This window comes from Martes martes, assembly GCF_963455335.1.
Source record: "Martes martes genome assembly, chromosome: 13".
In the NCBI taxonomy this organism is placed as follows: domain Eukaryota; kingdom Metazoa; phylum Chordata; class Mammalia; order Carnivora; family Mustelidae; genus Martes; species Martes martes.
The window spans coordinates 82,040,647-82,104,569 of NC_137901.1; the positions used below are offsets into that span (position 1 = coordinate 82,040,647).

General features: G+C 51.5%; 1 protein-coding gene across 1 annotated transcript; it reads left to right on the forward strand.

The window, feature by feature from the left end:
- The first annotated feature begins 12,729 nt into the window (after positions 1–12,729).
- TBX5 (T-box transcription factor 5) lies at positions 12,730–56,475 on the forward strand. Its single transcript, XM_080821986.1, has 8 exons — positions 12,730–12,908; positions 14,561–14,655; positions 16,846–16,965; positions 17,750–17,897; positions 21,324–21,476; positions 29,593–29,684; positions 45,647–45,873; positions 54,783–56,475. Exons 1-8 carry the CDS (start codon positions 12,762–12,764, stop codon positions 55,355–55,357), a joined length of 1,557 nt encoding a protein of 518 aa, XP_080678112.1. The 5' UTR covers positions 12,730–12,761; the 3' UTR covers positions 55,358–56,475.
- The last annotated feature ends 7,448 nt before the right edge of the window (positions 56,476–63,923 follow it).

A 63,923-nucleotide genomic window follows, 5' to 3' on the forward strand; every position in this document is an offset into this window, starting at 1 on the left:
GAGACTGAGGACAGGTGTGTGTGCATGTGTGTGCATGTGTGCGTGTGTACCCAGCGGCGGTGGGCTGGGCACGGCGATGTGTGCTCTAAGTGACTCCCAAATGGCCTGGTCCGGGGCATCTTGCTGCTTGACCTCTTGTAGACAGTGTCCTGCCAGCGGCATCCGCAAGGGGCGGGCTCAGGATAGTCGGCTTCCTCCCAGCACCAGGGGACACAAGTGGCTGAGGCCCAAGACCACGTTCAGGGGCTTGAGGGGCTGGGAGAGGGCCTGGCTGGGCAGCCCAGGGAAGCGCCGTGCCCCTCCGGGGCTCCAGGAGGATTTCTGCAATCTTCCCTGGTGTCTGCCTGCGGGGAGACAGGAAGTAGCAGATCTACCAGGGAGGGAGTCCACCAGGCAGCCCCCCCATCCCCGACATGGGGGACAAGGTCAAATGCTGCCTGGAGTGAGGCACTTGAGGGAAGCCCTGCTGTAGCACCGGATCCCTTGGGAACTGACTTCCAATAAGTAAACACGGTTAAAATTTAGAGCCAACTCTGTCCCTCTGGGGTTGGGGAGGGCCCTGAGGGTGTGCCCGGGTCGGGGTGGCATGATGGGGTGGGGAAAGGAGTGGGGTGGGCTTGTGTGTTAGCTCCCCACGCGCTTAGCTCTGCCTGCGGAGGAAGCAACTGGGCTCCAGCGACCGTCCAGGTGTATATCGGGGTCCACTTGCACCTGACGTTTCCAACCTGCTGAGGGCGTGGGGCTTCCCCTGAGCCCCGTGGGGGCCGGCAGGGGGCTTCCTTAACGGCACGGCCCCCTCTGCTCCCAGGCACCTCTCACCCAGTTCCCAGGAAGTGAGTGTGGAATTTGTTTCCAAATATAGACTCTGGTGGCCCAGCGGCCTTCGGACAGCCCCTCTGGCCTCCCGGGTGAATGGCAAGGCTTCAGCTGCCTTCCAGGGGGCCCAGGCCTGCAGGCCTCCACTTGGAGCTGTGGGTAAAAATAATAATCATAAAAGTGGTCAATAAAAATGGAGGGGAGCTGAACGCTGGGTTATGAGCCCGGGACACCACTTGACCTGTGGTGATGTTTGGCTGGTGGCCGCCCCGCCGGGAAGACTTACACACTTACACGACCTCTCCTGCCACGCGGAGCCTTAAACGCCCACACCCACAACCACACATCCGGGCGAGTGCACCGCCAACTCACGTGTTTTCACGTAAGGAGGTAACACAGAAAAAAATACATATATAAAAGAAGGACATGATGACCCATACACACACACTCAGAAACTAACACAATGGCAGAGAGACCCACAGGTTCTCCACAAATGACACGCAGTCATGCAGAGATACTCCAAGGATAAGGTCATACTCAGTCACACAGGAGACACGAGGCCCATGGATCCAGGCAGAGAGGGGTCCCTCCAGCTTGCAGCTGGATCCAGCCTTGCCTGTGCTCTGATTCAGGTGTTCTCGGGTCAGGCACTCACTCCTGGGTCCTGCGGTGGGCTTGTGTGTTAGTTCGTTAGTCCTGGGGACTCCCCAAGATGCACTAGGAGCAGGCACGTGGGGCCCTCGGGGAAGCTGTTGATGGTGAGGAGCTGGTATTGGAGAGGTCTGGGAGGAACCCCAGAATGACACAGCTTGGTGTCCTCTGCCAGCAACCTGAGGGAGAGGGGTCTGGGAGATTGTGGGGGGGGGCATCTGGAGAGGTGGCAGCCTCCCAGAGAGTGCACTTTGCATGGTGGCGGGAAGAATCATTCCCTGGAAGGCCGAGGGGCTGGCAGGTCCCTGGTGGAGGGAATTGAAAAGTGGCTGCTGGAGAGTGGGCACCCCTTGGGCCTCCCTTTGGGGTGCTCTTCTCAGGCTTTGGATCTGAGTCCTCACCTTCTGAAGAAGTCCTTCCCTTTCTAACTAGTAGCAGCCAGCGTTGCACCAGGGCTGGCCTGGGAGGAGTACGGGCAAACAGGGAGCAAGAGAAAGGGTCTAGAAGTGGGAAAGCAAAAGGCCACACGTGGGGAGGCCTCAGGACCGACATCAGGCCTCTGGGCCCAGGCTCTGGAGCTCCTAACAGGCTCGGGAGCTTCCTGAGACCCGCCAATGGGACCTTGAGGCCATAGGATCCATGCACATCCTGAAGTTGTGTGGGTCTGGGGTGGCACAAAGACAGAAGGGCCACCCTGAGAGCTGAGAGCTGAGCGTCTGGGAGGGGAACACCACCGGTGACCGCAGATTTGCAGATTTCGGCCTCTGTGTCTCCAAGGGGGTGCACCCTCAGCAGGCTGAGCCCACAGCCAGCTGTGGGAAGTGGCTGGGGTTCCCTTTCAGGCTCTCCCTAAATGTGCAAAGCTAAGGAATGGCAAGAAGCTGGGTGCATTTCTGTAGATGCTGTGAAAACCAGGCAAGTCTTCACCCTCTCTGAACCTCATTATTTGTTTTTAAAAAACAGAACCAGGGGCATCTCCTCCCCACCTCCCCTGTATCCTACCCACCCCCATTTCCCTCCAGTCAGGGGACAGCATGTGCTGGGATTGAGGCTGTGATGAATATGGGCCAAGGTTTGGGAACAGAACAGAACTAACAGCAGAACACTGAGGCTGACAGTGGGAATGTCCACACCTCTGTGTCCTCTCCCCCATCCTGCTAAGTGGGTCTGCATGCCCACTAAGGCCCTCTTCTGCTTCCTCAGTGGGAAGGAGGAGAGGGCATGGAGACCCGACAGAGAGATCTGAGCCCTTACTCCAAATGCTAAGTCTCCAGCCACTGCCCTCATTTGACTGAGGGTGCTTTTTATTTTTCACTTTTTTAAAGATTTTATTTATTTATTTGACACATAGAGAGAGAGCTAGCGAGAGAGGGAACACAAGCAGGGGGAGGGGGAGCAGCAGGCAGAAGAGGAGCCGAGCAGGGATGTGGGGCTCCATCCCAGGACCCCGGGATCATGACCTGAGCTGAAAGCAGACACTCAACGACTGAGACACCCAGGGGCCCCTAAATGTGCTTTTAGATGCTTAAAATGTGCCCATTGTGCTCACTACGGGTGACTGTGGCCAGGGCCCCAGGAGCTACCTCCTCATGGAACTACTGAGAACTAAATGAGTGGGAGAAACCGTGTTCCGACAGCTCCTAGCCTGCCGTAAATGTCAGCCATTATCACACCTCAAATGTTAGCAGACTTTTGAGCCTGGAATACCCACGTTTCTCTCTTTGTGGCCATAGAGACTCAAGCAGAACTCTTCCAAAAACATTAATGGGAAATGATAGGAAGGAAAGACCATGGGGGCTGGGGCTCAGACTGGAAAGGAGTGGATGGGGACAGTGCAGGCCAGCTGGGAGTTTTGGGGACATTAGATGCCCCCGTGGAAGCTGAGGGAGTTTTGTCTTTCTGGACCAACCTGGAGAGGGATGGTGTCTCCTTCAGAGAGTGAAACAAGCGGGGCGGGGGTGGGGGGCGGGGAGCCAAACCACAGACCTGCAGCCGTGGGTCTCCACCCGCGCACAGGTCTGCACCCTTCTCTCTGAGGCTCTCACTCTCTGGCTCCCTCCATAGCCTCTGAGCTAGTCAGTGCCCTGGCTGTTTCTGGGAGCCTGCTGCCTCCAGAAAGGAAACAGAAAAGTCAGCCTGTATTGTGGGCGGCCCACCCGCAGACAATAAGAGGGGGCATCTCGCCCTGCAGGTTCAAGAAGATAGCAGTGGAACCCCAACATACTATTTGAATGTTGTTTCTCCTACACCCACAATGGAAAATGTTTTCTCTAAAAGGTGGATAATATATTCTTTCTCTCTGCAAGGCCTTGCAGACGTGGAAAGCCACGACTTCGAGTTCCTGACTTTTCTTGTTCCTTTAGACGCTAATCCAGGCAAGCAAAAGCGTTGCTGGGATCCAGGCAGGGAGCCTTGAGAGCGGACTGGGTAAAGAGCTGGGTGGAGAGACCCAGCATTCCCCGAGTCCCAGGTCCCTGGCTGGGATTTCGAGTTGTGGCTTGGGTGGGATGCTCTCATCACCCTGAGCGCATGCCTCTGAGGTCACGGCCGGCCTTCAGTTCCAAGTGGGGGCTTTTGCTCCAAACCTGAACCCACCCTGCAGGCGGGGCACTAAATCTGGATTTTTCTCCTCTGTTTCAAAAAGGGGGGAATTTGTCAGTCCCTGCCGCGTTGAACACATGCAGGAGGTTCGGAAAGCCCAGACCCACCGGCGGAAATAGAGCCTTGCAGGCCTAGGAACTCAGGGCAAAAGCACCACGGTCCTGAGAGCGCCGCATTGTTGCCAGCGTTCGTTCGATGGGATTCCTGGGTTGCCATGGTGACCAAGAAACCAAGGGCCCCTGCGGAAACGGTCGCCAGGGACCTTTTCTTTGCTACCAACCTGTCAGGGGCACCCCAGGACAAGCCTCGGTCAGTTTCACCCCAGGGTTTCCCGCGTGTGATTGTGCGTGGCAGCTGGGCATCTGGGGTCCCCGCTACTGGAGCCTTCCATCGGGGCCGCCCCCAAAGGCCAGAAACCCAGCAGTGGGAGGCCAGGGGGTCTGGGGTGAGGTGGAGGTGGGAGGGAGGGGACCCGCTGCGGGCGCTTGAGGTCCCGGGCTGAAAGGGAAGAAAAATTAGAGGTCTTGACCAAGCAATCGTTTTGGTGACGGATCTTTCCAGTTTGGGGTCTGACTGCCTTCCTCACCCGCACCCCCACACGCGTCCCTTCACCTCCTCAAGGTCATTACTACAGTTTTCACTCGCAGCTCCGGGTGGGGAGGCCGCTGCTTCCTCCACCGCCACTTCCCCGGCACCCGCGCAGGGCTCCTCCCATGGCTGGGGCCTGGAGCCATCCTAGCAAGTTTCTCTGGGAAGGAGAGAAGCGAGGGATGCGGGAGGAGCCCTGCAGATTCAATTGGCTGTTGCAGCCTCCGAAGCGGGACTTTTTAGGTTCTCTTGACCCAGGCAGTTCCAAGTCCCAGAGGTTGGTCAGACCTTAGGAATTTCCAGAATCACTGGCCTGGCTCATTTTGGTTATAAAGTTAATGCTACCTGATTCCCTGATTCATTGGCTTGACTAAGAGGTATCAAGCTGAACTTTCTTGAAGTTTGGGTGGGGGGGACGGTCACCACTCCCATCCCCTTTGTTTGCTTTGCTGCGAACAGTCTGCCTTCGGACTCCCTGCAGCACAGACAGGAACCATGTCCCTTGCCCCTTAAAGAAATCTCTTTAGGAAACATCAGATCGGGCTCTCTCCAGTGTGGACGTCTTGCTCTGTGAGGCCCAGGCTGGTTGGAAGGAGGCCCACGGGCAGCCAGAACTGGAGTCGCGGTTTCGTCTCTGGTTTTGAATCCGGCCCTTTGAGCAAGCTTAACACGTGTGGATTTAATTTCCCTTTCTTTCTCGCTTTCTTTCCCCCCACCCCCGGCTCCTCCGCCCTTGCGAGGAAACAAGAAAAATAGTCTGCCGTGTCGACAGCGCGACACCGTTCCCTTTGCCAAAGAAAATTTGTCTTTCCAGAGCCCCGGAGAGCAGTGGGTTCCCAAATTTCCACTGCACCCTCCAGTTGAAGGAGGGGGTACTCAGACAGGAGGTATCAGCCCGGGTCTCTATCGTACTGGGTCAGAGCCCTGGGATTCAGCATATTTTCCCCCACATTTTGGGGGGCTGCGGGGACAGGCCGACAACACGGGAGGCCTTTCTGAAGGTCCTGGGCTGCAGACACGGTTGGAGCGCTCAGGCTCAGTGCAACCCATGGGGTAGGAGGCAGCTCAGTTTCTCAGTTCAAGACCCTTCTCCTCCACGGAGGACTCCCTAAATTGGAGGGGGCAAGAACAGAGATGCTCCTTTGCATCCCAACCCTGCTCTTTACCACCTTCTCTGCTCTTCCGGGCGATTGCGAATCTCTAGTCTTGAAATCTCAGCCGGGCCTCCAGAATGACGCTCCCGCTTCCTTTTCTCATTTTATTACCCTGATCGGGGCGGCGGGTACCTCACCCGCCAAACTTGGGGGAACGGGGAGGAATTTTTCCAAAGCACAGGGAAGAACACCAACATGAACAAAAGTAGTAGCAATAATAAATCCTGGTGAAAATACTGGAGGAGAATATGGGATATTAAAATAATAGCAATAGCCAGTATTCTTCCCAGATGCTTCCGGTCTGAAGGGAAGAAGCTAGGAACAGAATCAAACATTGGGAAGGGAGATACCACGGTCCTGGAAAAAAAAAAAAATAACAGAGCCAGATTTAACTAGGCAGGAGGGGAAGTGACCCCCTGAGAAACGAGGGAATTTCTCTCCCTTCGTCTGACTCCCTCTTTTGCAAAAGGAGTTGGTCCAAGTTTCCTTGGGTCATATCTGTTGTTACAATTCTTACTCATTTTCTGAGGTCCTTCTGCTCTTCTCCTTACTTGATGCCTCCAGGAGAGACCCCAGTCAGGCAGGACGCAATGGAAAAGAAACGGAAAAGAGGGTGTCTTTTTAAGCCACTTCTTTTGGGGGATGAAAGAAAGAAGGTGGTTTGGGACTCGATTCTGTTAAAAACAGAGGCAGGAGGGAAGATCCAACTGGTTTCCTCTTGCTTTCGCCTGGTTTTGTTTTGGACTTTTTAAGTGGGAACCTCTAGTCTTCTACCCACGGTGATATTAAAATCCGGGCCGGAATTTTGCAAAATGAGGAAAATGCATTTTGGGGGGCAAACCCAGCTGGGAGCAGGTCGCGGAAAGCGGCGATCCTCCCGAAGAAGGAGCGAAGGCTGCACGTTGCCGCCTCGCTTTGGAACTTACTGCCCAGTGACTGGGGGAAAGAATGGAGAGGCTCGGCACAGGCTGAGGGCTCTAATTTACCCTATTCCGCCCGTGGTCCGGCCTCCGGAGCGTCTGGAACAGAGGGCCCGGGAAGCTGAGGCTTCGGAATCCTCTGCGAGCTGGTGCGGGGGGTGGCGGGGTCCGCGCCAGGGATGCGAGACAAGGGAGCCGAACGGAAAGGAACTGGCCCCGCTCGGAGTCTCGCCTTCCCCTTCCAGCGCCGGCGGGGCCCAGGCCTCCGTTTCCGGCCCACCTCGGCCCCGAGGTCAAGCGGGAACCCATCCCCGGCGAAGGATTTCGGCTTGCACTTTCGGCGTCTGGGAGCAAACGCTGCACCCAACGGACCTCAGATGGAGGAAAAGATAATTGTTAATAACTTGGGAAACGGAAGAGAATTTGGGGTCAGTCGGTGCGGCATGGCCGGGGGGAGGGACGCGGGTCCTGCTTGCTGGAAGCCGCAGAGTCTGCGGCCCGGCTGGCCCGGGCGCCCGTGTCCTGCGCTGGAAACCACTGTCCGTTCTCCCCGCGGGCCTGACCTTGGCTCCTGGGGCTGCTCGGTCGGCTGCGTTCCTGACTTTTCGCTGCCGCTCCGGCCCCAGACGGCCCGGGCCTGGAGCCAGGCCCTGCTTCGGAAAGCCCTGGGGGTTAGGCGCGAGCGAAACCCGGGATGGAACCCCGAAGCTGGGGTGCGAGGCCAGATTCCGACGTCTGCTTCCCTCTGGGCCCCTTGGCGGGGAGCTTACCCTTGCGGAAGGCCCGGCGCTCGCCTGCTCACTCCGGGGCAGGCCTCTAGCTCTTCTGGGGACGTCTACGCAGTACGTTTCGCAACCGCACCCAGCGCGTTTCCAGCCGCGCGCAAAAGCTGGAGCGCATCCGTCACGGGGCGCTTAGACGTTATGCCCATCGGTGAGCCCCCCAAAACTGCGAATCCTTATTACAAAACAAAATAGAGCGTCTCACCCAGTGCAGGCCCGGTCGCTGTAATTTTTCTCTGCAGAAATCACTCCCTCTATCTCCTCCCCACCACCCACTCGCATCCCGCCCCCGCCGGGCCAAGCTGGGACGAGTTGCATCCCCGGACCTAGCTAGGGGAGCTCGCGCAGAATGGGCTTTTTCTCAGCAAAAACGTTGCGGACGACTCTTTCTTCCCCGCCACGCCTCGATCTCATTTCCCTTGCGCGATAACCCGGTAATTACTTCTATGCAGGTCTGCAAGCCGGCGCTGAGTTATCGCGTCCTCAACTGAACCAGCTCGAGCGGCGCCTCGATATTCGTTTGCCGAGAGCTCCTCCTCGGAAAAAAATAATTTTTGAAGAATAAAAGGACTCTCGTGCCTCCTCCAAGGGACCCCGTTCCACCCTAAACAATCTGATTTCTTCCCAATCGGGGGCGACGGGGGCGACGGGGGCTCCCACCTCCCTTTGCCAAGAGCCCCCTCCCCCTCCCTAAGGAAATCGATCTTGGCTCTATTTGTGCCTGATGTTCGCCGCCCCCATTTCCCCCAGAGAGCGCTGGGTTTGTTTATTTCCTTATTTATTCCCGTGGCCGAGGTGTCTGGGACTTGTGGCTGCGCAGACCCGGGACTGATAGGCGAAGACGGACAGAAATTAACCTCCCGCCGCTGCCCCCCAGTCGAGCGTGACAGCGCGCGGGCCGGTTGCGTGACTCGTGACGTCTCCAAGTCCTATAGGTGCAGCGGCTGGTGAGATAGTCGGTATCGCCTGGTTGCCTCTTTATTTTATTGGGGTATGCCTGGTAATAAATAGTAATATTTAATTTGTCGAAGACCACAAACCAGCTTCGCGAGCTGGGAGGTACATACTACTCTTGACAGAGGCTGGAAGAAGTCTTGGCCTAAAAGGGGTCTCTTTTGGGGGCCCTTTGCAAACTTCACTTGAACCCCCACTCTCCAGCAAGGCGCCACTGTTGGCTTCTGCCGTGGAAAGAAGAGGTGGGATTTTTGGAGGTGAGTGTCCCCCTGGACAGTTATTTGGGGGGAGAGGTATCCCTCAGCACTTTGCCTGGCCAAGGCCCCCTGGCTTTGCGTCCCAGCTGGGTCCTGCTGAATACCCCCTCCCAGAGATGCTGTTTTTCACCATGGAAATAAGAATGCACACTCTTGTGTTTCGCCTTGGACTGTCACCTGGCAGAAATAGATTCCCGCTGGAGGTTTCAAAATCCCGGTTTCGCTTGGTGGCCAGCACAGCCTGTGTTCCACAGACCAAGTGAATCTGGCCAGGCAGTTACTTGGTGGAGTTCAGGTTTGCCCTCCCGGGAGGGGGCTGCAAATTATTTATGGGAATTTATTTTATCCGCAAATCTCCGAGAGTTTAAGGGGATTGGAGAAGTCTTTCTGGATTTCCCCTTCCTTTTGCTAGAGATGCAGAGATCCGAGCTCATCCTGAAGCCATGTTTGTTTCCAGCCTTGGGCCGGCGGGGTCTCCTCCTTAGCAAGCCCAGAGTCCTCTGAGCTGACATTCTGGAAGGGTGAGGGTGTCTTCACATTAATAAATAAACTGCTGTGGTGAAAGGTTGTTCGCAAACAAACCTGGAAGGTGGAGTGAGAACTGCCGCAGACGCTGGGCTTGCTTATTACCCCTGGTCGCCCCACTTTTAGGGATGAACAATCCGCTTTGCAATTTTGCAAACGGGTGTGTTACACCCATCTGGCCGCTGGTTTCCAGCGCGTCTCTCCTCTCTCCATCCCTTTCCCCAGACCTTGGCCTGCAGGCCCAAGTGTCTAATCAGAGCCCCAGAAAAGAATACGGTGAGGGGGTACAGGAGGCAAGGGTGGGAAACCTAAGGGAGCCCTGACAGTTATTCCAAGCCCCGATACTTGGTGCTCCAAACTGGGTCTGCTCAGGCTAAGACCTACTCACTGTGTTTACGCTTCTTTTGACCTCTTCAACCCGCAAAATAATACATTTCAGAGAGCTGGGAGGGCAGGGAGAGGGGCCCAGTAGAGATGAAAACCCCAGCCAGTCTCCCATGACTGTTTGATTATTTTAATAAAACCGGGTACCGCCTGGCGTACACCTCCACCCGGGGAGGTCTGGTGGCCCCCGGGGTTGGAAGCCCCCCCCCCACCCTGGGGCAGTTTCTTGGCACCTTTGATCTGGGTCCCCATCCCAGTGCACCTTCACCCTGCCTTCACCCTGGAGTCGCTGGGAGTTGGGGTGGTGAGTGGGGAGGGGGAGAGATGTCAGGACGGCCGGCGGCGGCCAGCCGGGCCAGGCGGGGTCACGCAGCTCTGTCTTGAGGTCAGCGCTGGAGGGAGAACGTGGGCCAGGCTGCAGAGGGGGCGCGAGGCGTGTGTGTGTGCAGCGCACTGTGCTCAGACTCCGTTCTCTGCACAGCCCTGTCCCCGGCATTACTTCCCAGGCAGAAGCCGAGCGGGTTTGCGATGATTTGTGCAGGATTTTTTTTTTGCAGCCACCGAGCCGAGCTCAGAGCAGCAGAGATGGATGGAGGTTGGGAAGGGGGTGGAGAGGAGGGGTGATCTCGAGGTCTGGGTTTGAGAGTAGTGCTGTGATTTGAGTGTTCGGGAAATCTAATGGAAAAGGTGGTTGGGGGAGGGAGTGAGAAGAGGGAGAGAGGGAGGGAGAGAGGGAACGAGGGAGAGAGGGAGGGAGGGGGGCGGGAAAGAGGCAGAGGCAGGCTGTGTGCAGTGGGAGCTAGTTGGATAGGCAATTTCAGTATTTTGTAAGCATCAAGGCAGCCCAACGTCACTGAGCTCAGCTGAGTCGGCTTGTATTTCTGAGACAGAGAGAGAGAGAGAGAGAGAGAGAGAGACTCTTTCCTTGGATTCCAGAACTTTAACCCTGAAAGCGGCGCCCAGAAAGGACCTTGCCCATTTCCACAGCTCCCTCCTGTCTCCCCAGCTTCCCCTCTGGAGGGGTGCAAGTGAGGAGGTGGACGCTGAGGTTTTAACGTTGAGGGTGCTCCCGGAGGCTGCTGCTTGCGTTCCTTGGAGCCCTTCTGGCGCCTGACAACTTGGAAGTCTTTAGGGAGAGCGAGTGAGCTAACGCAAAGCGGAGGAGGTGTGTGTTGGAGGTGGGCAGTCGCTGCCGAGGCTCCAGCGGTGGGTGATCCTTTGTACGCAGCGGTAGCCGCTAGTCTGGGCGAGCAGTCCCCGGCATAAACCCCCCGGAGCCACCATGCCCGCGCCCCCGCCTCGCCGCTGGCTTCCCTGCTAGGAGCAAGAAGGGATTTGGTGAATGCACCGGCTTCGCCCAGCGAGGTAACCGTACCCGCAGATGGCCGGGGAGGCCGGGGAGGGAGCCCCTCCGGCCCAATCGGCTCCGGAAGGCGCGATCGGTGGGACTCGAGCCCTGCCCGGGATGCGGCAGAGCCCGGTTTGCAGAGAGCTCCTGGCGCATGGAGCCAGCCGGGGAGGCGCGCGGCCCAGGAGCAGCGTGGAGGTTTGCAGGACGCGCGGCCTGGTTCTGTCAAACCGCATCTAGCTCGCCCCCGCCAGCCCCGGAGCTGCCGCCGACCCCGACCGGGGCGAGCTGGTTGCGATTGTCCCCGCGGACGGCGGCGGAGGCGAGCGCACGTGGGGGACGGCTGCTCCGGGTTCTTTTGTTGCAAGCCGGCTGCCGGGGGTTCCCATCACCGCCTCTCCCGAACCCCGAGGGTGTGGTGAGGGAAGCTGCCTGGGGAGTGGGGCCTCGGAAGCCGTCCTCCTCGGTCCTGCTCTGGGTGTCCGGCCCCCGCAGCCCTGGGTGGGATCCAGCCCCTTGCTGGAACGGCCGCTAAGCTTTGGGGGGGCCATCCTCGGCGCTCCCTTCCCAATCTAACCGGGTTTTGAGGGAGGAAATCCTTACTTGGAAACGTGGAGGAGATTGGAAAGCGATCAGAGCGAGAGGCAGGCTCCTCCGGGCTTGAACAGTTCTGCAGCTGTTACTTTTCGTGTTCCAACCTCATAAGCCTGCAACCCGGGTCATTCCACCCCTTGCGCCCGACCTAGGAGGCCGATCCAACGCGGGGAGCCCAGAATTTATCTGGGACCCATTAGACCCTCGCCGGTCCCCCGAGCTTGGGCCTGCAGTTCCAGCGAGCCAGGCCCGGCTGAAGCTCAGAGAAACTCCCCTCGGCCTGGCCGCTCGTTAAAAATGCCCGTCCCGGGCCGGAGAGCCGAGAAACCCGGGAGAAGGCGCCGCGGGAGCAGGCGGTGGGGTGCGGGCCGCCGGCGCCCAGGAGCGCGCCTCCCTCCGCGCGGCCCCGCAGCTGCTGCTTTCCTGCCCTATCCGTTGGGCTACTTTTCTTTTTTCTTTTCTTTCTTTCTTTCTTCTTCTTCTTCTTCTTTTTTTTTTTTTACCATTGCTAAAAGTTGGGGAAAAGGGGAGGACTCTTACTGTTGAAGGACTTTTAATTTTAAAGCCTGTAACTGATAAAGGATGAACGTGAATTCTCCCGAGGACCTGGTCTCTCGATCTGCAGATCTTTTCCATCCTCTGTTTTTGGTTTTGCAACAGGCGGGTTGTTGCAGACATTTTGCCTGCTGCCCAAGAATATGCCTCTTGCGAGTTTTCATAAACAGAGCTGTGATGTCCTTCTGTAAATGTGACGAAGAAAAACAATTCTGAAAGGACACTAGGTTTTTGTTTTGTTTTTGGTTCGTACCCAATGGCTTCCAAAAATACCCAGGCCTTATCTTTATTGGCTCTTCCAGAAGTCCAGACAAATTTGACGGGCAGCTGGCTTATCGTGGGGAGCCTGCGCAGGGGAGATGCGGGCCTCGCCTCCTCCCGTTCTGACCCCGCTCTTTCGCAAGAGGTTGAGTGCGCTCAGAAAGGGGTAATAATGATAATAATAAGGGGACCTCCTGCAGCCTCCTTCAGCGGGGAACGGAGGTGCTGGGAGCTGGAAACTGGGGGCCCGGCTGCCCCCTCCTGTCACTAGAATAGAGTTTCCAACTGTCTCTTCTGTCTCTCTGCCTCTGTCTCTCTGCTTCCTGTCCTCAGAGCAGGACCCTGCGCGGGCACAGGGCGCCGGACACACCATGGCTGACGCGGACGAGGGCTTTGGCCTGGCGCACACACCCTTGGAACCTGACTCAAAAGAGCTACCCTGTGACTCCAAACCCGAGAGCGCGCTGGGGGCCCCCAGCAAGTCGCCAGCGTCCCCGCAGGCTGCCTTCACCCAGCAGGTAAGGAGACCTCTAGCCTCCCGGCACTTTGCAGAACCGGAGGCCCTCCTGTGGGGGAGGGGTGGGGGTGGGTTACTCTTTGCCCCCAATTGTCCCCTTTCCTTTCCATCCGCACTCTTTCCACCTTTCCACGCCCTGCGTCCCCAAATACCCGTATACTCCCATCCACTTTATTGTGACAATAATCTTTAGGGCCAGAGGGTTTTGGAAATACATTTAGGTTGTTAAAGAAGGCTTAATTATCTGGCTATTTGGGGCTGGCTAACAATAGCCCAGATCATGCCTTCGCTGCTGAACTAGGTGTAGACTCAGCCCCGAGCACCTCATTAAGGGCTGGGTCAGCGGCCGCTTCAGGCCGGCGTGAGCGATGGCTTGACCCCTCTTCAGATCTCCTCTAGCCTTCGCCTCCACGGGCCTCCTCCACGCCGCCGCCCAGACCCGGAGTTGCACTGTTTGTGTTGGGTCGGGCTCTGGAGGGCTGGCTTGCCCTGGCCGGGGGCCGGGAGCGCAGGGGTGTGCTGGGAGGCTGTTGGGAGTCACAGGCTCCCCTGGCTGGAAGCTGGGCCCTAGTAGAGGGTGAGGCTTCCGCGCACTCTCTGTGCCCTCCTCCGTGGGCGCAGTGGACGTCAAGGCGGCCCTGCAGCTCTTGATCATTTACATAAGGCGTCAGATGGTGCAAAGGAGGGCGACTTGACCAGCACAGAAACTTGGATGTAGTCAAAACCTTTCTTTGGGATTTCGATCGATCGATGTCTTTCCTGCCTACTTTATCACCTGTCTCTCGGCCCTTCCCATCTCAGGAAAACGCGTGTACGGTTATAGAGAACCCGAGGGCAGTGGGCACAGAGTTTGGGAAACTCAGATTGTTTTTGTTTTCGGAAAAGCAAATCCGCTCACGAGACAGTTACGGATTATGGCAGAACGGAGGTTTTCGTGTCTGTATATTTTTTGTAAAATAGCTTTTAGTTTAAAGTGGAAATGTTGAGCAGTTTCGGCTGTGCCCGGAATCAAAACAGCTCAAAGTGAACAAAGTTGGATGTGAGGAGAACCTGGAAGGTTTGTTAATATAGACATTTGCAGACTAATTTTTTGGACTGTGGGAACCTATCATCCTATAGAAACATTTTTTAAATTGAGATTTTGACGTGTGTCTATGTTTGCCCCGCCATGGTGAGACCAAACGTACGTAGGTACGGGGTTTGCACGCCCGTGTGTTTGTGCGTGCCCGTGCGGGTGTCTGCAGAAGGATGTTCTGTGTGGGCTTTTTGAGATCGAGCATTTTTGTTTTTGCTTTTTTTTTTTTTTTTAGCCGCATCTTGGCTGAAAGGAATTGAGATTGGTTCCCCCCCCCCATTTTTTTTGGTCTCAGTCTGTCCTCCCATGGGCATGCTAGAGCACCTAATGTTTGGGGACTTTTCTCCGGCCTTGTGTTGGTGGCATTAGGAGACAGCAGTGCACCATGGAGGGGGCTGGTGCACGGGGCCTGCACCGGGATTCCTACCCCACGCCCCAGAGTCCACGCAGCCCTGCCGTGGTCTGGGGGCAGCCCAGAGGCTCTGGAGGGAAGGAGAAGTCTGTGTTTAGGTGGCGTTTGGGGAGGGAAGGTCCCTGCTCCTGGGGCTTGTCTGTGTGACTTTTTCTCTTTCTTATAGGGCATGGAAGGGATCAAGGTGTTTCTCCACGAAAGAGAACTGTGGCTGAAATTTCACGAAGTAGGCACAGAAATGATCATAACCAAAGCTGGGAGGTGAGCTGTGGAGGGCCTGGGAAAATCGAGGGGGAGACAGAGAAGGAAAGGTGTCTCGGAGACCCGAGAGACGGAGACCTGGAGAAGGCAGAGGGGCAGAGAAAAAGGCGAGAGAACAGAAGAGAGCAGAGAGAGAGAATGACTGTGTTTTTGTGTGACCCGATTTGGGTTAACGTTGCTTGGAGAACTTCTCCAGTGACTTCCACCCCTGGTGGGGGAAAACGCCTTCAAGATTCACCTCCAAAGCAGGACACGTCTCCCGACTGATACAGAAGAATCGAGAGCTTGGGGGGTGGGGGGCTACGCTCACGGAGGACGGATTGGTAATGGGAGACAGTAGGACCAGGGGGGAGAGAGAACGGGAAACCAGAGAGTTGCGGAGTCGGCTCAGGGACGAGACCCACTTACAGCCGCCGACTCCCTCCCGGCCCCCACCCTCCTTCCCGCCCTCCCTGACCTTGGAGCGGGTCCAGAGTCCCACCCGATTGCCAAACTCCGAATCGCTGAATGTATTCGCTACCTCTTTCATTGTTTATAGAAAGCAGGCAAAGCCTTTGAAACTGAACTGGGGCTCGGCCGGGCTCTATATACAGACACCGATAAACACGGCCGTTTCAGCAGTTTCGCCAAGACACTCACCCCAGAGTTCCTCTTAAAAGCTCGCAGTTTTTTTGCTAGAAGTGCTAGAAGGCTGGGGAGGCTGGGGGAGGGTCCTGCAGCTCTGTATTTCCGGGTGCCAGTTTGCCCAGGCCTGGGGACAGCCTCACCACAGGCCTCCCCGTGCTGGACCGACCCTCCGCATCCCGAAGGGCAGAAAGCCCGGAGTCAGCCCCGACCCGGCGTGTGAAGCCGGCGCGTGAAGCCGGAGTGGCCAGTAGGCCCGAGCCACCGAGCGTGTGAAGGGGGAGGGAGGAGCCGCTTCGCCAGACGCCCCCCGTTCTCCAGCCGAAGCCTCCCGCAATAAACTGACAACAGTGACATTTATTATTATTTGAAATTAAACAACGTCTGCTCCCCCGCTCGGCCCGAGTGAACCAGGAGGCGCGTTCTGTTTATACTGAAAAACTAAGCTCTTCTTCCCATTCTGCCCAGGAAGGACACACACGGCCAGGCCGCCTCTGCCCGCAGCCTGAGCTGAGGGGATTTAACTATAAAAGGCCTGGGAAGCCTCCCGTGCGCCCACGGGCAGGCGCAAGCGCTCCGCCAGATAAACACCCCCCCCCCGCCGTAAACACCCCCCGGCCGGGGCTCCAAGGACTCCCTTCACTCACCCCTTCCCGCCGTCCCTGGGTGAGCCAGGATCCAGCAGCTTGTCCTTGCTGGCTTTCCCGGGCACGCACACCCCCCTACCCCCTCCACAGGAGGACTGGGAATTTGGAGCGCACGCCCCAGCACCCAGAAGGAGGGGGTACGCAGCACCCACCTGCCCGTGACCCCATCCCGGTTCCAGCTCTGGTCTTTCTGAAACTAGACCTGGATGGTTTGGAGTTTCTTTGCGGAGGGCCAAAGTGTTTAGACTGTCCAAGGAAGAGTGCCAGGCACGTCGGAGAAGTTGGGGGGCATTTAGAAATAAATTTCGGCTAGAGCCTCGCGGCAGAGGTCACCCGCTGAGCTCTACTCTGGGAACGACTGAGGACCATAGCGAGGGCGGGAGTTGTATGGGCACCCACGGGTGTGCAGTCCCGAGGGCGCACACAGCCCGGTGTCCTCATGAGGTGGGAGCAGTGGGCTCAGCGGCTGGACCACCTGCCTGGGCGCAGGATGCCAGCGTTTCCCCTAATAGGGCTCTTTCTACTCCTAAATTAGAAAGTAGGTCTCTGGCTCTGAAAAGAGCGTTTACAAAGAGCAGAAATGGAGGTTCCAAGCAGGGCCTTCTACGCAACTGTTTCCTTCTAGAAGCCTTGGCCTCCAGCTTTCTATTTTCCTCCTGGTTACAAATAGCCACCAGCCTCCTGCTCACCTCCGGGCCTATCTCCTCCCCAAAACTTCAAGGGAAACCTGGAATGGATCTTGCCAAGAGCGGAGCGGGGGCCCCTCTTCTCCCCACGCGCTTCTGGAAGAGCTGCTGCTTTCATGAAAATGTGTAGATGTGCTCTTTACTGGATTGGCAGTAAAATTCTCTCTCTCTCAATCTCTCTCTCTCTCTCTCTCCGCTCTCCCTTTCTCTGTCTTCCTTCCCTTCTCTCCCAGGCGGATGTTTCCCAGTTACAAAGTGAAGGTGACGGGCCTTAATCCCAAAACGAAATATATTCTCCTCATGGACATCGTTCCAGCGGACGACCACAGATACAAGTTCGCAGATAACAAATGGTAGGCAACGACCGGCATGGGCAGGTGGGAAGAGGGGGAGTGGAAAGCCAGACTCCCTACTCCCCGCGTTGAACCAAGAAACAGTTTTTGAATGCCCTACTGTGTGCCAGAGGCTTTTGGTGCTATCCCGGACCACCCTGAGAGGAAGAAACAGCAGCCTTTAGTCCCCATTTTATAGACAAGAAAACTGAGGCTCAGAGTAAGTCAAGGGCCTATATCTGTGGCTGCAACCCCCGGTTGTGGATTTTTAGAAAAGGGTATTGTTTCCAAGCGCTGGAGGTATTTCTGGGGGCATAAAACCATTTACAGTTATTTTTTATGAGTTACCTGCTTTGAACATGCCTTTTTATGAAATTGCAAAGTTCGGCCATGGTATTTGAGTTAAACAGGCAAGAGAGGAGAGGTCCATTCCTTGGGTGGATTGTTCTCGTAGCTGCCAAGCATGCAGAGAGGCTCGAACTGGCAAGGCCCGTTTGAAAGCCCTCAAGGACCTTGCTTAGACTTTTTTGGTCCAGACTTCCAGAACCTCCTGGTAGTCCATGGTCAGCAAGAGGCTGTGAGGCCCGGCAGTGGCACCCCTGGTGCAGGGTGTGAGATCGAAGAAGAATGAGCCGGATGGGGGGCCTGCCTGGACGCTGGCTTGCAGAGGCCCAGGGGAGGCCCAAGGGTTAGGCCATTTCCAGACCCCTCTCCTATTCAGCAGCTCTTGCCTGGCCCGGCCCAGGACCCCCGCCAGCATGCCAGGATGCTAAGTCTGGGCGGGTTTCGCCCCTCCTTGCTCCAGGTCTGTGACCGGCAAAGCGGAGCCTGCCATGCCCGGCCGTCTTTACGTGCACCCGGACTCGCCGGCCACAGGAGCGCACTGGATGCGGCAGCTGGTCTCCTTCCAGAAACTCAAGCTTACCAACAACCACCTAGACCCATTCGGGCATGTAAGTACCCAGTGCAGCTCTCAGTCTGTCCTTCCAGTCAGTCGGTCTTGCCCTCTCTCTTTTACCTCTCTGGCTCCCTCAGTTTTCTCTTTCTTCTTGCCTCCTTACACTCACCTTTCTCCTTTCCTTGCCCCACTCCGCCCATCTGGGTCTTTCCCTCTCTCGGGCTCCCTGATCGTGTCTTCCCTACTGGTTCCAGTGCTCTCCTGTGCAGTCCTCTCTGTGGCCCACCATCCCACGCTCTGGGGCTGCCTTTCCCAGGGAGCTGGAGACCAGGGCCCTGGGGGAGTCTGAAGCACACATCCCTGTTCCAGACCTCAGGCTCACCAGTGATGAGGTGTGGTGGGCTGTGTGTTTCAGACCTCAGAAAACCCAGTCCTTCTAGCCCAGTGGGGACTTGGCACAGGCTGCCCAGAGACAGGGCCATGGTGGGAGCCATGGACGCCTTCCCTGCTCACTTTCAAATCCTGTCTTATTATTGAGATGTTCCAACTGACAGGGAGATCCCGGGCCACCTGCTCTCTCTTTTACAGATGGGGAAACCATCCTGCCAGAGGCCAACCCTGGTACCCCTTTTTAGCTGATATCTTGGATTTATCCGTTTTCTTTCCCAACAACTTTCAGCTTCTCCCCCTGCCCCGACCATGTCCGGAGCAGGCCAACCTGGACCAGAGTCCTAAACCTGGAGTCCGCAGGGGCCCCCCCTCCCTCAGAGCAGCCTGGTGAACCCCCGAATCTGCATGGGGAGCATTGAGTGTGCTGCCCCCACCTTCCAAGAGAATGTGTAGCTTTTAGCAGATTCTCTCGCTTAACGTAGATTCTCTTCCTCAACAAAAAACAAATGAAGAACAAAACACTGATTTGGAGGAAAATGTCTCTAGATCTTTTCATTGGTAATGATTGATCGCCAGGACAGGACACCATCTCTGACTGAATTCAGTGTGTCCAGAACCCTTGGCTTGATGATTGCACCATCAAGTGGGTCTTTGGGCATTTGGCCTTCATAGCAACTTAGAAATGAGGACACAAATATGCAGCCTTTATAAATGGGAGTCCAGGGGAAGGGAGGGGACCCGCCCAAGGTCACACAGCTTGTAATTTGGAGCAGGGATTTGAGGCTTGATCTTTCTAATTCCAAGAGTGGAAATTAGAGGGAAGAATCAACAAACACACGGTCCTCAGCTGAGGGAACTGGGGTTGAATGGGTTTGATTTGGAAGAGGGACAGTTTGTGAAGGTCCGAGGGGAGAATTCTGCTCCTGTGGGGCCTTAGGGCTGAAACACTGAACCGCCGAGGTCAGTGGTGGGGTTGGGACCGTGATGCAGGCGGCGGCTGTCTCTGCACGTGGTCGGTGCCACCTTGAACTGCTGGCCGCTGGGGAAGGGCGAAGGGAAGGCCCATTGCCTTCCTGCGCGCTAGGGAAGGAGCAGAGAGTGCCAAGGGCCGTTTCAGTGAGAAACGACGGGCCTCCTTCCCGTTTCAACCACGCAGTCCGACCGCCGCTTCCCGCGGGCGGGACCATCCCTGCGCCGAAATGCCCTGGAGCTTCTGGGGCGTTGGTTGGCGGGGGGTGACGCGTACCTGCGGGCCCAGAACCGGGACTATCTGGGTGAAGCTCCGGGAAGAATCGGGACGGTTTTCCCGCCTGGCTGGTGACCTTGGGGAGGCTCGATAGGACGCTTTTTTTTGGGGGGGGGGTCCGTGCAACCTTGGTGCCGGGCAGTGGGACTCGGGCGCCCGGCTTTCCCTCTGCGGGCCCGGCGGTGCCCTTTGGGGTGGGCGCCTGGGGAAGGCGCGCGGCCAGGCAACCAGGCCCCGGCACCCTTGCGAGTTTCCAGTCCTCCCGAGCCCGCGGGAGAGCGAGGGTGCTCGGGGTGGCCCCCTGGACTCCCTCGTTGCCACGCAGCCCTGCCCCCCAGCTCCCGACTCGGAGTCCAGAGCCGCCCTAATGAAATTAGGAGCCATTAGATCGCCCTCGCGCTGATGTCTCCACACTGTCCCCGGCCGTCAAAGCAATTTGGTTAAGCCGGGACGATGACCGCGCCGGCCGGGGGCTGCGGCGGCCCTGCTGCGTCTCTCTGTCGCCACGCCGCCCCGGCCGGCGTCGCTATCGGCCAGGGAGGCGGCCCGGCCGCGGCGGCCAGAGATTAGAGCCGCGCGGCCAGGGTCGTCGGGAGCCGCGGGGCCCCGGGTCCTCGCCCCTCCCCGCCTCCCCTCCCCCCACCTCCGGGCGGGTCTCAAGGGTTGGCCCAAGGACCCTGCCCCAGGGTCATCAACGCAAATAATCAAAGACACCGGGACAGCCCCCAGGCGGTCCTGGGGAAAAAGCAGGCCAGTTTTTCAGCCGGTTAAGCGCGGCGATTGGCCCATTTGGTGGGTCTGTATCCGAGCGATTTGATAAATTCGCGTTCTCAGCCTCCTGAAATCATCAAAAGCCAGGCGTCCTCAAAACCCCAAAGCTAGTTTTATTAGCAAAGATGCTCATCTCCTAGGACTAGTCCTGCTCCAGCAGAGAGGGAGTCTGGAGCCCCCCTCCCCCTTAATACTGATCATAGTAGTCCTGTTAGAGGGGCAGCTGGAGCAGTAAGACCCCGCTTGTCCCTGGGAGCACCCCCAAACCTGGAGAGGGTGGAAAGGAAGGAGAAAGAGCGCATTCCCAAGAAAGCAGATGTAAGGCTTCTGTCTGAGTCCAAGTCTGGAGATAATTCCGACTGTGGATCCTGAAATGTTGATAAAGTCGTAGAAAGGGAACCAGGAGAGAAGCAGGCCCTCCTTTGGTGGCAGTAGGATGGGGGGGGGCTTCTTCCCCCCAATCTCATCATCCTTGGAGGCCCAGTCCCCATCCCACTATCTTCTTTTTTTCATTGACTCTACTTTGCACCTTCTAACGAAGGACCAAGCCTGTGATTTTTATTCCAGTTCTGCAAACACTGGTCTTTTCCTTTGCCATCTATGTGAGGGAATTTTTTTTTGGGGGGGGAGGATGTTTGTTTATTTGTTTGTGTCTTCTCCCCTGTCATTCCAAAATTGACGCTTAAACTTGCCCCTGGGTCATGAGTTCCTCGCTCCAGACTTGTTTCTCCTGTGGTGGTGGTGGTGGTGGGCTGGGTGGGGGTGTGTGTGTGTGCCCTATGCAGGAGTTAATTTATTAAGCAAACTTTATTAAGAATTCTGATTTACTGCCGTGTGTGCTTTGGGTAGATTCCTGGAATATTACCCTGGCTTTTTGGGTTGGAAATTGTCATTTTTGAAATGTTTCTTTTTAATGAAATCACTGGCCCCTTTTCAAAACAGGAGGAAAAAAAACCAGACCGTTTTTTTGAGAGTCTGTAAGGAGGTGAATTTTAGGGGTGGAGAGAGGGTATTTATCGGGAAACAAAGGAGTTTTGAGTTTTCTTACAATCTCATTTTCCTTATTATTTTTAGATTATTCTAAATTCCATGCACAAATACCAGCCCAGATTACACATCGTGAAGGCGGATGAAAATAATGGATTTGGCTCAAAAAATACTGCGTTCTGCACCCACGTCTTTCCTGAGACGGCCTTTATCGCAGTGACTTCCTACCAGAACCACAAGGTAAGCCCGAGGCCCGGGAACCATGTGCTGGGGCTGCTGCCCCTGCCTTTGCAGGAGAATGCAGGGGTCTCTTGTGGAAACTTTTAAGCTTTAAGGGCTTCTTTATTCCCTCACAGCAGGCACCAGCTGCGACCCCCTGGGGGGGCTGGGGTAGGCACCAAGCTATGGCCTGAAAGTTGCAGCTGTTTGTACTGTACTCACAGGTTTTGCGGGACACTCTCTCACTGTCTCTCAACACACCAGTCAGACTATAGGTGACAAATACAGGAACGCATCTCTCTGCACTGAGTGATGGCCAGGAAGAAAGGCTACTTTACTGCAGGGGTCCATGCTCTTGGGTGGAGGTCTGGGGCCAGCTTTGTGGAACGTCTTTTTGTGGGTGAGGGTCTCTCCCCCACTCTGCTTTTTGGATGCATTTCAACTTGACCTGGGGCAGGTGACAGTTGCCAAGAACCTCTGGGTTTGGGTTTGCAAGGTGCTTCTCTCCTTGTCTCCATGGTTACTGATCCTGGACCAGAGTGAGGCAGAGTTGGCGTCGTTGAAAATAAGAACAAAAACCCTAGCGACCTGTGCCCTGCCCCCTCCCCCGCCCCCCAGCAGCTCCCAGGAGTTAGATGAGACCACGGTAAAACTACAGCTTGCGGAGGGAGGCAAGGGAAGCCTTGTCTTCCAGAAGGAGGCTGGAGGCTGGTACAGACACAGGAGGGTACAGCTTGATCCTGTCAACAGCAGACCCCACGCTGTTCAAAATCCACACCCCAATTTGGGCATTTCCAAGCTGGACAATGGTGCTGGAACAGGGTACCCCATCACTGCAGGTTGGGGGTGGGGGATCTTTTCTTCTTTCCCAGGAGAAAGGGGTCTGCTTGACTTGTCGTGGTTTGCTTCTGTTCTTTGGAAACGTGAGTGCCCCTGGATTCATTTTCTTGGTGGGAGGGCAAGTATTGAGTGAGTTCTGAAAAGACATAGAATCTGGCAAGGCAAGATACGGGGTGGGGGGGAGCCCCATGGGGGTGCAGGCTGTTGGCATTAAGTACTGTGGTCTGGGTTGGAGCACTGTTCAAGGGAAATGTTGGGGTTTCCATATGGGATCAGTGAGGGCAGGTCACTGGGGCACGATAAGGAGATGGACATAGGGATGGTGATGCCCTTCCTCCTTCACAGCTCCTGTCCCCATCAGCAAGATCAGGGTAGGGCGGCATGGAGCTACAGGGGCCTTGAAGCCAGGTGGGAGAGGCCGGGGCAGGGGTGAGGGGTGGGTTTAGCACCCTAAAGCCTCCCACCTAAACACTGAGTGTCAGATAACACCCTTCCTTACCTCCCAGCAAGGCCGGGGCAGTTCCAAGATGGTAATCTCCAAATTCGGGCTGTCAGTCAGCAGGCCAAGAGGTGATGGATGGTCCCTTCAAGGCCGCAAGTCCTGTCTGGGGACCCAAGTCTTGAGAGAGCTTCCCTCCAGAAGGAAACTCACTCTCTCCGAAATGCAATTACTTTTTAAAGGGGAAGAAGGATTTTTCTGAATTCCACCCCTGACTTGTCAAACCAACAAGAGCAAAAACATTAAGGTCAAATACTCTGAAAATTGCAAAACTATTTCAGGCTAATTTGGGTCTGGCTGCGAGAGACCTGTTTCCTCTATGGCTATTGTAAGTCTATGTTTAACTTTGTGGTGACAGTCACAGGGGAAAAATTTGGAAGAAAATAGCAACAAGGACACTCAGTCTCACCACGCCTCTCTCCTTCCCTCCCTCTCATATGTGTGAATATACATACACACACATGTATCTCTGTGTATTAATATATATATACACACAGACGTGCACACATACGCTTAGACCTGACAGAGGATCCAAAGATATATCAGATTTTCTTTTCTTTTCTTTACTTTTCTCCTCTTTTCTTTTCTTCTTTTCAATTAAGAAAGTCCAGACACATACAGAAAGGACAGGAAGTAGTAGATTCCTGAAAGTGACCTGCTAAAGAAAGATATGAGTGCTCAGGTCCTTTGGTGGGGAATCCCTAAGCTCTGTGTAGTTATGATCTTAGGGTCCATCAAGCAAGGCTAGATCTGGGAGAGTGTGTTCTTTCTTCCTTCCTTCCTTCCTTCTTTCTTATTTTATTTGGGAGAGAGAGAGAGAGAGAGAGAGTGCATAAGCAGGGGGACTCGATCCCAGGACCCTGGGATCATGACCTGAGCTGAAGGCAGCTGCCCAACCAACTGAGCCACCCAGGCGCCCCTCTGTCTTTGCTTTTTGATGCATAACTATCATACAGTAAATTGCAACATTTGAAATATACCATTTGGTGAGTTTGGCCTGTAGGTAGCCACTAAGCTATCATTGTAACCACTTGTGAATATACCCTACGCCCCCCCCCACATTTCTCCTTTTTTTTTTTTTTATAAATACCCTCCACAGTGAACATATTTAGTGATCCATGCGCTTGAAGGAGTGTCTGCCCAGTAGGGTGTGTACGTGTGAGATTTGAGCACAATCTAGGGGATTGTGTGTCTGAATGCTCACGGGTCTAAAAATGTGTGTCTCCAAATATCCATCTGGATCGATGTGTGTGTGATGACCACACAAAGGGTTCACAGATGGGAATTGGGGTATTGGTTTGGTTTGTTTTTAATTGGTTGGGTCCATAAAGGTTTTTTTAGCCTGACATCCGGAAGAGGGATTTTTTTTTTTTTTTAAGATTTTATTTACTTGACAGACAAGAGATCACAAGCAGGCAGAGAGGCAGGCAGAGAGAGAGAGAGGAGGAAGCACCCTGCTGAGCAGAGAGCCCGATGCGGGGCTCGATCCCAGGACCCCAGGGTTACCACGACCTGAGCTGAAGGCAGAGGCTTCAACCCACTGAGCCACCTAGGTGCCCCTCAGAAGAGGGATTTCATAGGAGACAACTTTCCATCATTCTTCTTTTCCCGACTCCCAACTTTTTAGTTGTGGACTACCAAAGGCATCTCTGTTCCTTGTCAGGAGATAGTCTAAAGTCATACGTTTTTCCAGCCCAGTCCAGGGCCTGTGCAGGCGTTCCCCATGTGGATGTAGGACATGTGTCTTGAACACTCAGGCCAAGCTGAGTGTGGTTTGTGGACTCCGTCTTGTTCCTTCCTTGTCCCACCTGGGCAAGGTGTGGAGACTCTTGACTTCGTGGGCAGAAGCCACCTGCTATCTTACCCACCCTTGCCTAGGGACCAGGGGGGACTCTGGAGGCAAGCTGCCTGGGTTTAAATACTTTTGACTTGGGCAAGTTACTCAGTTTTCCTCATCTGTGAAATGGGGATGAGACGAGAATCGCTCGTGTTTATCATCACGAGGACTAAACGAGGTAGTCCTTGGAAAATGTGTAGTACGGGGCATTCATTACACACATTCTCACCCAGAGCGTGAGCGATGATCCCATGGATTGACTGCTCAACCAATCCCTTCATACCAAGACAATTCCATCCAAAATGCAGGCCCTGGGAAACTCTTTGCCTTCCCTGATTATTCTAGAATCAGAAGAACTGAACTTTTATTTTTTATTTTATTTTTAAAAAATTTTTAAATACAATTATCTTTTTTTTTAAAGATTTTATTTACTTATTTGACACACAGAGAGATAGATCACAAGTAGGCAGAGAGGCAAGTAGAGAGAGAGGGGGAAGCAGGCTCCCTGCTGAGCAGAGAGCCCAATGCGGGGCTCGATCCCAGGACCCCGAGATCATGACCTGAGCCGAAGGCAGAGGCTTCAACCACTAAGCTACCCAGTCACCCCAGAACTGAACCTTTAAATAAGTTTCTTCTTACCGTGTTTGGAAAACAACAAGTGTCCATCTTTGTGGTTGAAGGCGTTCACTCGCTGAACATGCCATCAATTTGGGGACTCTTTGCAAAGATGCTTTGAATACACCAGCGAGGACAGAACAGCAATCCATGGGGTTAAATTGCCAGGACAATCTGGGACCATAGGAGGCATCAGTTTTAGTGTGAGTGGACCGATGCCTCCCGAATGTTCTTTCTCTGCCGGGATGCCGCTGTTCCAGGCGGAGGCAGGTACGTGGCGACCTTCATGTGTGAGACTGGGGTCCGCGGGGGCTCCTAATGACACGACATGTTTCCTCAGCCCAGCTGTGATCCCAAGCTGGATTTGGGAATTATTTCCCCAGATGGCTGACAGCTTGAAAAAGATATTTAAAAAACTCGACTCTTCCGCAGCAACGACGTTTGCTCTGTGAAACACGTTTTTGTAAGGTTTTCACTGAGGCTGTCAGCAGCACCCAGAACGAGCCCTAGAAATATTTAGGTGTTAAAAAAAGGTCACGTGGCCATTTCATTTCTCTGCCCTTGCAACAATAGCTGTGTATGCAAGCATGTCTGTCCCCCGATATTAACTTACTTTGCCATTAAAAGGCATTTTTCCTCCTGCTTAAATCATTGTGTAAGGAATCTGTATTTATGAGGTATGAGCTTTCTGGTTGGGACCAGGAAATGAACCCCTAATAGAGAGACATAATTAAGATTTTTGGCTCTCGTGAGGGTTTTTTTTTTTTTCCAAAAGCAAGAATTCACAACAATTATTCTCATTAATTTTTACAACCTCTGTCTCACTGGTTGGAGCTGGCATTTATATTTGTTTTAGCCCCCCCCTTCCCCCTCGCCTCCACCCGGATATCCGGTTCTGTGCTGATCTTGGAGAGGCAGTGCATTTGGTGACTAGCGCAAGTCGGTTTCAGGGGAGCCTTTTAGTAGAACTCAGACATCCGACTGTGTCATGTGCCCGTGAACGAGCCAGCCAACAGGCAGTGTGTTTGGAAGGGAATTTCAGAGATGGGGGTGTACAGAATCAGGCTGACGTTTTCACCTGCTGCGGAGCTTGTATATTAACGGTTCTCCAGGGTAATAATTCTTAGGTCCTAGGGACCTGCACACTCGGTCTACAAACAAGATATACATAGGATCCACATACCTAAGTGTCTGTGTAGCAAACTGGGTCCGTCCTGTGCAATCATATTTTTGGAAGCTCAAACTTTAGGTAGGAGTAGGTCGTGTCTGAGGTGCAAGGAATGGTTTCGAGTGAAAGATTTTTGCTGATAAAAATACCAAAACCCGCCTTCCCTCCTTTTCTTTCTCCCCCCCCCACCCCGCAGTAATTGTTTGTCCTGAGCTATTGATGGAACAGTGACGTCATGGATCAGGCATTAATTCAGCCCCAATACCACACCCATGTTGCCTACGAACTCGCGGGGGGTGCAGCGAGGATTCCCTCCACCCCTTATGGAATGACCTGATTTTTACTTCACATTTTGAGAATCCCTCTCCCCACCACCTTTAGAAAAAAAAAAGCATGATTTATGGCCAATGGGGTTGCATTTTTTTTATGACAAAGCCTGAGTGGGAGAGAAAGCTCCATTTAAGTGACTCGGAACAGAAGTAGATTCAGGAGTGCCCATTTTAAAGGCTATTTTCCTAAGAGACTTTTTTTTAAAAGATTTTGTTTATTTATTTGACAGACAGAGATCACAAGTAGGCAGAGAGGCAGGCAGAGAGGGGGGCGGAGAAGCAGGCTCCCTGCTCGATCCCAGGACCCTGAGCCAAAGGCAGAGGCTAATCCACGGAGTCCCCCAGGCGCCCCATCCTAAGAGACTTTTACAGACCTTTCTACTCATTTGGAAGGGTCAAGTCAAAATCAAAAAATTGTAGGAATGGATCCAGTTAAAAAGAAAAAAAAAGGGAAAGAGAGAATGTGTGTACACATAAAGACCCACCCGTATTTCAGAAGTTTTAAAATAGGTCTTATTTTTTTAGAGTCGCTTTAAGATGACAGCAAGGTTAAGTGGGAAACGCAGAGTTCTCTTGGACCCCCTGTCTCCGAAGGAGGAGACCCTCCACAAAGGCTCCCCCACCATCAACATTGCCCACCGAGTGGGACATTTATTACAATCGATGAATCTATACCAAGACATCGTTATCACCCAGAATCTGCATGAGGACTCAGTCTTGGGGTCGTAGATTCTGTGGGTGTGGACACATGTGCAATCATGGACATGTATGGACCGTTACATTATCACCAGAATAGTTTCATTTAAAGTCCTCTGGGATCTGCCTATCCATCCCTCCCTCCCCACACCATCTCTGACAAACCACCATCCCTTTTTGCTGTCTCTTTAGTTTTGCCTTTTCCAAAATGTTGTCTGTTTGGAATCAACAGATTTTTAAAACATTAATTTTATATATTTTTTAAAAGATTTTATTTATTTATTTGACAGAGATCACAAGTAAGCAGAGAGGCGGGCGGTGGGGGGTGGGGGAAGAAGCCTCCCTGCTGAGCAGAGAGCCCGATGCGGGGCTCGATCCCAGGACCCTGGGATCATGACCTGAGCCGAAGGCAGAGGCTTAACCCACTGAGTCACCCAGGCGCCCCGGTTTTTTATTTTTTATTGCAGGCATACACACATCCACGTGTATCACATAGTAATTTCGTGTTCATTATAGAGTCTTAGAGTTAGAAGGAAACCTTATAAGGCCATCTCTTCTAGAAAACAGAACGTACCAGAATGCCTGCCCCCAAATGGATGAATTATGGGTGCATTCACTAGTTACTACTCCTGGCTTCTCAAAGAGACTTTCTCAAAGTCTGTAACTCTACTACTAGGGGTAGCTGACATGGTTTTTGTGGGTCCTTGCATAGGAAGGGATCACAGAAAATTGTTCTCGTTTTGATTATCTTTCTAGTCATCTATCAGGAAGAGAGTTCAGTCCCAGTGTGTGTTAAATGCATTTCTAAAAGTGTCTCGTTTCCCCTTGCAACAAAGTGAGGGCAGACCTTGGGTTTGGAACTTTCTGCAGGGACTAGGAGAGAGAATTTGATACAGTAGTTTTCCTTTTATCGAATAGCTCATGATTCTAGTTTGAGGTGCAGAGAAGGATATCATATTTTTTAATAAAATAAATATGGGGCACCTGTGTGGCTCAGTCGGTTAAGCAGCTACCTTCGGTTCAGGTCATGATTCCAGGATCCTGGGATCGAACCCCGCATCGGGCTCCCTGCTCAGTGGGGAACCTGCTTCCTCCTCTCCCGTTTCCCCTGCTTGTGTTCTCTCTCTCACCGTCTCTGTCAAATAAGTAAATAAAATCTAAATAAAATAAAATAAAATAAAATGAAATAGATGTAAACAAAAAGTGGTGAGATTTAAATCAAAATACTAAGCAGTGTCCAGGTAGATACAATGTTGTAGATATAATTTTATACTGTCAGTATAAATAATACATATTATATAATGTTATTATATAATAAGAAGGTTATAGATATAATAACGATGGCCAAGGTGAAGCTTCTGTGATTGAACCTCGTGAATGCTGCCTCGGTGGCTCTCAAGAGATTCGATAAATAAAAATTCAGTTCACACGCAGCTTTTAGGAAATATTTTAGCAGACTGCATACGGATGTACTCTTTCACCAGAATCTGTCTTGTACGCTCATGCTTGTAGACTGCGTGTTGATGGTTTCCGTGAAAGTTCTGACCATTCAACCCAAGATCCCGTTCTACGGCTAACCTCTGTGCATTGCAGCAAACACTTCCAAGAAGAGGGCTCTCTCTTCTTTTTCTGGAAAATTGAAGGGCTTTGGAGCTGACAGATGGCCATCACGCATGTTACAGTCCTCTCTCTAGGTGTTTATTTAATTCGGCACCAGCTTCCACCTGTGCTAGCTAGCTCTGCGAAGCTGAAATGCACAAGGCATGAGGCATAGCAGAGTCTTGAAAGCAACCAAGTTTCTCCAAATGGCGGTCACCAGGCTGCGGGACAAGGGACACCATGTCACCGTGCCCAACTTTCCGAGGGGGAGGGGGACTCCAAGATTGTGTTTGAAACACGACATGCTGGGATTAAAAAACAAACCAGCCCGGCTGGAGTGATGCAGAGTATGACTCCAATTAAGGGGCAAACCGAAACCAGGTTTTTTTCCTTTTTAAAAGCGGTCTGATCTAGGGCATTTTTCAAAGCCTCCTCTAGAATGAAGTGGTGGGTCGCACTGACGTGACTGGCTTAATTTGCTTCTTTTGGTCGCCAGAGGCTGCGTTTCCAGCCATCGAGTGAAAACCGACTCTCTCTCTCCCCTCTTCCTGCAGATCACCCAATTAAAGATTGAGAATAATCCCTTCGCCAAAGGATTCCGGGGCAGTGATGACATGGAACTACACAGAATGTCAAGAATGCAAAGGTAAGAAGGTGGAGTGCTGGGCTCCTGTCTCTCCACGTCCCCTCTCACCCCCGCAAGGAACCCAGGAGAGCCCACAGCCGCCTCCCTCCTCCCGCCTTCCTCCCCATAGAGGCCCAGGCACGCTGGCCATCCAGAAAAAGGAGAGACAGCCACCTCCCGTCCCACCATCTGATGACCCCCACGTGCTCCCATGTGGCTCACCCTATGGGACAGCCCTGGGTGGTGGTGGTGGTGGGGATGTGTTCTCCGGGGATGGGAAGGGGGAGAAGGCACCAGGGAACTTGGCCTCCTCCATCTGCCCAGGGCAACAAAAGCTCCAGCTTTCTCTCCCTTTTCTTTGCCTTCTCTTTCCTTCTCGTGAAATCAGTCCTTTCTCTCTTTCTTCCCATAAGTCACAGCCGATGAATGATTTTCTTTTTGGCAACAACTCTTGGTAAATGAAAGGGAAGTTAATGACTCGATTTCCTGGGGGTGAAATGCAGACAAATTTGACACCACGTGGTGGTCCGGGGCACTGGGGGATTGGAAGCTGGTGATAAAAATTGCTCGGTATTTTTACATATCCTGTGGTCACAGTCGCTGATATGATGAATAGAAGGGGTTGTAGCAAATGTACATAGTGGGAATTTGGTCTGATTTGAAAGGATTGTACGAGCATTGCCAATTTTGTCAAACATTCTCTGTACCTCTTCATATGCTTCCAAAATAACTTACCATATGGCAAGAGAATTAGAAATACATCTTGATTCCTTTGACCAAGAAAGGGTTCCTCGCCTCCCCCCCCCCCTTCTTTTGGTGGGTTTAGTGTTTCAAAATAAAATGAGGTCACAGAGGAAGCTTTTCTTTATCCTTTCTGGAAGACATGAGAAGGGTGAGTCAGGCAGATGGGACAGACATACCCATTCAAAGAAAGATAAGGGATCTAAGGGAGGAACAGAGAAAGGCCATAGTGTTGTCGTTTTCACACTGGTTTGGAAATTCATGCCGTGGAAATTGTTTCTAGTGAGCGGGCTTTCCCGATCGAAGTTTGCGTGCTTTTATTTATTAATATTTTTAAAGCACTTTGAAAAACAAAGATTTTATTTATTTATTTGTCAGAGAGAGAGAGAGAGAGAGAGAGAGAGAGAAAGAGCACAAGTAGGATGAGCTGCAGGCAGGGGAGAGCAGGCTCCCTGCTGAGCAAGGAGCTCAATACGGAACTCGATCCCAGGACCCTGGGATCATGACCTGAGCTGAAGGCAGACTCTTAACCGACTGAGCCACCCAGGCATCCCAGGTTTTACATGATTTAAAGAAGAACTACACCCTGACCTTCAGGTGTGCGTATCTCTGCCCCACTCCTCTGCATTTCTGCATTTATAATCGGGTTTCTTCCCGATCACGGATCACTAAGGTGCTTTTTGTGGCTACAAGAACCAAGTTCTTAAATTATCATCGTTAACAAATAACAACTGGCTTTTTGAATGTCTGCATTTTGAAAGTGGAGTTGGATTGAATCTATGGTCAGTGGAAAAGTTGACAACAGGTATCCTAGAAAGGGAGAGGGGCCAACCTTCTAGTTGTCGCTAAGGGATTTTAGGCTTTGACAGATTCTCGCCTCCGTCCTCCAGCCGGTGAGGGTCGAGGCCGTGTAGGTAGGGACTGGAAGCAAAGTACCCCCTTCCAACCTGCAAACCGGGGGTCTTCCCTCCTTTCCACAAGGTCAAGAGCAGGTGGGATCGTGGATTTCAGGTGTTGTAAGCCGCCCCCTCACATGTAACCAGTCACCCCGTCCTGTTGATTCTGCCTTCCTAACATAGGTCTGAATTCATCCCCGTTCTCCTGCCAGGCTGTTCCCATTTTCTTGCCCACCACAGCCTCCTAAGTTATTTAAACCCTTCCAGGACATTCTCCAGGCATCTGCCAAAGACATCTTTGTAAAACACAGATCAGTGAAGGTTACTCCACAGCGTCGAACACACCCAGGCTTCCTGATGCTCTCGGGATAAGGCCCAGACTCCTCCCTGTGGTGGGCCGTGCCCTTCTCGTCTGACCCAGCCAGCCCCTCGCTTTGCCCCCGGCCAGTGTCCTCTCTCTGTCTCCTCCATCACGCTGAAGGAGATGCTCCACGCCTGTATCCTTCTCACTGTGTTTGGCCCTTGGAACAGCAAGTCTGGTCTTCCAGAAGCTTTCTTCCTTCCTCTTTGCTCAGCCATCTCTTGTTCAGCACTAGGTGTCCTTGGAGCTGTCCCTTCTTCCAAAAGGCACCCCCTGGCCACAGACTGTGGATGTCTATCCCCCATGACCCCTTGGTGCTTTCCTGTGTCAGGCCCGGGCCCTTCACTTCGGAAGCTGATGGGACAGATGATAGGCATGGAGGAGAGACAGGTGGGGAGGGCAGGTGTCTGAGAGATGAAATGTCGGTCACCCCAGAGACTCTCCCCTGAGGTTCTAAACACAGCTGGTTATATATTTAGGCAGATGGCTCTACTTTGGTCTGAACTGGCTGTCTCGATCATCCCCCTATCAGTGCAGGCTGGCTGAGGGGTCGTCTATGTGTCCTCTTTGGGTAGGCACTTGCAGGAAAAGGCGGGACAGGGTGGCTGGTAGTCAGTAGATACTAATTGACATGTTGGGTGCAAACCTGCAGCCAAAGAACCACGTGTGTCTTTGTGGCCGTGTTAGGAGTTGCGCTGGGGAGCCAGAGGGCCGACCTAAGCACTGACCAGGCTAGAAGAGCAGAGGGAGTCATCTGCCCGGTCCTGTGCACATGGCCCCCGGGAAGGAGAAGGAGTAGAGGCAGAGTGGCTCCAGCAGAAGGCTTTGGGACTCAGATGAACCTGGCTTCCATCCTTGCTCTGCATTTGTGAGCATGTGACCTCGGACAAGTGACTTAATCTCACAGAGCCTCAGTATCTTCATCTGTAAAATGGGCATAAATGATAGCCTCCACTTTCCACGATTCTTATAAGAATTATATGAGAAAATGTCTATGGGGTGCCTGGCTCCTAGTCAGTGTATCTGATTTGGGGGAAGAGTCCCCGTTACTCCCAGTTCTGCCCTCACTCGGCATTTATTCTGGGCTATGGTCCCAGCTCCCAGTGACAAGTGGGGAAGATGGCTGTCCAGAGTCGGCCGTGATAACAGCCAGGCCAGAACGGCAGGCTCCCTGTTCATCTTGTAATCCTGTTTCCTGTCCCCCACACACCCGGTGACAGCTGGCCCGCGGGGGGGAAAATGCAGGAGGAATGACATTTCCTCTCATTCCAACAGTTGGAAGAAGGGGAGAGGGCCGGACACGGACCCGCGCGTAGCCCACATAAATAACGTCTGGATTAGCTTGGCAAACGTCTGGACACTCGCCCTATCTCTCCGAGCCCCACTCTCCGCGTTTGGAAAATGCACATGGTGTCTTAGTTGTTTTTCCACCGCTCGTTTATGGGCTCTGGTGGCAGGAGCAAGAGCCGCTTGTTATAAAAACGCGTGAGCCGTGGAAAAAGCACAAAAAAGAAGATGAAATTATTTTAAAATCCTGTCTCCAGCTGACCGATTAGAATATGTGCCAAGGTCATTTCGAAAGGTTAATCCGTGGCTTGAGAAAACATGTTACCCTAAAAAAATAATATTTCCCAAATTGCAGGACCTCTAGCCTGGTGACAGATGGGAAGATTTTAGAAGGTATACAGACATGGGAACATCAGGCAGATTTTAGAGACAACATTGCTTGGAATGAGAGTAAGTTCTAAAGAAGGAAGGAGAGAGGAGGGCGGGGGAGAGGTAAGGTTGATTATTTAAGGGAAAGTGGTAATGAAATGAGAGTAGAACTGGTATAAAATTTTGGTGGACTTGTCAAGGTGATATGCAAGTAACAGAAATTTGAGAAATATCCCTAAATGCTCATCCTAACAAGAAAGGCGTGGGAGCTTTCCTGCTGTTTGAAATGACCTAGGCCCTGGTTTTCCGTGAAATGTTGCTTTCTTTGACCTTTGCTTTAGTCTTTAAGACATGTTCAGGCAAGCTGTGAACTTCCTAAGAGTCGAGGGTGCTGGAGGCCAAGGCCAGGGTCACTGGGGGAGGGGGTCGGGATGATGGGGGGAGGGGCAATGGAAGAAGGAGGGGAGGAGAGGATGGGAGGTAGGCCTTGTGGGAAGTGGGGTTTGCGTGTGTTGGGAAGAAGGGTTTTCTGGGTTGGGTCAGGGTAGAAGTGGGGAGGGGTCTGCAAGTCTGGAGTAGGGGTCAGAAAGCTCTCCAAAAGCCCCCTGGGGTGGCACAGTGGAGGGGGAGAGGGGGACAGTTGCTCCAAGAACATGGCATTCTAGAGACAGAAGGGACTAGAGGAGACAGCATCTCTTCCAATTTTGCAGAAGGAGAAACTGAGGACTGGAGAGTCACTTACTTTTCCCGTGTCGGATCTGTCGGTCTGTTATTCGGGGAAGACATACCTATTAAGTGCTCACGCTGGGGCAGCTCTTGAGGCGGCAGAGGTGGATCAGCCCCCGGAGGGGCAGCGTCCCCAGGGGGAAAGCTCTGCGGTTGGGCTCCCCAACTCCACCCAGCCTCTATGTCCTCATCTGTAAAATGGGAGATAATTACAGAACCTACCTCCAGGGCTGTTGCATGGGTGGAAGAGGTAATGCGTGTGTCCTGATGACTGTTGCTACGTAACAGAGTATTCCCGGGCCTCCCCGGGGCTGGCTGGGAAGCCCTGGGCCGCAAGCTAGGCCATCCTCTCTCTGTATGTGAGGGTAGATCCGGGAAGAGCCAAAGCTCCAGAGACCACTTGCTCTGTGCCGCCACGGCTCGTTCGAGGGACGCGGACGTGCAGAGGACCTCAGTTCTGAGATCCAGAGCGCCCCGAATCTCATCCAGGTGCCATCGGCTAGCCCTGGCTCGGTAATGGTGAAAATGCTCCGCAGGCGTTGCTGGTTGCCACTGTATGCACGCAAAGCACGAGGTAACATGAAGCACTTTTAATTCGTTCGTGGTTTGTGGGTCAGGAACTTAGAAAGGGGTCATCTGGGCCATCCCTGCCTGCCTTCCGGTGTTGTCTGGGGCGGCAAGTAGCTGATAGCACCAGGCCAAATGTCCGGACTGGGACACTGCTGTCATCCATGCTCAATGCTGGCTTTCAGCTGGGCTGTTAGCGGGGCTGTCCCCTGGAGCATGTGCATCCAGCCTGGCCAACACGGCGGGCCCTGGGGAGTCGAACTCCTTCCACGGCTGTGGGCTGCCCCTAAGACAACCAGTAAGAAGCAGCGAGACTCTGTTCACCAGCCCTTGGAAACTGTAGTGTCCCTTCTGCTGCATTCTGGTGGTTGAATGGGACTCAACCAAGAGGGCACCCAATTCCAGGGGCAGGGATCCCTCCTCTAGACAGAAGGAGAATCAGGGTGTGTCCCCGTATTTTAACACCATCCCCATAGGCGTGGAAGCACTTGGCCCAGCATCGGGCCCAGACGGGTTGATGTCAGGCACTGAGACGGGGTCCATGCCCTTGGGAAGCCAGAGGCCAGGTGAAGTGCCCAGGGCCACCCAGCTGGTCAAGGGGAAGAATCCTGGCTGTGAGCTTGGTTTCTTAGGAGGAGAGACTCACCTGCCTCTAGTGATTTTTTAAAATATTTTTTAAAAGATTTTATTTATTTATTTGACAGAGAGATCACAAGTAGGCAAAGAGGCAGGCAGGGAGAGAGGGGGAAGCAGGCTCCCTGCTGAGCAGAGAGCCCAATTCAGGGCTCCATCCCAGGATCCTGGGATCATGACCTGAGCCGAAGGCAGAGGCTTAACCCACTGAGCCACCCAGGCACCCCTCTAAGTGATTTTTATTGACCTCTATATTCTTCCTCGAAGAAGGTCTGGGTTTCCTAATCAGGGTCCCTATTGAAAGTCCAATGAAAGCCAAGGACTGTCCGAAAAACTCACAAGATATAAATAGACAAAAATTTCAAACCATTTTAAGGGATTCAGGGATTCAGGGTTCTGGGGCTCCCGAAAGGTTAAAAGCCTTTCATTGGCACCTTTCCTCCTTCTCCGGGCCTGGCTTCCTGATTCCAAATTAATGTTCAGCTCCTTAACCTCAAATGGTCACTTTTCAAATGGCTTCACACTCTTGTATTCCCATGCTTGCGGTTAAAGGTAATCTGAATGCCTGGTTAATGAGGAGGGATTTCCAAGACAACATTCTGGAGATGGCATTAGCTCCCTGCTTCTTGCCGTGCTTTTGGCTAGCCACACGGCTTCCCCCAGAGAAGTGTGAATTTACGGAAAACAAGAGGGGGTTGTGTTTGGGAAGCTGAGCCAGCCTAAGTTGCAAAATTGAGGTTTGTCCCAAGGGGTCCCACCTTGGCTCGAGGTTGTCTGTTGAGGATATGGAGGCTCAGAACAGTCCTCCCACGCCCCCATTCCCTGCCCCAACCTCCCCCCCTCCGACCCCCGTTCGTCTGCAACACTGTCCCCACTCTCCCCATTCCTCCCCGCTGCCCCAGCATACCTGCTCTTCAGGGACTGTGTCTGTGGGCAAATCACTCATTCACGTTTAAGCACTGTTTCTCAGACTTTGGCAGACATTGAAATTACCTGGGGGCAGAGGGAGCTTGTTAAGAAAAGCAGATTTCTGGGTTTCATTCTCAGAGGTTCTGAATTGGTGACTCTAGGGAGGGCTCAGAAACTACCCTTTGACAGGTTTTCTGATGGAGGGGCCCCTGCTTGCACCTGGGTAGTCCCTTGGTTCTGCAGAATGAGCAAGGGCATTCAGGTAAATGCGTGAAACAAATCTGGAAATAGATCCCATGTGCTGGACTGTTTTATAAAAAATAACCCTTTGCTCTAAGTGCTCAACTCTGGCTGAATATGAGAAGTACCTACAGTGCCCCCCCCCAATGTTTTATTATGAAAAATGGAAGACCTGTAGAAAACATGGAAGAGTTGTACAGTGAACACCCACATACCCACTGCTTAGGTTCTGTAGTTAATATTTTGCTATATATTTGCCCTATCATCCATCCATCCGTCCATCCATCCACCCACCCACCCATCCATCCATTTATCCATCTATCCATCCATCCCCCATCCATCCATCTATCCATCCATCCATCCATCTATCCATCCATCCATCCATCCATCCACCCACCCACCCATCCATCCACCCACCCACCCATCCATCCATTTATCCATCCATCCATCCATCCCCCATCCATCCATTTATCCATCCATCCATCCATCCACCCCTCCATCCATCCATCCATCCATCCATCCATCCAAACACTGACCCATCCATCCGTCTGTCCATCCAACCAGGCATTCTCTAATCCATCCATCCATCCATCTTATTTTTTTAAAGCGTTTCAATACTGAGTGGCAGGCATGAGTACATTCCACTCCTCTGTACTTCTGCATGCGTATCGTTAACTAAGATTCAATTTTTGCTCACAAATCTCCGTTTTAGGTAAAATTACATACGGTGAAATGCACAAATCTTAAGTGCACCGTTCACGTTTTAACAAATGCACATTCCTACGAAATCCAAGCCCCTGTCATAATATAGAACATTCCCTCACCCCAGACATTTCCCTCATGCCCCACCCCCCTACCAGAAGCAATCCGTGTTTCAACCTTTTTTCTTTTGACTGTAAGTTAGTTTTGTCTGTTCAGAATTTTGTGTAAATGAACTCTTGCAGTGAATCCTCTTTCTCCTGGGGAGATTTTTTTTCAAGGTTTTATTTATTATTATTATTATCTTTACATTCTATATTTTATATTTTTATAAATATTTATAAATATTTTATAAGTATGTGTATATTTACATATAATATATTTTATAAATATATATTTATGTAATATATTTTATAAATATTTATGTATTATATATAATATATAACATATATAAATATCTATATTTTATAAATATTATAAAATAATGTATCTTTTTATTATTTTATTTTATTATTATTTATTATTTTAATATTCTATATTATTTTTATATTTTAATAAATATTTTATAATATTTATAAATATTTTATGAATATTATAATGATATCATGTGTTATTTTTATTATTTTATATTATTATTATTTATTTTTACTTATTTATTTGACAGAGAGATACAGCAAGAGAGGGAACACAAGCAGGGTGGGGGGCAGAAGGAGGAAGCAGGCTCCCCACTGAACAAGGAGCCCGATGCAGGACTCAGTCCCAGGACCCTGGGATCATGACCTGAGCCCAAGGCAGATGCTTAACGGACTGTACCCCAGTATTTTTTTTTCTTTGCAGAACTTTTTTTTTTTAAATTGAAGTATAGTTAACATAGTGTTACATTAGGTTCAGGGGTACATATTAGGATCCAATACTTCCAGATGTTGCTCAGGGCTCATCAGAACACTTGCACGCTTAACCCCTTCTACAGATTTCGCAGGAGTCAGCATTTTGTTCTTGAATTCCCCACGTGAATGCTCTCTACAGCCAAGTTTGAAACCCACTCGCGTCTCTCTACCCGTCTCTACCCTCGGCCCGGTATCTCAGCGACCCCGTCCCAGTAATGTTCTCACATTAGAAACTTTGTCCTGAAGAGCCCCTCCCTCATAGATGTCTGTGCCTGTTTTTAGGGGGAGAGACCGATTTTTACATTAGCACGCGGGATGGTTGCTTTGGGGTGACTTTGCCAAGGTCGTGATTTGAACTAAAGGTCACCAGGAGCTGCTTGATTTTCTTCTGTGTGACCGAGGAGCCCCCAGGGGATGACCCTCATCAGAACCAAGGCCTCAAGACCATCCCCTTCGGTATAGGAAGCAATTCGAGAAAGGTCTGTTAATCTGGACCCTTCAATCTTCTGGCTTCCAGAAAGACCCCAGCCAAACCTCGGAACGTCTTCTCCACCTTCCCATCCTCCCTCCAAAATCATGAAAACAAACAAACAAAAAAGAAACTACTAAGACAGAGGCATGGTTAAACTTGTTAAAACTGCTACTTTTAGGAGACAGAACCAAAATGTTGAGTTCCTGTCTGTAGTTTCCCATCGTAGTTCTTGCTCTGGGGGCTCACGACAAGGACGTGAGACGGGGGCCTCGTGATTCCCATTCTGTGAATGGAGAGACTGAGGCCAAGGCTGATCTCTTCCGTGTCCATGCAACGACCCAGGGCTTTCTCCGTGATTCTGGAGCTGCCCCTGTCGTGTTGATCAAAGCTTTATTGAGTAGGTGATACGCGTATGGACTTTTCCCTAGAAAAATCGACAAGTTCTAACTATCTAGTATTTTGGGAGGGGAAAGGGGGTTCATAGGCCGTTTGGAGACCTTGCGATGTAAGAACTTCTGCTTCCGAATAGAATCCTGGGCGATCTGTAAGCCGGTGTCACACTGAGCCGTGTATCCCAATATATCTTAAGCCTTTCCCCGCATCGTATTGTTTTACAATCCCGGGAGGCAGTGAGTCTTATCGTTCCCATTTTACAGACAGAAGACTGAGGCTCAGAGAAAGGTGGGACCTAGCTAGCTCCCCCGTGGCCAGGTTTGATGCCAGGTACCAAAAGTGAGGCACGTCCACACAGCCTGACTTCAGACCCCCCACTCCACACAACCACACGGATGGTAAATTACCTAGAGATTTAACAAGGGAGCCCGAGCTCTCAGACCAAAATTGCCGTAAGTGGGGGGTTGCTCAAGGCCAGAGAGGGAGGCATCCTGGAATTTCTTGGCGCTCCTCGAATCCTACTGCCCTGGTGGGATCAGCACAGGGAAAGGCTTGCGGCTTCTCTGTGCACCCCGTTCTCACCACACCCTTCTCCAGCTTTGCGGGCTGCTGGGAACTGAGTCCTAAAGCGACCGTAAAGCACCGTAGACATGAAAGAGGCAGCGATGAGGATCTGCCCCGAGCTCAGTCCTGCCCGGGTGTCCCTGCACGTTAGATCAGAACAGCATTCCCCGAGCGAATTAGAAAGTTAGTCGTGAGCGCTCTTGTGGGATGATGGGGCCCCTTTCTGAATTTTAGTCGCAGATCAGGGTACTAGCCAGAGGAGGAACTCGCTCCGGGAGGACGGAGATCCTGAGTCCCAGCCTTGCCCCGGCACGCTGCTCCCTCTGGCCAGTTGTTTGAGAGAGGCTGCCCGCACTTGAGCGAGCCGCCGCCCCCCTACCCCGCGCCCTCCACCCCAGCACCCCGGCGCCCCTGCCACCTGCTCCCGTGAAAAGACCGATTCAGTTGGCTGCGGTGGAAAACGTTCTCGGGGGCGTTCGTTAGCTGGCGGCGGGCAGTTTGGCCGCGGATCTCAGTGTTCCCTTGTAATGTTTTACAACCCAGACCCGGCGACAATGGCGTCATTCACTGCACTCGCTCACGTGGAACAGAACGTGAGAGGGGGCCCGAGCCGGGGAGAAGCTAGTCTGCGGGCTGCGACACCCCGGGCAGAGCCGAGGTGCTGGGGGCCCTGGCTGGCATCGGCAGGGATGCGGCCAACGGCAGAGACAGCGGTGGCTTTGGACATCCTGGTATCCTAAAGGTGGCTCAGATGGTAGGACGGACAGATTGACCAGTAGCCCTTGACATTGCCCATGTAGCCCGTGTCCTGCCGTCAGCACCAGGCGGCCTCATAGAACAGGGTGGCTCTGTCTCCCTGTCGCTCCGTGTGCCTAGTCGGTATGAAGGCACCATTCCTATGATTGAGTAGAAGTTCGCTGGCAAGAACTTGGGAATAGCGCTGACCCAGGGCCAAGCTCGGCTTTATCCTTTTCTTAGCTGTGCTATCTGGGGCCAGGTGCTTAACCTCTCTGAGCCTCAATGTCTTTACCTTAAGGTGTCACTAATCCTACCAACGAAGTGGGCTTGTTGCCCGGAGGGAACGCATGTGAGTCGACCAGTAGAGCGGCCGGAGCGTTAAGAAAGCACCAGAGAACAAGACTGAGGAGGAGTTGGAGGTGGGGGACAAGGATGAGAATTAGTCTGAGAAAAAGAGCTCCCTGTTGCCTCCTCTCTTCCCAGACACGCGGGAGCTTCTCCACTTTTCCTTTGCTTCCCTTGTGCCATGGATTCCTCGCTAATGCTCTCGAGCTGCGGGGCCAGAGTCTGTCTTCGCAAGGACGGTCGCAAGAACGGTCGACAGAGGGTCGCACGGCCACGGGTCGTGTTCCTCGGGCCGGGGAGCCCGGAAGATGCCCACAGCCCGTGTGATAGCCGCGTTTTCCTCCCTCTGCCTCTGTAACCCCGCGCTGGTGGAGAACACACTTCACCCTTGCACGCACCCATTTTGACACCTGTCCGATGGACCTGGGGACGTGCTCCTGATTGACAGCAGGGAGGGCGTTGCAAGCGCCCTGGGGAAAAACAAGCTGCGAGGGACGAGTGGTTATTGGGATAATACGGCTTTCCCACTTCTGTGAGTGTTACTAATCAAAAGCAGGATTTGGCCTTTCCAGAGAGTAATTTTGCAATTTGGCAGCGCTGGAAGGGAGAATTCCGCGGAGTCCATTGATACATTCTCTTGTAAAATCCCTCAGCCAATTTTTCTTTTTTTTTTTCCTGTGGTGGTGGGAGTTGTTTTCTTTAATTAAAAAAAAAAAAAAATAACCGTCCCCATTAAGAACATAAAACTAAAAGAGATTTCCCCTTTCCTGTTGGAGCTCTGGCAGCTTGGTTCTGGAACTAAGCAGACCTAAATGGAATTGCCAGCGAGATTTGACAACTTTTATAATGTTTTATTATTATTATAATTTTCCTTCTTTTTCTTCTTCTTCTTCTTTTTTTTTTTCCATTACGTAGTTGGAGCCGCAAAGAGAGGACTGTAAAGCGAACTTCATTCCTTTCAGACTTCTGGCCCCAGGGGGAGATTTGGAGTAGGGTGGCTGCTCAGGATGGTTCCAGCTTTGGTTCAGAGGGGGCACACGCCGCGGGAAAGCTCGGCCGGGGGACCCCTGGGTGTCGTGAGGGCCCTGTAGCTTCATGGAAACTTGGCAGATGCCCTGTGTGCCCTGCTTGGCTACTTGGACGTGCTTTCGCGTGACAGAGAGTCAGGAGCCTGGCTGGAGATGGTTGCCTCCCCGAGGGGTGGGAGAAGCGGGAGAGGAATCGTGGGCCCTAAGCCCCCTGCTCCTCTAAAGGTTTATTTGCGTCCTAGAAATGGAAAAAAATAATCAGGAGCCTGTCTAGGAGTAGCGGTTAGAATCCTGATTGTGTCTCTTTCTAGCTCTGGGACCACAGGCGAGCTGCTTGACCTCCCAAGGCCTTGGTGGACTCATCCCGGAATGTGGGGACAAAACCTACTTCATAGGGTCTCAGAAAGGATGGGAAGGGCCAATGGAGCAGCACTCATGCCACGTTAGATGCCGTGTTCTTGGTACCTGACCTGATTTCAGGAGGACTTTTAAGGCATAAAAGAAAAGTAGATTTATGGCAAAAGTCACAACTAAATTGGGGATTTGCTGATATGTTATTTCTTCTAGGGAGAAGGTCTTAGGTGGTTTGGTGCCACGGGCCTCTCCAGTGGTCCGGTGGACCTTGTGGGTCACCTGTCCCAGAATAATATGATGAAAGGCATCCTATTAAATGCATAGATGGCCAAAAGCAAACCAGTGATCCTGAAACGTAGTCATCAAAATGTTCTTTGACGGCGATGTGGAGTTAGGCGTGCTTTCTACATGCCTTAAATAATGGGATCTAGTAGCAGGTCCTAAAAGACTGTAATTTTGAAGCCATGATAAGCACAAATGGTATCTTGAGGCATGTACAGCAGCTGGGTGGAAATGAAATTATTTCGTTTCTGTTGATGACAGTCACTACCACTGCTAATACAGCCGTGGCTTGTTGCCTACATTTGTAACAGAAAGGAATGCTCAATTTCAGTTCAAGACTAGTGAAAATAAAGACGTCATTTTAAAAATCCAAATTTAGACCCTTAAGTTTTCCCCTGAGTAAAGGCCTCCCAAGTCAAGGAGACAGGCTTATGGGACTGCTTCCCCCTGAGAAATTCTGTGGGCTGAAAGCATGAGTCATTTTTGTGAAGGCGTGACAGAAGTTTCTACCAAGTGCCAGGTATTTTCTAGGGCATCTGGTGGGATCTTTTCAACAGTCTCGTCAGGCTCAGAGAGGTTGAGTGCCTCATCCAAGGCCACACAGCATTAGATGGCGGATCCTTTAGAGAACACATATCTTCCTGAATCCAGCACCTTTCTTCTTTCCACTACATCCAGATTCTTAACTATGTGAATAGAAATCAGGGTCCAGTGGGTTCTTGAGGGATAGGAAGGTATTAGGGGGGCTCAGGGTAGAAGGCTGCGGTTTCTCCGCATCATCTCAGAGTTTTCCTCATTTCACAGATGGGGAAACAAAGGCTTAGCGAGGCAACCTGCTTTATCTTAACTCACTGGGTTAGCGAGAACATTGGGCTAGGTGTGCTACAGCTTCAGGCGTAGGGGGTGGGTAGAGGACTCATTTTGGGGGTATTTTATGAAGACTGGGCATTTCCTGGAAGTAGCAGCTTCTCTGCATTTCCAGGTGACTTGGGGTCAGATTCAAGTCCTGTTCTCCCCCACCCACCTGCAAGTAGTCTTCTTGGGAGAAGCATGAGGAGGGCTTTGAATATCTTCCTCTTTTTTTTTTTTTAAGATTTTATCTATTTATTTGTTTGAGAGAGAGAATGAGAGAGAGAGCATTAGAGGGGAGAAGGTCAGAGGGAGAAGCAGACTTCCCATGGAGCTGGGAGCCCAATGCGGGACTTGATCCCGGGACTCCAGGACCATGACCTGAGCTGAAGGCAGTAGCTTAACCAACTGAGCCACCCAGGCATCCAGTATTTTCATCTTCATCTCTGTTTTGCTTTTCATCCAAACAGGGCTCCGCTTTGCACAAAATCATAAGTGCCCTTAAAGTTTTCCCATACCCCCAGTTCCTGAGGGGAGCACTGGTAATTTTCATAAGTTAGACGCTGTTCTGTGTCCTCCTGCCTTGGTTCGTCTCACATGTCTTTCTGCATCCCTGTATGGACAGTCTCCAGATTCTTTTTGAACCCTGTATAATATTCCATTCTCCGAACAGTCAGAGTTGACTTAACCATTCATGAAGGCGTTTAGGCTATTTCTCGTTTTTTCCGTATTACAGACAGTGCTGCAGAGAGAAGCCTCATGGTTATGGCTTCACACATGGACTTGGACAACTTTTTTTTTTTTTAAAGGTTTTATTTATTTATTTGACAGAGACCACAAGTAGGCAGAGAGGGAGGCAGAGAGAGAGGAAGGGAAGCAGGCTCCCTGCTGAGCAGAGAGCCCAATGTGGGGCTCGATCCCAGGACCCTGAGATCATGACCTGAGCCGAAGGCAGAGGCTTAACCCACTGAGCCACCCAGGTGTCCCAACTTTTTTTTTCTTTTTAAGATTTTATTTTTTTGAGATAGAGCAAGAGTGAGAGAGAGAGAACAAGAGCGCAAGAGTGGGGAAGGAGCAGAGGGAGAGGGAGAAGCAGGCTCCTCACTGAGCAGGAGCCCGATGTGGGGCTCGATCCCAGGATCCTGGGATCATGACCCAAGCTGAAGGCAGACGCTTAACCAACTGAGCCACCCAGGCGCCCCTGACTTGGACAACTTCTTAGGAAAATGTGTAGTAATTGGATTGCTGTATCTGTGTATTGTGTGTTTTTAAGAAAAGGGCTGCTATCCTGTTGCCTTCCAGAAAGGAGCTGGGTCACCCCTCCAACCGCCTGCACGGTGTAACTGTGATTCTCCTGCCCACAATTTCTGCATTGGCAGCCCCCTCCCCTGCTATCCTGGATGAGCGTGTGTTCTAGGCCAGACCATTCTCTTCTTAGGTGTGTGTGCGAAAGCTTCTCTCGGTTCTCCCTTTGGTCTTGGAGCCACCCCTCCTCTTAGGTCCTCTGCAGACTCCCACTCTCACCCTCTCACCCACCTGGCTTCCAGTGGGGGTCCTGGGGCTGCTGAGCACCCCTCCCTCCTTCTTGGGGAAGGTTTCTGTTGCAGACCCCTAGCCCTCATGAGGAAGAGAGTGGGAATACTGGCCTGAAAGCTGAATGCAAGGACGTGTGGGTGGTGTCTTGTAAGAGGGTGAGGAACCACATTTTGAGCCCTCGGGAGGATGTTATTTATAGGATGTGACTGGATTTTATTCTGCTTGGTTCGCCTGCTCAGACACTGAGGCTCCAAAGGGCACACAGTCTGTAAGTGATGGACATGGGACATAATCTGGATCTGCCTAATCTTAGACCCCATGCTCTCTGCTCTGTTTCCCTTGTCCTTGCCCTCCCTTCTCCCTTCCTCGCTCGCCCTCTCTTTCTCTCTGCCCCTACTCTCTCAAAACAATGGCATAATGAGGACACTTGCTATTTGTGGAGCACTTGCTGTGTTCGGTCTTTCACATGTTATTAATTCATTTCTTCTCTCAGCAACACTTTGAACTGGGGATTTGTACTAGCCCTATTGCACAGATGGGAAAACCAAGGCATGGAGGAGAAGTATATATTATGTCCATGGTGACAAATATAGCCATGCAAAAGGAAGTTCTAAGGCACAGGCAGCAAACTCCCCAGATTAGGGTAACGGGGGATCATACGGTCAGTGACGTCTTCACTAATGTTGGACAGAGACCTCAGTCCTGTTTTAAAGATGGAAACCCAGAAGTTCAGTCTAAGTGACTACTCAGCTCTTCTAGCTTTTGAATTAGGGAATTCAAAGACATGTACATTAGGTTGAAATATTTCAAAATGCCATGTAAAGAGGGGTTCCTCATGGGAGATGGTCATTTAATTTTCAGCTTACACATAGAACTATTCATAAGCCTACTTGCCTAAGGTATAAGGCATGAAAAAGTAGTGTGTGAATATGTGTGTCACATTCAGTTCACTCGGGTATAATTGGATCACAGTGCTCATCAAAGACTCCTTTGTTTCTTATTCTGAGTTGCATTTCTGGTGGATTCTTTGACCCTTTGGTTCCACCAGTGGGGGGGGATCTCTATCAGGGTACTGATCAATGTTATTTCCCATCTTCTCTCTTTCAGTAAAGAATATCCCGTGGTTCCCAGGAGCACAGTAAGACAAAAAGTAGCCTCCAACCACAGTCCTTTCAGCAGTGAGCCTCGAGCTCTCTCTGCCTCATCCAACTTGGGGTCCCAGTACCAGTGCGAGAATGGTGTGTCTGGCCCCTCCCAGGACCTCCTGCCCCCGCCCAACCCATATCCACTGCCCCAGGAGCACGGTCAGATTTACCATTGCACCAAGAGGAAAGGTGAGTGTGACGACCCTTTTCTGTGTTTCCTTCCTTTCCTCAGGGGAAAAAAGTACACTTAGGTATTTGAAAAATGTAAGCAATATAAAAATACATGGAAATTGTAAGAAATTCAAACCGTTCAGTAAAAGTAAAGGACCTTCCTTTGACATGTCTCCTTCCGTTCTGGCTCCTTCCTTGGGGAAAACTTTTTTGAACCGTCCAGTCCTGTTAAATGCGTTCACACATACGCACATGCGTGCACGTGTGCAGAGACACATAAAAAATCATTGTTTCTACTTTTAACAGTTGATATTAGACTGTGTTTTGCAACTTGCATTCTGAAGCTCAAGAATACATTGTAGATGATCTTTTCATGAACGTAGAGCTGCCTTGTGCTTTTTAGCTGCTGAAGAGAAAGCAGAGTGTGTTCACTCCCACGAGTGGGCAAGGTGGCCGATCCTCGCATTTCTGGGTGTATTATAAGCCAGGCTGCAGGGAGCCTTCTTGTCGTTGGATGTGCTTTGGTTTATGTGTTAGGGTTTCTCCTAGGTGGGTGGATTCTGAGCTCTTCTCTCCTTTCCAGATCAAAATCAAAATCAAAAAAAAAAAAAAAGAAAGAAAGAAAGAAAGAAAGAAAAGAAAATTCCAGCTGATCTTCTCTCTCTTGCATTTTGTTTTTAAGTCTGGTTTAAATTCTGTCTGAGACGCTTCATTGTCTTCTTTGCCAAATGAGAAATGGGTGCTTTTCCTAAGTCATCTGAGTCGAGGGCTGTAACACCAAAGGAAGTTTCTGGTGGCACATTTTTTGAGCCAGAGTCGAAGCAGGTGTGGTTGAGTTCAGCTTGATAGAACGGTCGCTTGTGTGAATGGCAGACCAGCACAGTGGGGACAGCATGGCCGACAGGGCCCGACAACACAGGCTCAGGTCTCAACTCTGCCACCAGCTTCTTGGGTGACCTCAGCCAGTCGTCCTGGCCTCTCTGTGCCTCAGTTTCCCGCCTTGTCAACAGTGCTTGAGTTCCCGAGAGCACCTGATACCCAGCAAGCGCCAAGCTTGCTGATTGTGGTCTGATTGTGGGAGGGGCAGGTATGGCTCCAGGAGGAGCATCCACGGAGGAAGAGAGGGCTGTTTCTGAGTGACGTTTTGAGAGAGCAGATATGGGGGGGAGACAGGGACCTTGTACAATGGGGATGAATCTCACCTTTGCCATATGCAGATTTTTATGATTAGGGGCAAATTCCTTAACTGCTCTAAGCCTTTTCTTTTTTCTAATCTGTAGATTTGGTCTCATGAGTGGACCTGTGGCTTAGGCATGGTGTGAAGATGTCATGAAAGTGTGCTTGCCGTAGTTAGCACAGAGTTGACCCAATAGTGAGTTATTGGTTTGCTCCGGCAGGCCCAAACCTTAGTCTTTAAGAGTGGCCTGTCATACCTCCCAGCCTCTGTGGCCAGCTCGATGCCTTTAGAAGTCCTGTGCCCGGCGTCTGAAACGACGACTGCTTCTTCCCCTCCCTCCTCTTCCCCTCCCCTCCCTCCCCTCCCTTCACCCCTCCTTCCCCTCCTCACCCTTCTCTTCCTCCTCCTCCCTCCTCTTCTTCCTCTTCTTCTTCCTCTTCTTCTTCATCTTTGTCTTCATCTTCTAAATCAGCTCACAAGAACTGATGGACACAGATCCTTTGGCAGTCTTCTCTGAGCTGAGGTTACTTGAGGAAAGTAACACAGTCTGACTATTTGACATTTACCGATCTCCCATTTTGAAAGAGGAAAGGGCTGTCCTTGGTTCAAGCCTGGGACTGGGGAGCTGACCTGGGTGAGGCTGAGTCTCCAGACCTAACCTGAAGCCTGTCCAAGCTCCTTGGATCTTGAAGTTCGGAACAATATTATCACCCCCACAGGCCCCCCTGGCCCAGCTCCCAGCGTGTCCACTGCTGCCTGGGCTGGAGAACAGAGGCCTGCAAAATGCCCGCCTCTTCGGGTAGGAGCAGGGGTTAAGGATGTCCCCTAGATCACAGGTACCTGCACAAAGTTTCTGGTCTATGTCCCATTGAAGGGAAGCGCTGCCTAGGTTCTGTGCCCTAGCCTTTTGACAACACTACTGAGGTGTTATTATTCACCCACTTTACAAACAGGGAAACTGAGGCTCAGAAAGGCAAAAATCACGTGCTGTTGGCTCCCGAAGGTAGAATTTGAACCCATGCCTGGTCTGCAGGCTCTGCCTGAGCTCCGGGTCCCATTGTAGACGGTCCTCATTACCTTTGCTTATCAGCCATAATCCCAAAATGCCATCTTTCGTTAGAGATTGGTCTGGAGACTGAGTCAAATGGACTGCTTAAGAGCTCACCAGGTTTGAATTAGGGAGTTCCATCAGTTAAATTCATGCCAGCCCAAAAGAAGGGAAGGAAGAAGTTAAAAAGCATCCAGGTGCTTTTTAAGACTCAGCATTTACAGCAGCATCCTTGCAAAGGTTTTCTCCTAGAGGGTGGTGTGAGGTGGCTTTAGGGGATGAAGTCTTCGGATGGCAGGATCCTCAGGTGAACTCAGGGTCAGCTTGAGGCGGCCACGGGGGAAACCGGACTCGGTGGCCAGTCTGCGGCGGGACATTCCGGCAGCTGAGGCTTTCCAGAAATGTGGCCACAGGCAAGCTGCTCGAGTTCTCGGCCTCAGTTCTCTTTGCTGTAAAATGAGGATCTCAGTAGCACCTCCCCCATAGGGTCATGATGAGATGGAATGAGGGGGTCCATGCAAAGCCCCCGGAACAGTGTCCGACCCAGAAGTGCCCAGCGCGCGTTATCCGGCCATCGCTCTGCCCTTAGGAAGCTCACGGTTGCAGGCGGGTCAGATGTGTAATTACATACTGTGATGCGAATGCTTGATTACAAGGGTGATCTGATGGTATGGAGGAGATAGGGAATGTGCCAATGATGCATATGGTGCGGGGGTGGGAGGCAGGAACGGGGGATCAGGGGGAATTTAAGCCAGGATCTGCAGAGCAGGAGCTGGATGGAAAAAGAGGGGAGATGGCTGGGGATCCAGGCAGAGAGAAGGGTATGGGTGCAGCCCCTGAGAAGATGGGGAGCCAGCCCCCCACGGGGGAGCAGACACGAAGCCAGTGTGGCTGGAACGCAATGAAGGGAAGGGGAGGCAGATGAGCTACAGAGAAGGCAGGAGCCAGCAAGCTGCTAGTCCTTGTAAGCCATTTTAAGGATTTTAGATTTTTAAAAAAAAAGATTATTTATTAATGAGAGAGAGAAAGAGAGAGGGAGAGAGAGAAAGTACGCATGAGCTGGGGGAGGAGCAGAGGGAAAAGGACCAGCAGACGCCGTGCTGAGCAGGGAGCCCGGTGCGAGGCTCGATCCCAGGACCCTGAGATCATGACCTGAGCCAAAACCAAGAATCAGAGAGTCAAACAACTGAACCACCCAGTTAGATTTTATCCTAACACCAACAGGCAGCCCTTGAAGGGGTTTCGACCCGTGAGGGACATGATGAGGTTTCTGTTTTGAAGCAGGCATTTTGCTGTGCTGGGCGGTGGTGCACGTGGGGGTAGGGCGGACGAAGATGGGCTCCAGAGCTCTGCTGAGAGGCTGTCGCAGGCTGCGAGGTAGGAAATGACGGCGCTCAGCCCTGGGTGCAGTGCCAGGAGCTGGAGGTGTGGGTACAATCAGTCCCCAGAACCCGTTGCCCGTAACAAGGTGAAGGATGGCCCCTTTCCGCAGAGGCAGAAACTGAGGCTCAGAGGGACAGAGTGATTTGTCCCGAGTGGTCCTGCCCTGGGTTCAAGCCACAGTCCTGGCATTCGGGGTGCATGGAGTGTGCACCGTGCAGGAACCCTTTCACCTTGCCACAAACCTCTGTCCTTCCCACGTCCTTCCACCCCCAAAAGGGCGCTCCCAGGGACAGGGAGCATTCCAGCCGAGCTCTGTCTGTCCCGTGTGCCTCAGAGACGACAAAAAGCAATTCATCATCAGCCTCCATTGTAAGGTGATAAAGAATCAACAAGGTTTCCTTCCAGTTTGGGATTCCCGTGAAGTGATGGCTTCATGGGTGGCTTCCCCCCTTCCCCCCTGCCCCCTCTTGGGGCCCCGGCCTGCCCCACTATCTGACTTCCCCTCATTGTCTGTCTCCTTTCCAACGAGCCCAGGAGGCAGGCCCAGTGAAATGTCAAAGGGCCAGGCAAGCCAGAGGGCTTCTCGTGTTTGGACCTGGCTGTCTCCAAACTATCTCTCCTGATGGAGGGAACCCAAAGAGCCGGGAAGGTCTTTTATCAATGCCACTCAATCAGATCCAGGACCCCGGGCCCTGGGAGAGCGCTCGTCTGTCTTTCTTTCCCCTCCCACCCTGATAACCACCCCACCCCCCCCAACCTTAGGAACCCAGAGGCAACCCAAATAAAGATTTGAACAAAGCCATCTACTTCCCTGGCTATTCAAAAGGAAGTCAGGGGAGTGGGAGAGGAAGGGGATTCTGTGGGGTGCATTTTGTCAGTGCTGGGTGCTTTTTAGAGCAATTTCACATTGCTTTCTTCACTGGATCCTCATGCCAGCCCCTGAGCTGGGGCGGGGATGTCTTCCAGCCCCATTTTGCAGGACGTATAACGGGGGACCAAGAGGTTGGATTGGCTTCCCAAGGTCGTGTGGCTGGTGAGTGGCAGATCTGGGATGCATTCGTGGAATAAATATTGGTTGAGCATTTCCTTTGTCCCGGGCACTGTCCCAAGTACATGGGATAAAGGGACAGCAAGGGGGCGAAGGCTCCTGCTCTCCCAAAACTTGTATTCTCATTGAGGAGACAGATAATAAGGAAATAAATAAATGTCATGATTTTCAGTTGGTGGTTCAGTGAGAGTTGGACCCGAGTCTTTTGATTCCCAATTCAGGATCTTCTCTCAATACTGATTCAGTCTGTCCCACTTTGAGCTAAAATCTAACACACACCCTCCATCCATCCATCCTTCTGTACATCCATCCATCCATCTAACCATCCATCCACCCATCAGGTCAAGGTTACCATCTTTTCCTCTTTTCCGGACACAGTGAGTTTCACGAAAGCCGAAAAGCTAGACTGTCCGTCAGAAAGAGCAGTGTGCTGTGACCCGGAAGGCCCGAATCATGGTTCCACTTCTGACTTTGCCAAAGGTCATCCAACCAAGGAATGGTAGTTCAACAGGATCTTTTATCCGAATGAACCCAGTCGGCAAGCGAAATGACCCATTTGAGAATAGTGACAATATTTGCTTAATGGGATGAGCAATTTAAAAGCAGCCTTGTGAGTTTTCCTGCTCTGGGATCTCCGCAGGCACCTTCAAGCATTGGATGGTCCCCAGAGCCATCTGTCTGATCTTTTTTTTTTTTTTTTTTTGTCCTATCTTCTAAGAGGGAATAGAGAGGAGACCCATGTTACTCAGACAGATAAGATTTGCACACTTACCATCTCCATTCCTGCAAGAAATTAAAGCATTATCACCCTACGTAGTCAAGAACTAAGATCGGGATATGGTGCAGTGATCTGCCCAAGGCCACATAGCCAGGGAAAATCAGAGCCAGGCCCTAAAATCTGTGCTCGGGATTGATCACTGAAGCCATTTATCCAGAATCAGAAACCACTAGAAAAATGCAAGGGGCCAGGATATTTCCCAGTGCTGTGTGGTGCTCAGAATCAGGAAGAGCTTTCCTGGTATTCAACAGACTCGGTTGGGTTCAGGACAGGTGGAATGTAATGGACGGCTCTTACTACACACCTTTCCGAGACTGAACTGTGGGCCCGTCTCATGGAAGACTTGATGCTTGACTACCCGTTCCCCGACCGTGGAAGGTAAACACGACTCGGCTGGGAAAGAGGGCTTTGCTGTTGACTGGTTATCGGGCTCCCAGTAAAGAGAAAGGAACCAAGACCGTGACCAAAACAAACACAGGGATTCCATCCCAACCATTGATCACCACCGACCTGAAATTTGGATCCATGCTGTGGAATTTCTTTACAACGTGATGAGGTCCAAGAGGAATTTGAGAACTCTCGGGACCCGCTTTCATGAATAAGCCAGGCTTTTGCTTTTCTTAGGACTCTGCATCAGATCTTTGGGTTATTAAAGACTGGAATGTGTAATTTTACGATTTTCCAAAATGTGCTCCGGCCTTTTTCATATTATTCTTCCTTTTTTCGCTTGTAACAAATCTGGAAGGGGATCAGAAACTCGGGAATGGTTCATTTGCCTTGTTTTTTTTCTCTTGCCAAGGGTACCCTGCAGCTGTACTCTTGATTATTGAAAAGGGGAAACGCCCTGGTTAAATGGAAAACCCAAAGGTTATGATTCTAGCAACAATGGAAACATTCAGATTTATGGATCCGGGGCGGCGGGGGGGTGATGTTGTGTGGGGGTGGTGGATGGATTGGAAGGAAACACGGAAGCATGAGGTGACTGAGGGAGGAGGTGGGGAGGACAGAAAAAGTCGAGCGTAGCAACGTCTTCAGGATACCAAAGACAAATGCCCCATTGAAAGGTTGAAAAAGTGGCCACCAGCGCATCTGGCTATCTTCCCACATCTGGACGGTTGGCATGATGTGTTTAAAGCACCTGGAAGAGAGGCCGCATTTTTGGCTTTTATTCTGGACAAATGTTTGGGCGCCCTATGGGGCCCAGATGTGTCCCAGAAAGAGTCTTGCTGAAAATAAACACTCTTGCTGGGAGGTGGGTACAGTCCCAGCCTAGATAGGTTTACATGGGTGCAGAGTTTTCACCCACCTGTGGGTGTCACTCCGGGCGTGATGCCCATGGAAGGATTTGGCGGAACCCAAACCCAAGCTCTCCTACTTGAGTTGGGGAGCTGTTTTAAAATCTGGTGCCAAACCAAAGTACTCACTGTGGGGCGAAGCTTTATATGCAAGGCCCACCTCCCGTTCACCTCCTGCCGCATCACTGCTCAGGGTGCGATGGAGAGGGTCCCCCCTTCCCACCTCCAAGTGCCCTGAGCGGGACCTTGGCTCATTATTGGCCGCTCTGGGCCCAGTACCTGGCACTTGGGAGCCGCTCAGTACATCTCTGTTGGAGAACTAGGTGAGTGGCATTTGGTGTGAGAAATCAAGAGAGCTAGAAGCAAGGTGCCGTTGGCAAGGAAGGCAGACTTGGCTTGGATTCCAGTCCACGCTCCTTCCTAGTTCGGGGACCTCGGGAAGGTCACTTCGCTGAGTTCAGTTTCTGCCTCTGTTGACAGGCCACCTGGAGGAATTACTGTGAGATCAGGCAAAGGAGGCTCAGTAGGAGCTCAGTACAGAATAAGGATGATCTTCTCCCGTTAGTCCCACTTCCTGCCCCCAGGCCACTGACCATCACCGCAGAGGTGCAGGAGCGCCCCAGTGTTTCCTTTTTCTTCACACCCCGCCCCCCAATGACAGACCTGATTTCTTCGCACGTATCGATTCGAAAGAGACTGGAAGAGGAGGACAGAAAAATCTCCAGGTTGGGGGATAAAAATCCAGCAAAGGAATGAATCTGTGGGACCTTTACACCTTGCTGGAAACTCTTAAGATGGCTTTCCGGAAGGGAACACCTGGAGGCGTGTTACTCTGTATCAGGTCTGCCGAGAGATTGACTGGTGGCGTTGCCCTTGCAGCAAGTGCTGCTTTTGTTGACAGATATCACGAGATTTACGGGCTTGATTTATTGAATTCTTAGCGGCCCGGTGAGGTAAGTATTATTGACTTGGATTCAGACATGCCGAGCGCAGGTCTCAGGGTGGACGCCTGCGGCCGGCGCACAGATAGGAAGTAGGAGAACCAGACTGAAACCCAGATGCGTCTACACTTCTTAACTTAAGGTCTGGATTTGAGGGGATCCCTGAGCTCCCAAAAGTGCATGCGAAGCTGTGCTGGGCACATGGATGGTTTTTAAAACGTCGTGTTTCGGTGTGTTATTTTGGAGAGAGCCCAGCCCTTGTGATCATTCCCGAAGGAGGCGGTGACCCCGACTAGTTACGGAAGACCCTCTTTCAGAGACGGAATGATCTCCACGGCCCTACGCCGGGGACTCGCTGGTGTCCGGGGGGAAGGGAAGTGACTTTTTCAATAAAGAAATGGTGACCCGTTAAGTTGTACCAGCTCTAAGAGATATTAACTGGGACTTGCTGACACAGGCATCAGGGAAGGATCTGGGGACTCGCCCGCGCTCCCATCCATCTGTGCACTTGTCCCTCTGTCCTTCCATCTGTTGCACAGATACTCAGTGCGGGCCCTTGTGTGTAGCCCGGTCTCGAAGAGCAGAGACTCCTGCCTAATTCGATGACTTGAATTCTGACACCCCCACCCCGTTCCATTGTTTAGCAGCTGCGTAACTCTGACCTTGGGCAAGTGGCTTGACCTCTCTGGTCTTCCGTTTTGTGATCTGCAAAGTGGGGACCCTCTCAGAGCCCACCCCATGGGGTTGCTGGGCCGGCTGCCTGGGGGTCCCTTCCAGAGAGCGCTTAGGACAGCACCAGGCAGAGTAAAGGCCGTTTGTGTGCCTTCATACTGTAATCGTGGACGGTATTATTCTTACTTTGGTTCCTAGGTATGTTCTGGATTCTGGGGGATACCGCGGTGGGGAGCACAGACCATGTCCCGCCTTCGTGGAATGTGCACACTAGGGCAGAGGGAAGAGAACAGGCATCTTTACATACTGGGTGTTGTCTGCTCCCAAGGCCTGGCCTCGGTGCTCAGTCTGTGTTCTGGCATCCCTTTGTCAGCATGTCCCTCTGTAGCCTCCTTTTCGTGCTAGGGATGAAACCGAGCTCAGGAAGGCCAAAGTCTTCGCTCAAAGCTCAAAGTCTCCACCGTTACTGATCAGAATGGGGACTAGTCCCCCCCACCCCCACCTGGGGAAGGGGTCCTCAACTCCCCGTGGCTGCGTCCACCTCTAGCCCCGGCCTCACTGGTCTTTTTCCTCCCTTCTCCGCAGATGAAGAATGTTCCACCACGGACCATCCCTACAAGAAGCCCTACATGGAGACGTCGCCCAGCGAGGAGGACCCCTTCTACCGCGCGGGCTACCCCCAGCAGCAGGGCCTGAGCGCCTCCTACAGGACAGAGTCAGCACAGCGGCAGGCCTGCATGTACGCTAGCGCCCCGCCCCCCAGCGAGCCGGTGCCCAGCCTGGAGGACCTCAGCTGCAACACGTGGCCCAGCGTGCCTTCCTACAGCAGCTGCACGGTGGCCACGGTGCAGCCCATGGACAGGCTCCCCTACCAGCACTTCTCGGCCCACTTCGCCTCGGGGCCCCTGGTCCCCCGGCTGGCTGGCATGGCCAACCATGGCTCCCCGCAGCTCGGAGAGGGGATGTTCCAGCACCAGACCTCCGTGGCCCACCAGCCTGTGGTCAGGCAGTGTGGGCCGCAGACTGGCCTGCCGTCCCCCGGCGGCCTGCAGCCCTCCGAGTTCCTCTACTCTCACGGCGTGCCACGGACCCTGTCCCCGCACCAGTATCACTCGGTGCATGGGGTTGGCATGGTGCCAGAGTGGAGTGAGAACAGCTAAAGTGAGACCTGCTTCCTCGCAGACAGTGGCTAGAGAGAGCAGAGAGAGAGAGAGAGAGAGGGAGGGAGGGAGAGAGACAGTAGCCGAGAGAACCCCACGGACGACAGTTTTCATTTTCTTGTTCAAGTCTTCACCCATGAGAGCCCTGAGCGCTGATCTAATCAGCCACTGGAAACCACAATTCAAAAAATGTGACTTTGTTGTTCCGTCTCAAAACCAACCGAGACAAGATGAGCCCCCACCGCTGCCCCCCCACCCAGCCCCACGTCCACCACACTCATTGGCCGGCCATGTTCACACCATCTCCAGATGTCCTCCGTGATTCCTTCTTTCGGTCTCCAGAAAGCCTTGCCTTATCGAGTGTTTTAGCCGAATGGTGTAGTTGGAGTCTTCCCTGTCTTGGTGTTAATGTTGACATTGTTATATAATAAATAATAATATATTTTTTTTCCTTTCAATTTTCTTAATGGGACCCAGTCCCTTATTTTGGGGGAGGTCTGAGGCAAGTGTGTTTCAATATATGTACTTGTGGGGTTCCCCCCCAAATATACCACCCCTGAAACCTAAATTTCGCCACCCTGCCCTTGACTAAGAAATGACTACCTCTATCATGTGACGTTCCTGAAAAGGTTCCCTAGGTCCCAGCTTTTGTCCGACTTTTTCCTCCCTTGCCTATCATCACGGAGCCCAGCGTGGCCCTCTCCTTCTAACGCTGGCCTCCCTCTGGCCTCCTATCTCCCTCGGCCCTCCCGTCTTCCCAGCTCTGTGTCTTTCCAGCCGTCTGTCGCTAAAACGTGGCCTATAGCTTCCCGACCGGAAAGCTTGCTTTGAAAAACTTGAAAAGCCCTGGTTTACATGTGGGCAGAACTGTGATAAAGCAAGGAGCAACCTCTGTGCTGACAAGCATTGCGAAGAGGCCAAAATAAATATTGGTCCTGATAAAACACAAAGCCAGCCCAAGCTTCCAGACTTCCATCACCGGCGACCCGCCCCGGATGCCAGGCAAAGCCCAATGTTCCTACAGAAGAGGCCAGACCTGCTCGCCGATTGGTTCTCTCCGGAGAAGTCACACCGACACCAGATGCCGACACCAAACTGTGGTTATTGAAAGCAGAAAACAGTATAAAAAAAAAAAATAAGCGTGTAAGTAAAACGTTATTGCAGGGTTCTTTAGAGGTAATATTTTACTGGTACTATTTATTTATAAATAGGAGTTCTAATTAAGTAATAACACGAAATGAAATCCAGCATGGGAGCTGGCCAAGAGCTTTTAATTTTATTAATACTCAAAACCAAGTTTGCGTTTTCTTTTTCTTTCGAATGTGCTTTGCTTTCTTGATAAAAAAAAAATTTTTTTAAACCGACCCTAATAAAGAGAACAGGGTAATATGTGAGGCTAAGTATGTCTCAGTATGTGTGAGTGTGTAAGTATGTTTGTACGTGAGTGTCTTCATGCGATTATGTCTTTTTATGTTGCTAAGGGGTGGGGTGAGAATTAAGTACTCGTTTCGTATATTTGTGTGCCAATTAATGCCTAATAAATACCATGTGCTTAAAAAAGTACAAGGGACTTGAATACCCTTCTTTCGCCCCCCCCTGTTCTTTTTACCGACCAAATAGAGGGGAAGTTAGTCGGAGGACGTGGGAAGAAGTTGTCTTGCGGGTGTAATTTTGACCCCATCTTCTTTCTCCTGCTGGCTTCAGGGACTATTTGGAATCCCGTACGTGAGTGTGGTGGAGCTGAATATGTTTTTCTCCTGGCTTATATCCCTGGGATGGAGTTGTTTTCTTTCATTGGATTTATGACAGCATTAGAAAAGCAAGATCATTAGGAATCTCAACTGACCAAAAATATTGGTCAGATTTTCTGGAACACCTAGTACTTGATTTCCTGAAGGATCTGTTTCTTTAAATTGGTTGCGGGAATCAAGTGTTTTGGAGGTCCCCAAGAAGCAACCTTTGGGACCTTCGATGGCTATTTATTTAAAACCCCCAAATTCGGGGTGCCTGGGTGGCTCAGTGGGTTAAGCCTCTGCTTTCAGCTCAGGTCATGATCCCAGGGTGCTGGGATCGAGCCCCGCATTGAGCTCTCTGCTCAGCAGGGAGCCTGCTTCCCCCTTTCTCTCTCTGCCTGCCTCTCTGCCTACTTGTGATCTCTGTCTGTCAAATAAATAAATAAAATCTTTAAAAAAATAAAAAAACCCAAATTTAAGATTTGTGAGTGTGTCCTGTATGATCCACAGAAGGCAGAGCACAGCGGTGGGTCTGTAAGTAAATTCATGCTGCAGCTTTGAAAACTTTTGGTAATTTCAATGCCCGCACCTTTGAAATGATCAAGAACCATCAGATATGACACATCCCCTTGAAAAAGGAACAACTGGATAGTTGATTACAAATTACCCATTGAACCAGGTCCTCCTGGAAGCTTTCTAGGCAAAGAACTCCCAAGACGTGTGAGTTAATGATCAAGAAATGACAATTCCACTTCTTGTAGGTACAGTGGAGAAACTAGGTCCAAGGTATTCTTGTTCCCACAGAGAATGAATTAGTAAAATTTCACTGAAGAAATTCTGACTGTACTCTAAGTAAGCCTTTGTTCTGGTGGATTAAGGGGAAAAAAAGGTTGCGCTTGAAAAAATTACCCTACAAAACTCATTTACCAATGATACAAGGTAGCCAGTCTTACTTTTTCTCAAGAACATCACAAGAATATTGAGTTAGCACCCCTCAGGCACAGCGATCAAACAGTTGTTACCGATGGAAAATCACTAAAAACGTGCTCACGGCAAGTTTCATAGGCCCGAGAAGGGACATTTTTCTTTTTTTTTTTTGAGAAGGGACATCTTTTTCCATCACAGATGGAAGTTCACTTCTTTGGGTTTCAAACAATGGTTCCAAAGGATCTTTTCATTGCATTGGTAGGTTTAAGGATGTCACATGCAAATATTCATGTAGTTTTATTACTGTTTAGGTGTCAAAAGACATGGTGTAAATTGTTATATTCCTGTAGTATATTTAGTGAATGTTTCTTCTGGACTAGACATGTGTAAACGCTGAGGACACAGTAGTGAACAAGGTGATAGAGGTTGTATCCTTCTGGAGTGTATGGTTTAGTGAGAGAAACAGCCTTTAGGTAACCTGTGTCATCAGTGGATTGCAAAGGCAAGAAGACCTATGAAGGCAGCATGCATGATGTCATAAAGGGACAAGACAAGGAGTCCTAACTTGATCTGGCGGAGGTGTCTTCTGAATTGAGCCCTGAAGCCTGGGTAGGAATTAGCCAGATGAAAAGCTGGGAGGAAAAGCATTTCAGGCAGAGGGGATAGCTTGTGCAAAGGTCCTGAGGCAGAAATGGTGATGAACTGTAGGGTTCATGAATGGACAGTAATGACCTACTTTGCATTCACTCATTTATTCAAGAAGCACGTGTTAAGGTCCCACCCTGTGTGGTAGACACCCTGACTTGCTGAGCACCTACTAATTGTGTTAGGCTCTTTTCCAGTTAGTGCCCATGACTGCAGAGAACAGTCTGGATCTGTGAGCTGGTAGGCTTCTTTGTACCTGAGAGAGGAGAGTTACAGCTCCTCCTGGCTTCCTGGTGCAACATTGAGCAACTAGGACTCAACGTTAGGGGATCACCAGAAGGATGACTGGAACTTTCAGAGACTTGGATCATTAGTACTGTGGAGCTCAGAGAGGTTGGGAGCACCCCCAACATCACACAGCTGGTGTGCGGCAGAACTCAGCGTGGAGCCTCAGTTTGCCCAAGACTTAGCTTCCTTGTCCATTAAAAGGAGATAGCGTACCTGCCTCAAAAGACTGATGTCCATTGACGTTTAAGTGAATAATATCTGTAGAAATGTACCATAAAGGACCTACCACGGTACATGTTCCGTGAGTGTCTGAGAAGACAAACTTATCAATGAAAAACAAGTTAAGCCTAACTTGTATGCATTAACTTAGCAAATGTATAGTTAAGTAATCATGATGCCTATTGCTAATGAGAAAATAAGCCCCAGAAACTGCTGCCTGGAATGAAAATAGATACACCTTTTAAGAGGAGAATTTGGCAAAAGATACCAGAAGCCTCAAAATTGTACTAATCGGTTCATTTGGTAATTCCACTTGGAGGAATCAGCCCTAAGGAAATAATCAGGGATGTGCATCATACTAATTTTCTGGGAAGTTCATCATGATTTTTAAAATCATGCAAAACTGGAGACAGCCTTATTATCCACTAATATGGTGCTGGTTAAATAAATTAGTGTTGATCCATGCAATGGAATACCACATGGTTTATTAAAAAATACATTTGTGAAGACAATTGGAAAAGGATATTTAAGATACATTGTAACTAAAAGAAGCTGATTACAAGTCACGTGCATGGCAGCTTCTCAGTCTTACTGAATGCAACTGCATTCACTCCAGCTTGCAGGGCAAAAAAAACACACCCAGTTAGTTTGTGGAACATAATCATAACAGTGGCAGGACTGTCGAGTGTTTACGTGTTCTTTGTGTTTTGGGGTATTTCTCAATTTTTTAAATGAAGATGAGTTATGTTTAAAATTAGGAGTAGAATTAGTCAAATAAAATCTAGTGTATGCCTTGGCCATTGTCAAATAGAGTTTGTGAGGAAGGTGGGGCCCCCTGGGTCAACTTGGAGAACAAAGGGATGCAGATCCAATCAGGAGGGCTGTTGGCCCGGGAGAGTGACAGAGCTGGGTAGCGGCACCAGGCCACCGACTGCTAATCGCGGAACATTCTCCATCCGAAACAAGGAGACACCGGCTGCTTCTCTGTTTCCACTTTTGGGATTGCCCCTTGCTGGCTTGCTCCTCTTGGTGGGTTAAGCTATGGTCCTGGGGCGGACTCTGATTCTCCTGTTAACAAATCCAACACACGCAGGTACGTGCACATGCGCACAGACTCACAAATACGCATATACAGTCACACACACACAACGCACAGACACACACCCAAGGTACACATATATAATCACACAGAGACACACCCACGGGCAAACACACACGCAACACACGTGCATACACACATACTTGCTGGCTCAGGTGGTTTTAAGAATCTCCCCTTTGTTCTCTACCTGACCCGGCTTATAAAATTCACTTTGTCACTTACAGCTTCAGCGGCCTTGGGCAAGTCACTTACCCTCTTGGACCCTCCATGAAATCATCTATTGAAAGAGGATAATAAGAGTACCTCCCCCTCTCAGCCCCGGGGCAAGGGGATGTTTTAGTGGGCACACAGTGAGAGAGTGAGTGTAAACTTCTGAACACAGTGCCCCGTCTAGGGCAATAACTGTTGGTCAATAAGATGATGAATTAGTATTAATTATTTTTTAAAAGATTTTATTTATTTATTTGACAGAGAAAAATCACAAGCAGACAGAGAGAGAGGAAGGGAAGCAGGCTCCCCTCTGAGCAGAGAGCCCAATGCGGGGCTCGATCCCAGGACCCTGAGATCATGACCTGAGCCGAAGGCAGAGGCTTAACCCACAGCCACTCAGGCGCCCTAGTATTAATTATTATTGCTATTCATCTCTCCCCTGGTCCCCCTTTTTCCCCTCCCTCCTTTGCTGGTTGGGAAATTGGCCCCTGTGATCCGCTATTATTTTTATAATGGACCTCAGCTCAGCGAGGGTTAGGAAAACATCCCCATCATCGTCATCACCATCCTCACCACTTTGAACAATAATTAAAACACAGCTTTTCCACACAGGCACCATCTCAAGGATGATTACAATAGCTAGCTTTGTAAGTGACTACCAGCTGTGGATCCTCTGTGGCAACCAAGAGGGACCAGAAATTTCTACATCCCCAAAAGGCTGACAATCCGGCACTGTCTCTTTTCTGACCTCAGAATGCCTTCTTCTACCTCTTAAAAAAGCAGTCTTGGATGCGAATCCTGACAAATGCATGACTTTAAGAATACCTGTTTCCTGTTCCTGGAGCGGCACGCGCTGCGCGCTGGGAGCAGCCCGGAGAGCAGGTGGAGGCGCTTCTTGGCCAAGCTTTAATGTTTGGCCAACATCCCCTACTTTTGTCATTACGAGCAGCAAAAGTGATAAAGAGCAGCTTTCATTCCTTGACTGTACACCATTTGCTGGCCCCCATGCCAAGCAGCATACCTACACGGTCTTCCTTGGGAGGCAGGAACCAGTCTTATTCCCTCTTTGTAGATGAGCAAGCACCCAAGCACAGAGTGTCTGTCATGTCCAAGGTCACTCTGCTTGTGAGTGGCTTGGCCACCGTTCTGTGCTGCTGGCTCCTGAATGTGAGCGAGAGATCCGTGTGGTCTCTGCCCTTCCCCGTGGGCCCGGAGAAGAGAGGGAGGGACAGGGTAGAGGGCGTGTGCCAGGGAAACGTCTGTGCCTTCAGGAGGTTGTGCGATTTTGCAACCAGAAGCTGGGCAAGGCCTGTTGCCTTCCTGATCTCGGACGCCCCGCTAACCCCTGCTGCACGAGCTACTTACTCACTTCCCCCAGCCTCTGTCTCCACCTCTGAGAAATGGAGGTGGTAAGATCTGCCTCGCAGGCCTGGGACAGGGGTTACAAGGGAGCCGTAATGGGATGTGCTCTGCAGGGCAGCTGGTCGTCTGCACATTTAATAAACAGAGGCCTAAAGACGGATCTCAGCTCAGCCCTGACGTCTGCCAGGAGGGCTTTGCTGGACCCGAGATGAGTCAGGAGAGCCTTCCTCCTTCCCGAACATTCACCGCGGTTCACCCTTCTTACTGGCAGAACTGCGTATCTTCTCTCCTGGGGTCGTGAGAGCGGGAATGTTCCAGTGTTGCCTGCTTGTATTTTCATTTCGAAGCTGTTCCCCAACGATGTGGTGAACGTGTTCATAAGTGACCTCAGAGAGCAGGGCTCCGCGAGAAGTCAAGGACTCCGTGGCCAGGTGACTTACGCCGTTTGCATCCTCTTTGGCCGCCTCAGATTTGAGGCGTACAGGGGGACATTTCAGTGCGCGCTGGCAGCCCCGGACCGCAAGCATCCAGCCCTGGTCTGGAGCCACAGCGAGCGCCCCGAAATGGTCCACCGCAAAGCCTCCGAGGCAGGTGTCAATCACCGGTTAGTGTCGCGCAGGCGCGAAACGAGCCGCTGGGTGGCCTCGCCGTTGAATCCGCAGAGCGGTTCTGTGGACCCGGGCCGAGTTCAACTGAGCTCGGCTGGGCTCCGGGAACGGCGATGGGCTGGTGATGGGCTGCGGGCAGGTGGATCTAGGAGGCCTTTGCGTGGGACGACTTAGTTCTGCCCCACGTGGCTTCTCATCCTCCCTGGGGCCCTGTATCACACTGATGTTAAGACCAGGCTGAGTGTGGTGGGTAGGGAAGTCATAGACACGTCTTTCCGTAAGGGGTTTTCTCAGCCCGGCTTCCAGCTGAGCAAGTAAGAGATACGGAGAAATATAGTGTGAGATTTACTGCAGGGGATTGGCTCATGTGGTTGCGGGGGCCGGTAGGCGAGTCTGAAATCCCGGAGGTCAGACCATTAGGAAGGGCAGTGCCTCGCGGTTTGCTTGGCTGCAGGAACAAAACCCCACAGACGGGACAACTAACCAACAGAAATTTATTTCCTCACAGCGCCGGCAGCAGGGAAGTCCAATATCAAGGTGGTTTCTGAGGAGAGCTCTCTTTCTGGCTTGTGGATGGCCACCTTCCTGCTGTGTCCTCACCTGGCCTTTCCTCTGTGCACATTCAAGGAGAGGGGGAAAGAGAGGGAGAGTGAGCTCTGGTGTCTCTCTGTCTTATAAGGACACCAGCCCTACTGGACGAGGCTCAGGAGTCAGGCCTGGGCACTCACAGCCGCTACTTACACCCACCAAAACCACTCACCACGAGGGAGAGATAAACCCAAGAAAAGGAGAAATGGATGCAAGGAGGTCGAAAAATATTGAATCCCCATCACACGAGGACTCCAGAATACGGTTCTGCACGGATATTGGCCCCACTTCTGCCACTCAGGAGCCCCACAGCCCTGAGCACTCTGTTTCTCACCCAAACAGACCACCACTCCCGAATCCTTGTTCCAGGCTCTGCATTGAGGAAATCCTAAAGTAAGAGAGTAGAGCTGCTCATCCAACAGCACCCCATCCCCTTAGACCAGAGAGGAGGAGTGCTTGGCCCAAGAAAAGCTCATTGTCTCTGTCTCTGTCTCTATCTTTCCTAGAGAGAGAATTACTTTATTTATTTTACTTTATTATTTCTATTTCTATTTCTACTTCTATTTATTTTATTATTTCTATTTTTTAAACATGGGGCTTAAACTCACAAATCTGAGATCAAGACTGGAGCTGAGATCAAGAGTTGGACACTTATGGGGTGCCTGGGAGGCTCAGTGGGTTAGGCCTCTGCCTTCTGCTCAGGTCATGATCTCAGGGTCTTGGGATCGAGCCCCGCATTGGGCTCTCTGCTCAGCAGGGAGCCTGCTTCCTGCCCCCTCTCTGCCTGCCTCTCTGCCTACTTGTGATCTCTCTCTTGTCAAATAAATAAATAAAATCTTTTTTTTAAAGATTTTTATTTATCTATTTGACAGATAGAGATCACAAGT

Excerpts from the sequence above, each read along its gene's own strand:
- TBX5 (XM_080821986.1), top strand. The coding sequence starts at position 12,762 with ATGGCTGACGCGGACGAGGGCTTTGGCCTGGCGCACACACCCTTGGAA. Across the intron at positions 17,898-21,323 it reads ACCTAGACCCATTCGGGCAT|ATTATTCTAAATTCCATGCA; the intron begins GTAAGTACCCAG and ends TATTATTTTTAG. Across the intron at positions 29,685-45,646 it reads AGAATGTCAAGAATGCAAAG|TAAAGAATATCCCGTGGTTC; the intron begins GTAAGAAGGTGG and ends TCTCTCTTTCAG.